Raw genomic sequence first — 72089 nt, forward strand, 5'->3', positions numbered from 1 at the left:
GCCCTTGACCGGAATTGAACCCAGGACCCTTCAGTCCACAGGTTGATGCTCTATCCACTGAGCCAAACCAATTTCGGCTAATTTTTAAGTTGATAATTTTGTATGGATGGCTAATAAGGTTATAAATATCCAAATGGCTTTTGGCAGAAAAAGGTTCCCCACTCCTGCCGTAGTGTGTCAGAATCCTACCTTAGGCCCTCTGAATCTGGAGGCAGCTGATAAGAGAGAGTGGTAGACTCCTTCTGCTCCAATTCCATGGGCCAGAAATCAATGACATGGCTGCATCTGAATGCAAATGGGGCTGGAGAATATGGTTTTGTTATAGACCCAGGAAGAAGAAGAGAAAATGGTTTTAGTGCGTATTTAGCTGGTTTCTGCCACACGGCAGTTAAGTGACTTATGAGACAATAAATAAGTGCAGATCTGGGACTCGAACCCATGTCTGTTGGACTCCAAGGCCAAGCTGTTAACCACATGTCTCTATTTTACTCCCTTCACCCATCAGTTTTTGCTTTTGTTTATGTATATAGCCCTACAACCAAGCCATGAAGGGAAGGTTATAATGTGCTCTTTCTTAAGAAGGCTCAACCTCCTGATGAAGGGTTAGGTAAAAAAAATCAGGCATTCAAAGGGGCAGAAAAATGGATGCTGTGTCATTTCTTCTGTGAAGGCCGAAATCTCCCTCTTTATGTCAGCAGTTGAACCGGTTCCTGCCAGGTATCCCGAGGCCAATTAGACTAGGGCCTGAAACCTTACCCTATGGCCAGCCTGCTAAGGCACTTAGCTGGATGCCTTAACATTCAAGGGTAGTCTTGCATTGCTGCATGGGGAGGGCCCAAGACCTGTGTGATAGGCATAACTTTATTTGACAAGCTCATGTGTGCAACATATGCACTTTAAAATGCTTCTTTAACTCACATGACCATACTGCAGTAATTCTAACACATACCTTCTCGTATGTTAGCACGTCTGAAATCATACAATGATTTCAATGGATTGCATCTTTGAATTGCTATTGGCCAGGGGACAGTGCTGATAGAGTTGGTGTTGCCTGTACATGTTCAAACTTGATCACAGGTATTTATATTAATGTCCCTTTCGTTGAATTGTATACACTGTCAGTTTAGTTGCTGTTTGAAATGCTTTCAGAAAGACCATTCTGAGTTTCAGTGTTGAAATGAAACAAAAAGTTAACCCAAAGGGGATGTACATATGATTATTAGTGAAGAAACTTTATATCTTTGAGATATGAATGCGAAGTAACTACCTCATATAGGGTAACAGAAGTTGATTACTACAAGTATATGAAACTGGTAAAAAAATTTTTTAACTTAATTATGTAAAAAGGCATTGCCTGCTGGCATATGTGAAGGAAGAATGCACCCATTAGAATGGATGGCAATATATTGGATGAAAACCTGGAGCCAATAGTAGGACACTTATAAGAAATGCTTCATCATCAATACAGATTACAATACTGTGCAGAAAAATATGAGCGTTGATTCAGAAGAGTTAGACTCTGAAAAGTGAAGATAATTTCAGGAATTCCTTAACTTTCTCTATATACACAAGAGTGATATATATAATAAATCTACAAGAGCTTTTTCAGCAAATATGAAATAAAAATTGTAAGTGAGGAGAAAGCATTGTTTTATAGATTAATTGGCATCTCTCTTTCTTAGTGGCAATACAAATTAACAATGCATTTTGCAGTCGATGGCTTCTTAGTATCAGTGAAATAACTACTCTCTCATTTGAGCTTCCCATTCCTTTGGGTATCAGAAATTAAGTTTCAGTCGGTTCAGTAACCTGCCCCCACTCCATCCCTGTGATTACATTGCATTTCCTGGGGTTTACCTGTGGCCACCATTTAGACTGGGGCCAATGCTTTTGTTGAACTTTATTTCCTGTCTGTGCTGGTAGCCACTGAGGTGTCCACTCCTTCGGATCAACGTCATCAGGCCACACAGATCATTGCTGTGTCCTTTCCCCCTCCCCTCAGGGCTCTTGCTAGCTAGCTCAGTTGGTCAGAGCATTGTCCCTATATGCCAAAGTTTCAGGTTCAATCCCTGGTCAGGGCACATACAGGAATCAATCATAGAATGCACAAACAAGTGGGACAACAAATCAATGTTTCTCTCTCTCAAATCAATAAATAAAAATTGAGGGGAAAAAGACTGCCTGGGGTGTACCTCCTTAGATACAGATGCTCTTTGAGGCTGGTAAGGCCCTGGCCCACTCAGCGGGCTCTCTGGAGCAAAGGCTGTTCTTGCTCCCACACATCCTGTGAGGTGGCTGGGTAATGGGTAGCATTCACTCCTCCTGAGCTGTGCTCAGGCATGTAGGAACCAAGCCCTAACCTTTGGAATGGGGAAACCCAGCCGCTGCTTTGAGCTGCTTGCATCTGCAGCGCATCTTGCAGCCTCCCTGACTCTCTTCTTGGAAAAAGGGCACATATACCCTTCAAGCCTGTGTAGGGCTTGTGGCTTTCCTGTCCCATTCCTGCACAGCCTGGGAAGATGGCCCAGCTGCAGGACCCACTGGCGGGGACCCACCAGCATCTAACCTCTCCTAGCTTCCTCTCCAACTCTCCCCTTCATCCTAGTCTGGGCAATGCTTTCTCAGCTTGAGAGCCAGCAAGCCTCTCTCTTATTTCATGCCCCACATTCTACCAGCTTCTCAGAGGCTTTGGCTTCTAAAACTGAGGCCAAGAATAGACTCGTGGTTTTTTCCTACCTGCCAAACTATTCAGCTGCTGACTGGATAGTAGAAAGCTTTGGTGAAAAGAAAGACAAGAAGTTGGTTAACATTTCAAAATATTATCCTAATGAAAGTTCTCACTGTGGTAACTCATCTTGCCATATTCTTTTCGGTGTGTTTCTCACATGGCTGGTTTTCTGTCCTCCATCCTAGTAGTCTGGTGCCTGGTCTGAATGATCTCTCAGCTTTTCCCCCAATCACCAAAGTAGAATGATAGCCAACTTTTGCTTTCTCCTTCCTCCTTCCACCTTAAAATAAATTTATAATTTTTATTTTATTATAGAAAGTCAGGGACATGCAGACAAGTTAGAAGGGGGAGAAAAAGGTTGTACAAACTCATTACTCTAAGACATCCGCTGTTGGTGACATATTATTATTTCTCCTTCTAGTTGGTTTTACTGCTTACTTAGCTTGTGTATATTTTTTGGTAGTTAACATTGCATCAGGCCCTGGCTGGGTAGCTCATGGTTAGAGTGTCATCCCAATATGCCAAGGTGGCAGTTTCAATCCCCAGTCAGGGCACATACAAGAATCAACCAATGGATGCATAAATAAATGGAACAGCAAATCTATCTATCTATCTATCTATCTATCTATCTATCTATCTATCTATCATCTATCTGTCTATCTATCTATTTCAAATCAATAAATTAAATAAAAAACATTGCATGAGGCATAAAACCATATATCCCACATTATGACTAGTATTTTTCCTTATTATTATAAAGTCTTCAGGAACATTAGTTAAATGTGGCAGTGTCCTGAACCATTTCCCTAGAGTGGGGCACTTATTCCCGAGAAGGCTAAAAAGGGCTAATTCCAATGAAACCTTGATATTTGGGATATGATCTGAATCCATGCCAGCAAGCTCAGTGTACATTCTTTTTTCTTTTTTTAATATATTTTGTTGATTTTTTTTTTTACAGAGAGGAAGGGAGAGAGATAGAGAGCCAGAAATGTCAATGAGAGAGAAACAATGACCAGCCACCTCGTGCACACCCCCTACCGGGGATGTGCCCGCAACCAATGTACATGCCCTTGACCAGAATCGAACCTGGGACCTTTCAGTCCGCAGACTGACGCTCTACCACTGAACTGAACCGGTTTCAGCTCAGTGTACATTCTTGATAACCTATAATTAAGTCACTACCTTCTATCCAGGTACTGGTCTTGCAGAACCAGTTACAGAGGCCATGGGGCTGTGGGCAGTGCACTGCCCCGGAGGGAGGGTTATTAGTGCTGGCGCCAGGCCAGACCACCAGATATGGCCCGGAGACCCCCAACACCTGGGGGCCTTCTTGCAAGGCCCAAGAAAAGGACTGGAAGCATAATTCATATTTGTGATGATATAATTTGTGATGAAAACAGGGAGATATAAAGGAAAGCCCCATGCATGTTTCGGCACTCAGGTTTAGAAGGCTGTTTCCTGAGTCTGCCGATGTATTCAACAGTGTCCCTCCTCTTCTTTGAAGCATCCTTGGTTTTCTTTGGTCTCCTTTAATATTCCCATTGCTATTATAAAGACATAAATAATAGCATTGTGATGACATCTTCATACATGAAGATTTTTCTACATTTCTGATTATTTTCTTGAGATAAACTCCCAGAAATGGGATCACTAGAAACACTGCCATTTTACAAACAATGATTTTCCTAGACTCCATGTGTAGTATCTTCCCTCCAAATATGGATAATTTTATTTTATTTTTATTTTATTTTTTTCCTCCTAAATAACCTATATTCTATCAGGCTGTACTTGAGGTTTCTGGTAGAGGCAAATCAGATTGCTATGATAAAAGAACTTTGTACACCTTCATGATAATCAAATTGATGATGCCAAAAATGTAAAGCCAAAAGCTTTGCCTGTTTTTTCCTCGTGAATCAGTGGTTGCACGTGCTTATCGGCAGGTAGCATATACTGTTTGGCTGGGCGTTTTCCACAAGGTGCTTTCTTTCATTTCCAGCTTCTATAGATCTTGATGGCTTTTCCTGGCGTCATTGCAGCAACTTGGCATTTATCCTTAGGAGGAGATGTACTGTACCTACAAGTACAAAGTCTGACTCAGTTACTTCTAAAGTTTTTTTTTTTTCCTCTCTAACCAATGCTGTTGATAGACAACCTGTGGCATTAGAACCAGAGGATTACACTGAACACTAGAAATTATATGGTGCATTTTGTTTTAAACAAACACCCAAAGCTGATACATTCAATGCATTGTCCTTCCCAAGGAGCTCCCCTCGCCGGCTGAACACTTATTCCAAGCAGGTATCGTCGCACAAGATGTTAAGGCCTCCTCTTCTGAAACCACTGTCAGAGTCTCTGGCATATTCTATTGAGTACCCTCAATGAAGAAAAAAAAAAAATCTTAACCCTTTGAGGAAGAATTGGACCTTTTGAGCCTTTCAGTGGCATTCAGAATCACATTTGAGCAGACAGAGGGGTGAGTGGGCAAAGGGACCAGATTAATAAAAATAAAACGCCAAGGCACTGTGAGAAAGCAAGGAGGCTTATTTTCTTCTGTGACTGGTAAATATACAGGATGTGAAGACAGTTTTCCAAGAGAAAGGAGTTACAATTTAAGCTGCAGCAGCAGCCTTGGGACCAGGTCGAGGCACTATGTACTTGAATGTGTGCACATTTATATTGTAGTTAACCCAGGCTTATGACTTACTGGTGATATCATTTCAATGAAAATATTTAAATGTTTTTTAAAGAAGAGCCAAGTCTGAGAAAGATAAAATCTGTCCATCGAAAATCACGGGATTAATTAATCCCAACACCCTAGGAAGGACCCTGCCTCTCTTAAAACGATGTCTTTTTTGTTCATTTAAAATGAGCAGTACAGACTCATTATAGAGAATTTGGAAAAGTCCAGGACTTTTTGTCCCTCAGAGATATTTCCTCATCATATTTTGATGTAAAAATATCTTAAGTTGGGTAGCTGGAAACATATTGTGAGGGCAGAACTGCGGGCTAAATGTTTATTGGGCGAGTTCTGTCTGGAGAAACCCTTTCGGAAAGGGAGGGGGAAGAGTGCTAGGGGGAGAGGGGAGGGTCCGACTGTAAATGCAGATGCCACTGAGACTCAGCGGAGGAAGTGGGGTGGCCTTTCAGAGCGGTTCCAAATGGAAGTAAGTGGGTAGGCCTTTGTATCCCCTCATCAGCAAGTCATTGGCTCCCTGGAGGGGCTAATTTTGGATGGGTCGTTTCCTACGGCTGAGAACAATTCCCAGTGAGGGGTGCAGCTGGGAGCTATCAGCAGTGGGAGTCACAGCAGCTGGGGAGGGATATGCGCTCCAAAGAAGGGATTTGGGCAAAGACTGCATTATCCATTTATCCATTACAATGTCGTGCCAAAATGGAGATCCTCCCATACATACAAATTCACAGCCTATCTTTTCACTTAACATTATTTGCTGAATTTTCCTCACGTCATTAACTCCTTTTTAAAAAACACTTCAAATTAGCTGCCTATTTTTATCATAGGGGGGATATCATTTATTTAACCATCCTCTTACTATTGAGCTTTGGTCAAGTTCTCACTATCAGAAATAATATTGGGATGAACCTCTTTGTGTTTTTGTCATGTACACAGTATAATAAAAAAGAGCCTGCAATTTATTGAGTGCTTATTACTGATGAGGTCAGGCCAGTGTTTTTCTTGCCTTCCTTATGGAGTTTTTATGAGGAATGAATGAGAAAATGATTGTAAAGAATGTTACATTTAATAACTCAGTTAATCCTCTTAACGACTCCGTGATGCAGAGACTATTATCATGCCCATCTTGCAGATGAAGAATCCCAAGGCACAGAGAGGGTAAGTGGCTCGTGTTCTATAACCAGTGAGCATTAGAATATAGGCATATGCATCCAGAAATTAATCAATATGTTATAGTCTTCTCAGTCTGTTTTTCTGGCAATTTTTCTATGTTTATGTCCTGGGAAGTAAACTTCAGAGCTCAAAGGGCTGGACTTAACTCTGAAGCTCATGATAAGAATTGCCAGATGATTTTACAGAAGCAGTGAGTGCTTCCACCAGCGAAGAGGGGGGGTTTTATTTCACCATCGTCAACAACGAAGAACTCAAATGCTTAATTAGAAGCATGATGAAGAACAAGTCATCTATTTCCTTGTCTCCCATCAAGCATCATGAACAATAATTGTCCTTAAACCAAAGGCTTTCCCTTTTTTTCTTCTTCTTTTTTTCTTTAGCACGCTCCATTCTTCCAACATTTTCTTTTGTGTTGACTAAAAGGTACCACCTACATTCATAGCAAGGATTTTTTTGTTTGTGGAATGAATGCACGAATGAGGCAGGGAGAGGGTGTGGACCTCGTACTGCATTGGGAGCTGTGTAGAGCAGGGTGAGTAAAAACCTTGCAGAACGGAGTCCTCCAAAAAACAGGGGAGTGATTTTTGACAATTGCAAAGTTGTCCCAAAATTCTTTAGTCGAGCCTTTCTTAGTCTCAGTTGAATTGAGTATTTAATAAACAAGTACTGAACACCCTTTACCTGCCACCCTCTCTACTCTGCTTGGAAACATTGACTTTCAATGCTGGAATGAACCTTCCAGTTATCTGGCCCCCCAATGTATTTCAAGGAGGAGGAGCTTGAAGCCACTGCTGCTGTCAGGGTATTTCTGGTTTCTGGGTGGAGGAGGGGAACAGCAGCAGCTGGAAGTTCTGTTTGTTGCTCTTCATTCAGAGTCAGAGGAGCCCTTCAGAGATCACTTAGAAGGTACTCGAAGTTATTTTGAATTATTTTAGCATTAACTTAAGACTGCCCTTACCTTCAAATCGCTCAGTAGTTAATTTATTTGTGAGTTCTGCAGGAATCCTTTGGAAAACAAAGTTTTTCTCTCAATTTTGACCTTTGACACTGTATTGGACCTCTCCAAGTTCATGTCCTTACCAACTTCTCTTCCACATGAGTTGTTGCGAAGTTTAAAGGAGCCAAAGTATGTAAATTCTTAAATAAACACTTCCATAGAGTAAGCACTCCATAAATATTGGCTTCACTCTCCCATCCCCTCCATACTTCTGCTCTTGGTTCTTCTTGGAATGGGTGTAGTTGTGTGACCTTCCTGAGCCTCATCCGGAAAAAATACAGATTATACAGTATATTCATTCACTACTTAGTGGAGATCAGATAAGGTAATCGGTGTGAAGCAACTAGCGCAGCACCTGGCACAGAGCTGTGATTACCTTAATGCCTGTTAAGAGGTTGTTAATCAATTGTTTGATTGGCTTGGCTGTCCAATGGATCCTCTGCACTCGATTAATATTCAGTCCCTTTGAATTTATATAAAGGATAGAATCTATATAGAAAGAGTATAACATTTAGATTTATGGCTGAGGCATTAATTTCAGCCCATTTGTCTTTGATTTTGATGTTTACCTCAACTCTTTCTGAAATTCCTTCTTTGCCTTTGTCACACTCTTTATTCCCCCACCCCCCTAATGATGACTGAAGTGTGCTCTTTCTAATCACTTAGTTTGAAGTATAATTTGTGCCAGTGTTGAGCAGTTGAAATTAGGCTATGTGGTCTTCTAGTTGTCAGATCTGATGGATTGGTCCTCCTGGCCTTTGGCACCATTCCCCGGGCCTTAGGGGCAGACATGACTCCCTCCTTTTTTCCTGTTTTGCTTCTGCTCAAATTTTTTAGGGTCTCTTTCTCTTCCTGCCACTTAAGTTCTGAAGTCCCCGTGAGTTTTATGTGCAATCATCTTTCCTCACTTTCCACTCTTCTCCTGAGTAGTCTTCTGTCCTCCTGCAATGGCTTCATCTTTATTATATTGGCTCCCAAATCTGTGTCTCTGACCTAGATTGCTTGGCAGTGTCCAGAGGTTAAACATCTCTTCTTGGATATGCCACTGGTGAGTCAAGCTCAATGTGTAGAGATTAGAGCCCATGATCAGTTTTTCCCCTAACCAGCTCCAATTCCAGCCCTTAACCACTATGCGATGTCTAATGCAGAAATCACCAGTTAAAGCAGCAAAGGAAAGTGCATAAATTAAGTATTTTGCCCTTTTTTGAGTAAAATTTGTCTTTCACTTTTCAAATGTCTCCTTCTCCATGAAGACTTTGATTCAACCACTATTCCCTTTTCTGTACTATCTGTGCATTATTATAACAATTACTAGAGGCCCAATGCACGAAATTTGTGCAAGGGTAGGTCCTCACAGCCCCAGCTTTGTCAGAATGTCGCCAGGATGGTTGTTCTACTGTTTGGTATTCAATCGATTTGCATATTATGCTTCTTATTATAGAGTTTATTGCTATGCTTCATTTATGTTTCTTTTCTTTGAGACGAGGGGTCAGTAAGTTTTTTTGGTAAAGGGCCAGAGAGTAAATATTTTAGTCTCTGAGAGCCATATGGTCTCTGTTATAACTACTCAACTCTGTGGTTATAGTGTGAAATTGGTCACAGACAAAACATCGATGAGTGAGCGTGGCTGCATTCCAATAAAACTTTATTATCCAAAACAGACAGTGGGCTGGATTGGTCCCATGAGCCATGGTTTCCTGCCCCTGTTCTAGACTATGGATTTCTAAAGGATTATGTAATAAGAATTTAAAGTCCAGGGACCCATTTACCTGCCACATCCTATAAGAGGCCTGAGATCCAAAGTTAAATATGACTCAGTGCCCAATTGTAAGGAGCACACCTGGAAACTGAACACATGCTGTGATGCAGGTGTGTCCTGGCCTCCACAGGCTGCTATAACAAAGTCTCACGGACTGGGCAACTCACTTACTGCCTCACAGTTTTGAGTCAATGTTTTGCAGGGTTGGCTCCTTCTGAGAGCTTGAGGGAGAATGTGTTCCATGCCCCTTTCCTACTTTCTGGTTATTTGCTGGCAATCTTTGGCATTCTTTGGCTTGTAGATGGATCACTTCAATTTTCCACCCTCACATTGGCTTCCTCCATGTATCTCTCCACATAATTTCCCTTCTGTACAAGTCTGTCTCTGTGTGCAAATGTCCCCATTTTATAAGAACATCAGTAATATTGGTTAGAACCCATCCTACTGACCTCATTTTAACTTGATTACCTCTATAAAGATCCTATTTCTAAATGAGGTACAGAAGGTTTAGGACTTTAACATATCATCTTTGTGAAACATGATTTTACCCATAACAAGGTATATGTATTCACTGTGTATTCAACAAGGGTGCTGAGGTGAGGAGATTTGTTCTGCTGGACAGTCGGGGAGATGAAAATAGGGGGTACAAAAAACCCCACAACATTTGGCCTGGAAGAATGACTAGTATCTTACTAGACGGAAGGAAAAGGAAAGGGAAGTCCAGACTGAGTAGACAGCTTGAGTATGAGTAAATGCAAGGGCGCAGGCTTATAAGAAATTCATATTAAATAATTACCCAGGCACAGTTATAAAGTAGTGAGGCTGGTGGAAAGGGCTCAACTTGATGTTAGAAAGATTAGCTGGAGCAGAGCAAGACTAAATGTGTGCAGGTTTAAAGAGTTGCTTGGACAATGTTTGTTGAGTAATTGAAATAATGAAGTAGAAAAGAATGGTTGTAATTAATTGGTAGTTATGAATTCTTTCTTTTTCTTTTAAAAAAAATATTTTATTGACTTTTTACAGAGAGGAAGAGAGAGAGAGATAGAGAGCTAGAAATGTCAATGAGAGAGAAACATCGACCAGCTGCCTCTTGCAGACCCTCTACTGGGGATGTGCCCGCAATCCAGGTACATGCCCTTGACCGGAATCGAACCTGGGACCTTTCAGTCTGCAGACCAACGCTCTACCACTGAGCCAAACTGGTTTTGGCTGAATTCTTTCTTTTTCAATGTCAGGGGTCTCATTCATGTTCAGAGTACTTGTTAGTAATAGGGCTGTTATCCTGCAGTTTCTCCTTTCACTGACACTTGCTTGGGCTCATACCTCCCTCATAAATGTTTTTGCTCCTAAGTGCACTGGAAGAGTAAAGACAAGAAATCTGGAGGTTTAACTCATAAGCAAATATTCTCTGATGGAAATGTAACAACCTATTTGTCCTTTGGCAATAAAAGTAGCCAATATTTGTTAAATGTTTACTCAGCACCAAGCACTGTGCTAAGCATCACATATATAAGCTCATTTAATCTGCACCTATCTCCACGAGATCGTATGCTCTCTATCTAATACGTGAAGTAACTGAGACACAGAGGGATGAACTGGCCCAATGTAACCAGGCTGCTAGATTACTGACCTTTAACCACTTGGCAATACCGCCTCCCTTTCCCATCCTCTCTCCCTTGCCATGCTTGTCTTCTTATGTTCCAACTTGGACCAGTCAACCTGCTTCTGTTCATCTCTACCCTCCACCAATTAATGTCTGACATTCTGATTCCTCTCTCTCTGCCACTTCCTCTTTCCCTCCTTATTCTCATGCGTTTCTCCATTTCTTGGCCTCTCCTTGACTCTCTCTACATTGGCTTACTGGTCTTTCCTACCTTTGGTGGCAACATTAGATGGTTATTTGAAGGACTCTTCATTTTTCTCTCTCTCAACAATAACCAAATATTTACCAGCTGAACATAAAAATGCAGTCCTGGCAGATCTTATAGCGAACCCACTCCCTGCTTAGGAGGGGCTCGAGGACGTACAATGGGTTGCATGTTCAAATGTAAACATAGGAGATGCTGTTGTAACCATTGAGCTCCGTTAAAAAGGATCATAGAAATACTGAGAATAATAAACTTTTAGCAAAACACTCCCATAGTTTGTGCTAAGGGCATAATTTCCTGGGTGACTGTTATTCTGACAGTTTACTACAGTCTATTTCACCTCAGTCTATTTCACCTGTGCATATTGTTCAGCATTGAAGCTTGAGGAGATTTTCCTAACTTTGCCATTTCTGGTTTCATCCTAGGGATAACTTTGGAGAGAACTTCCGGCTAATCATCCAACAGTGGCTTGCTAGAATGAAGGCCATGAACTTTGTGCTGAGAGAAGCTTTGGGATTTCAGAAGAGTAAGTCTTGAGAGAAATTTTGGGATGCTGGTGGGCGGGAGGAGGGATGGAAATGGGGCCATTCTCAAAGCCATGACACTAGATTAAGTTAGATGTTTCTTATAAAACGTCCTTGTGGTAACCTCGTGCTCTTTTCTGATAAGTTTCTTGGGTAGGAAATAAGCAGCAGACGTTTGGCTCCTGACCACCACTGTACCTACAGAAAGCAGCTTTTGAGAACGTGCAAGTAGCTTATGTGTGTCCGATTGTGCATGCTTGGCAGAGATTTTCTGGAGAGGCATGAAGCACCACTTTAATTCCCATGGATGCTGCGTGTTCCTCAGAATGGAAACTGTTCTATTTTTGGCTACAAGACTATTTCTAAGGAAAAACAGTTAAACAAAGCATTGGTAACAAGTTCATGTGTGTAGTTTTCTGAGATTGAAGAAATCATGCGTTTAATGCATTTGGGGGAAGGAAAGCAGCTTCTTGAATTACACTGGCCTCAGAGTGATATGAGGAACAGTGCAATTTGGATTTTGGGGTTGGGACTTGAGGGCTGCATGAGTGTGTGTGTGTGTGTGTGTGTGTGTGTGTGTGTGTATAGTGGGGATCGTGGCTATGAAGGCTGCAGCTTAGCCTTTGAGGGCAGGCAGATTGGCTGGTGTGGAGAAAATTGGCTTTGGCATCTGAAAAAGGAAAACTGGTATTCTCTGCCATCATAAATCTATCTCGGATTGTGTGGTGATTTGCACCCCTGCCTCAGTGTCATAGTTAGTCATGCGCCTCTTAATTAATTAATTAATTAATTAATCGAATGCTTTATTTATTTATTTATTTTAGAGAGGTCAAGGGAGAAACAGAGAGATAAACATTGATGTGAGTGAAGCATTGATTGGTTGCCTCCTAAATGCACTCTACTGGGGATTGAACCCACAACCTAGATAGATGCCCTGACCGGGAATCGAACCTGCAACCCTTTTGGTGTTTGAGAGGTCACTCCAACTAACCAAGACACTGACCAGGGTGGCCACATACCATTTAGGGGCACTTCCAGGGACTGATTTCCAGCAGAATCTGAGCTCAAGGCAAACCAGACACCTTTCTAGGAAACACATTTTGCTGCTGTTTGATATTCTTTTCTTTTTTTTAAAAAAATATATTTTATTGATTTTTTACAGAGAGGAAGGGAGAGAGAGATAGAGAGCCAGAAACATCGATGAGAGAGAAACATCGACCAGCTGCCTCTTGCACACCCCCTACCAGGGATGTGCCCGCAACCAATGTACTGCCCTTGACCGGGATTGAACCTGGAACCCCTCAGTCCGCAGACCGACGCTCTACCACTGAGCCAAACCGGCTTCGGTTGTTTGATATTCTTGACATGAAAAAAACGAGAAAGCAGACAGCCCTCCATCACCCAGCAGCTCTGAAGGAGCATCTCCTGCTGAAGGAATCTTTCCACAGGAGGCCTGCCGCTGAATCAGTGCAGCCCAGGGGCCTATGGGGGAAATCTTGAAGGTGACCAGGGCATCTTGCACAAGAGGTTGGAGTGCCTGGGAGGAGACTTCGTAACACCCTAAGCCCAGGAAATGGAGCTGTATCCTTGGGCTCATTAAGAAACACGGGCCAGTTTAGAGGGAGCCATGTAATCCGACGCCCTGAAGCCAACAGGGCGGGGTCTGTGAGGCCTCTGGGATTTTTCTCTCCCCTTGCTGTTGAAATATTCCTGAATTCCAATTGGCTGCTTCTTTCATCTGCTTTAAACCTAGCCCTTGGGTACAGATACAGTAGAGTTTCTGGGTAACATCTAATTCTTGGAAGAAAGGGCTATTCTCTTTTCCTGAAGACATTCCATGTCTTCGGAGTTACTAAATGAAGTGCCTGATGAGGAGAAATGTTATTACTACCCTGTTTCCCCGAAAATAAGACAGTGTCTTATATTAATTTTTTCTCCCAAAGTTGTGCTAGGTCTTATTTTCAGAGGATGTCTTATTTTCGGGGAAACACGGTAGTTCCTGAGGCAAAGCATTTCTGTTCTTGAAAGTGACTCTGAGTCGATGCTTGGGAGCTTGGAAAATTTTCTTCTTGGCTTCTGTCTTTTGAAATTTTTGCTCAAGATTAAGGGATGGGACCTGTATTGGTCTTGTTCAGAAATGTATACAGACTTGGCACCAGCTACCATTTATCATGTCTTTACTTTCATTGATTCAACAAATGTATACTAAGCACCTACTATGTGCCAGACATGAAGGCAAACACAAGAGACACAGACCATGTAGTACTTATGGTCTGGTTGGGGAGACAGACAATACATTAGCATATTCACATTATGGGGAGTGCTGTAAAGGAAAAGAACAGGGTACACACACACAGAGAGAGAGAAGAATGGTAGATATAAGGAGGGAGGAAGTCTCTTTGGGAGGGTGAAATTTAAGTTAACATCACAAGAAAAGGCCAGTAATATGGAGAAAGTGGGATGGAGTTGGAAGTTTTAGGCAGAAGAAATAGCAAGTGCAAAGGCCCCGAGGTGAGAAAGCTAAGCATGTATGAGAAAGCTAACAACACCTGGGTGAGCTGGAGCAAAGTGAGTGTGGGTGAGATGAGCTTGGAAAGTTAGCCATGGAGCTGGATCACATAGCATCTTGTAGTCCCAAATATAGAGCTTACATTTTATCCTGAGAGTGTTGGAAAGCCAGTGGGGAGCTTGAAGCAGGGGTGTGATAGTATCTCTTTTACAGCTTTGAAAGCACACCAGCTGCTGTGTTCAGAATGGATGGGGGCAGAAGCTCTAGAAGGCCTATCTAATGTTCAGGCAAGAGGCGAGAGTGGCTTAATCTGGAGATGGCAGTAGCTCCTTTCTATCTGTGTTCATTCCAGTCTCTTGTGTTCATTCCAGTCTCCTGTTATCAGTGCGGAGAGGTCCTTGTCTCACTGGTTGCTAGTGGGAGTGGGCTTCTTGTGATATCCTGAGAAAAGGAATTTTCTGAGACTCCCATGGGAGGATGAGATATTATAGAAAGCTTTATTTCTATGGAATCCAATCTGAGTTTTCAAGGACCCATTTCCCTTCATCCCTCCACGCCTCCCTTCCTTACGCCTTCACCCGAGAACCCCCTAAGGAAGAAGTCTAGCTGTGGCTTCAGAAGAGCTAGAACAGAGCCATGTTGAGAATTTCCTTTCCATGTAGGAGCAGAGTTCAGATCAGCATCAGGCTAGCTTAGCTTGTGTTCCCTGCTGCAGTCCATGAGTCCATTGCGTGTGGCATCACATAGCTTGGAGGGAACACGGGCCAATGCATGGAAGCCAAGGGAGAGAGCGAACTGCTTTGTTTGAGGGGTATCCCCAAATTTCCCCAGGCTTGCCTTGGCCCTGCTTATTCTGGCCAACAATCTTTGTTCCCGGATTTGACTGGCAGGCGCCTTCCAACTTTACTATGTGTGTGTCTCTCTCTCCTTTTTCCAGTCCCTTTCCCCAGTGATCTGCAGGGAACGGGCCAGTGGTGCCTTGGGGAATGTAAAGTAGCTTCCTGGTGAAGTTGCCCAGATGACATGACTATCATGTCTGGCCTTCCTTTTCTCCTTTCCTATTATTAGTAACTAACTAATGATAATGCTATCACTTCCATATCTTGCCCCCCCCAATCACTGTTTTCTGGGACAAAAGCTGGCCTTCCTTTACAACAAGACCCCTTCCTGGGGCACTGGTGCTTAAGACTTTTCCAAAATTCTTTAAATCTTCCTGTTTGATTATCTCAATAGTCCTGTGAGGGAGACAGGGAGCTTAGCATGTTGTCCCCATTTTTGTGTGAGAGGTTTTAGGAAATTCCTAGCAGAGCTGCTTCTGTTCAGGGCTCTCTTTGGCTCCATGGAACCTACCCTGTTTGACCTTTTGGTTTTACATGTTAATCTGTTTTACAACTGGTGTTAAAAAATTATTTTGAAAAAAAAATAAAAAGTACATTTTTAACCCTTAGAGAAATATAAAAGAAACATAAGTCAAAGATTTTATTTAACTCATTAATTAATGAGGGAACCAGGAAGATGTTACCTATGGCCTGCTCAGAAACGACCTATGAAACGAAAATATTTATAGGCAATTACATAAAGAAATGTTAGGCTTAGATATAAACTGGCTAATGTGTGACAGGCCATAAATCTTAGGGATTATCTGCCCCACTGGACAGAAATTATTTGCATCTCTACTGGGCAAAAATGTGTAAGAGAATGGGCAACATCACTAAGTTAGGGACCGTTAGTCCATGGCAAACAATGAAATGAACTAAATGTATATTCCCAGAAAAGGGGCCTTGGGTAATGTTGAAAAGATATGCTACTTTTTTTTTCTTTTCTTTTTGCCTTATTTCAAAGTTTTGGCTATTTTTGTGACACTACTTCTCAGAGCAGTGATCACTAGGTACAATGCCTTTGTCAGGATGTTTGTAGAAAGGGTACGGAGAAAAATAGAAAGAAAGAAAGGATCGATTAAAATACAATCCTACTTCTCCCAGAATGAGTTGCAATTCAGTCGATGATCAGACCTCTATTGACCATGGATGAGTGGAACCCTTTGTGAGGCTGTGGGAGCACAGTGCTTCATACAAAACAGATCCTGCCCTGTGGACCTCACGGTCTAGACAGGGAGACAGACATGTAAACGGTACATTCCAATTGGTTGTGATTAAGGCCAAGCAGACATGTGGGAACTGTGCAGGCGCCAGAGAAGGGAGCGGCACCCCAGCTTGGGAGAGTCAAGGCCACTTCCCAGAGAAGGTGCGGTGGAGCTGTCCTGAAGGCTGGGAATGGGTTGCCGGTTGGGAAGGACTTGGGCTTGGATAGCCATTCAGGCAGGACGTCAACTACCAACCTGAGAAACAGCATGGGCGAGCATAAAGAGGTCTACCTTTGTGGTTATGACAGATTTAAAAATTTCTCCTCAATTCTCATTGCTAGTAGCAGAACTCTAATATTTTGTGCAGTAGGGAGTGAAGTGGGTATGGAAAAGGGAAGAAGTTGGAGTTTCTTGGGCAAGCTTGCAGAATTTTCTTTAAATATTAGGTCAAATTCTCTATAAAAACCCTATTTAAAACTTTTTGAAAGACTTTGAAGTCCCAGAGAAGCAGGAAGTTAATTAGAGTGGCTTTGATATCTTCGGGTATGTTTTAACAGCTGCTTAAGACAGTTTAAACAATAAGAACTTATGTGGTTTGGGATGTTTCTGTGATAGTCAGCTCCGGCCAGAGTGAAATATCACTGCATCAGAGAGCAACAGCAGTTGGCTTTAATTTTAGGAAGAGTTCAAGCCAAAAAATTTCTCTAAAAACCAAGAGAGGAACTCCTAAAGAGGAAGATTGCTCTCAGAGAATGCATTTGGGGGTAAAAGATGAACTGAGTGGGGAACAAATAATCTTAACTTGGTTCTCAGAGGAACACAGGACACACCCATTTCTGAATAATTCTTTGAAGGTGGATTTAACCAAGGGTATTTGTTGGCAGCTGCCATTTGTAAAGGAGTCCCAGTGAGATGGATTAGCATCTATAAGAAATACTTAAATAACACAAAGGGTGCCCAACCAATTTAAATATTCTGGAGATTGGTCATTGTACTTGAGTTAACACGTAATTTGTTTTCCTGGTCGATGCTTTCAGTCTCCTTAATTATTTCCCCAGAGCCTGCTCCTGATTGGATCTTATCCATGCTGGGGAAGAGCAATTTGGGATATCTAAGATGACCAATAAGAAGAGGCCTGTGGAGTGAAATTCAAAAAATTCTGGGCAGGCAGGCCTGCATAGAGGCCTGATGTGGGAAGCATGATATGCTGCTGCTGCTGTGGCTGCTGGTGATGGATAGTAGTTGTCCTGGTGGCAGTGATGCTGGTGATGATGATGGTGATTCTGGTGGCATTGGCAGTGGTGGTGGTGGTGATGCTGCTGGTAGTCCTGATGGTGGTGGTGGTGATGATGGCTGGTGGTCCTGGTGGGAAAGGGTGGTATTGATACTGGTGGTCCTGGTGGTGGTGATGATGATGGTGGTGGGCCTGGTGGCTGGTGGTGGTGGTGATGATGATGCTAGTGGTCTGGTGGTAGTGGTGGTGGTGATGATGGTGGTGGTGATTTTGGTGGCAGTGTTGGTGATGGTGATGATGATTATACTGCCTAACTTTTGGAGAACTAAGGATTGTATGATTAACACCGTTCTGAGCATTTACACTCATTTTCATGCGTCAGGTATTTCATTTTCAATTTACTGATGAGAAAAGTGGAGCTTAGAGAGCCTCAGTGACTTGCTCATTCATCCATTCATTCACTAAGTCTTTTGCTTTCATTAAGTTCTGTAGCTCCTTTAAATCTATACACTAATGCATTGCAGCCTCTTTCTCTCTATGCAAAAACTGACTAAACCATAGAAAAGGTTCGAAGATAAGTGATTTTAATAATGGGCCAACTATTGGATGACAAGTGACTATATCATCCAATTCAGGAGACAAATTTATCTTCCAAAAATATTACATGTGATACCAACCTTGCAAGGATTTCTCATTTTCCACAGAATAAAGACCAATTTTTTCTGCCTACATGGTTCATGCCAGGCCATTCTGCATGCCATTTTCAGTTGGAAGAGTTTGAGACCTAATTAGGCCTTTCTTGCTACTGCAATTGGGAGACTGTTTTATAAAGGATGTTGTTGTTCCTTTCTAAAAAAGTGTCACCATCACATCTTTCCTAGAGAATGCTTGAGTTTATTTATAAAATGAAATAAAATAAAATGAAAATTGCACAAAACATTCACACTGAATCTATTGAGAAACATCCACAAAGATAACTAGTTTTCTTTTCTTCTTAAAGAAAAGTATTTTTATTGACTTTTTTAGAGAGGGGGAGACAGAGAAATATCAATTGGCTGCCTCCTATCAGGATTGAGCTTGCAACCCAGGCATGTGTCCTATCCAGGAATTGAACTAGCAACCTTTTGGTGCATGGGATGATGCTCAACCAACTGCGTCGCATCAGCCAGGGCAAGATAACCTGTTTTTCAAAAGTTCCATTTTGGTGTAGTAGCTGAACAAAGAACTTTAGCAGTTAACTCTCTGAATGGGATACACTTGTAAATGAGGATCTTTGGTAAATGCACAGACAAAAACCTTTTAAAACAATGACCTTTCCTTGATGAATTACTGTCCTTATACTAAGCTGTTTTTGCAAGATGGATCTATCTATCATCTATCTATCTATCTATCTATCTATCATCTATCTATCTATCTATCTATCTATCTATCTATCTATCTATCTATCCATCCATCTTATTATCTATCTATCTATAAGAACACAAGTGCATGGGTGGCCTGCCCAAGCCCAGTGGATTACAAAAGATGCATAAGAAAAATTCATATAGAAAACATGATGTGAGTAATCTCCTTTCTTAAAGAGCAGGCACTTCCCATACAGAGGAGTGGGCTATGACAAGGTTTTCTAGAGCTCAGTGTTTGCCATAAACCGAGGGAGGTACAAAAATAAGGGAGAAGAGGAGCATATCAGGGGAGGCAGGTTCTCAGGGAGCCTTTAATGCTTACTAACTGTGGAATGTTCCTCAAGGGGTCTTCATTTTCTCTAATTTTATAGCTCATGGTAGGTTCTGTCTCCTTTCTCTGATCTATTGAGGCACAAATTTGAGTGGGATTATTATTATTATTATTATTTTTTAAAGATTCTCATGTTGTCTTTGGAAAATAGAGCTTGTTCTTCTTTCCTTTGGACTTAGGTTTGGCTTTATCTTGTTTTCATTGCCACCTACAACCTAGAGTTGACTGCTCCAACTCACTCATGGCAAGCAGAGTGAATTCTGTGCACTGCAGTATGCACACACTCTTACATTTTTAGCTGGTCCCAAGTCTCTTGCCTGAGAGCCCACACTAGCAGTGACATGTTAACAATTAGCTAGTGGCTAACGTGGGTGCTTTTGCTTCCAAAAGCTATAGAGAATAGATGCTTCTGTATGCAAAAGGATACTCTACCTTTTCCACTCCAGTCATCTAACTTAAGAATTCTAATGTTTCCAAATTTCCAAACAGATATTGATTTTTGGGATTCAATGATGAGAAATCAGAACTCCCAAGAATCCTTAAAAATACCCCCCATCCTAAGTTATTATGAAAATACCTCAACATTTTTCAGATTCTTTACTTACTATTATGGATACCTAAGAAAATGTATTTAATAAATAAAAGCCATTAAGTTTAGTAGTATTTGCAAAGAACTGTAGCCTATTGCAAATATTCAAAATGCTTGAGAATGCCAGCAAACATCATTGGGTAGAATTTGAATAATGTAACATTGGATCTCCAAGCTAGACTGACAGCATAACACAGAATCTCATGCTGAAACTGCCAAGTTAAGGACTTGTTTTTACTTCCAAAATTTTTTATTCTTTAGTATACCTCTAATAGGATTTTATTTATAAAGTACAGTATATATGCATACTAGTACATATTTATTAATATTACTTTCTTTTTCCCCCCCAAAATGATTTACCATTGACAGCCAGTAGGACCATGAACACACACTTATAACATGACAACAGTTACAGGCAAGCTCAACTGATTGGATTGGGGCAGCCTCCTTTCCGGGGTGCCTGTCCCACTTCTCTGAAATATTGGCATCAACTCTGGGTTGCACATGCCAGCTGTTCTACTTGATGTCAGTAGATTTCTTCAAACCAGTAATGTCTCTCTGTGATTGCTAGGCTTTAGTTCTCATGGTGTAATTATAATAATTTCCCCCATTTTCTCAATTTCTTGACCAGCTTTTCTTGGGATTTGAAATTCAGAAAAACCATCTTAATTTTAGAGATATGCTGGGGAGGATTTCCCTCCTGGAAAGGATCACTCTTTCTGGGAGTAATCCAGGACATCACCACCATTCAAAATGGGGACTGAGGCGCTGTCCACTCAAAAATCCCCAGTAGCTCATGGTGGATTGCCACCACTGCCACTATCCAGTGGTGTTTGTGGGTCTTCCTCCAGCAAAGGACTCCTTTAAAAAATGTAAAAGCTGAACCACAGCAGGCAGGGGGGAAATTATAACTGAAATGGGTTAGCATAGAGCCGTGGTAGGCAAACAGCCACTCACAAGCCACATGTGGCTTTTTGGCCCCTTGAGTGTGGCTCTCCCACAAAATACCACAGCCTGGGTGAGTCTGTTTTGAAGAATTGGCGTTAGAAGAAGTTTAAGTTTAAAAAATTTGACTCTCAAAAGAAGTTTCAATTGTTGTACTGTTGATATTTGGCTCTGTTGACTAACGAGTTTGCTGACCACTGGCATAGAGCATCCCCACCTGGGAGACCTGCAAGTCTTTGATGAAAATGGCTGCCTGGGGCCATTTGAAGACCTAGATGTTGGCTATCTCATTTTCTCCTGGAGTGTAGCATAAAGATATATTGTAAAAGGTAAGCATGTCAGACCTCCTGAGGTGGGATTCTGTCACTAACTAACACTGAGAAAGTTGCATACCTTCTCTAGACCTCAGTTTTCGTGTCTGTATTGACTTCACAGAGTTGGTTAAATGAAATAATGCAAATTACAGTGCCCTGGTACATGCTGACTATGAACTAAGCAGAACCTAGGGTTGCATTATTTTTCTTCATAGGATTATTGAGAGTGCACGTTACCAGGACTTTCATTCATTGTTCAGAGGTCTGGGTGCCTGCAGCCAGGTGATGGACAGTGCTGGTTATGGTTCAGAGCCCTGCCAGGTGTCTTGGCACTGTACATTTCTAAAATGCTGTTGTTATTTAGTTGACCCTCTCAAAAGTAAACCCCAAACATGGTGTCAGGAAAGAACCTCATGTCTGATAACTCTTCATCGTGACACAACATAGTACTTCGCGGGGGCGGAGGAGCTTTGGACCTGAGTATTGCACACACTGGCAGGGGGCGGCCTAAAGAAATGCAGGTCGAGGCAGCCTTGAGACTTCCCACACAGGGCAGGGCAGGCCACTGGGGTGTTTGGTCCATGCTTCTCTCACACATTTTAAGCTGTGGGTGCAGGTTTTATAGGAGAAAGTGCTGCCTGGGAAGAGTTTGTCTTTCTGAATCTGTCTCAAAAGATGGAAGAATTCTCACGTACAGTCACATAATCTGATGTCAAGGGCCCCTTGAGCAGATTTGTTATAGGAAAGTCAGTAAGCAGTTGGCATTAGAGTGTAGTATAATAGAAGGTTCTATGTTAAGAACATTAGTGCAGACTTTATCACATTTAGTATTAAAAATATTAAAAAATATATTTATGTTGATTTAAGAGAAGAAGAGGGAGGGAGGGAGAGAGAGAGAAAGAAAGAGAGAGAGATCAATGATGAGAGGGCTGCCTCCTGCATGGCCCCCTATTGGGGATTGAGTCCAAAACCTGGCCATGTGCCCTAACTTGGAACTAACCCTGACCTGGTTTATAGGTGGATGCTCAACCACTGAGTTACACCAGCTGGGTGAAAAAAACACACCTCAATTTTCTTATTTTACTAGCTGTGTGACTTTGGGTGAGTTACTTATTATCTCTCATGTTGTGTTTCCTCGGTTATAAATGGGATAAGGTTATCTTGACATTAAGTAAAAATAATATATGTAGAAAGCTGTCAAAACAGATCCTGGAACACAATAAACACTCAAGAAATATTAGCTATTTTTTCATTAGTACAGTTGAGTCAAGGTGTACAAATATTCCTCACCATACTCAACTGCTGCATTCTTGAATAGATACAAGTTTTCTCATAAAAAATATGGTAAAGAAGAGTGAGAAGACTTTAGTCATTCATGACATAATTTTCCTTTATCCTGGCCTAGATTCACACAGCATGTTTCTGGACATGGACAGACAGCAGCAGAGGTTCATGGGTGGACTGTGGAGCAGGGTGGAGTCACTACGTTGGAGAAGAAGGACCCGCTGGGTTAGATGCGGAAGAGCAAGGTGTAAGTGGTGGGGACGCCTTCCCAGCGCCAGGAGAGGTTGATGGCTGGACACTCTTCTTTGGGCTTTTCTTGTTGGTTTACTTATTCCATCTGCTTAACTTACTCCAGTCATGGTCTAGTTAAATCACGAGACTTTTTATTTATTTATTTATTTATTTATTTATTTATTAATATTTTTATTGATTTTTTACAGAGAGGAAGGGAGAGAGATAGAGAGCTAGAAACGTTGATGAGAGAGAAACATCGACCAGCTGCCTCTTGTACATCCCGCAACCAATGTACATGCCCTTGACTGGGGAATCGAACCTGGGACCTTTCAGTCCGCAGACTGATGCTCTACCACTAAGCCAAACCGGCTTCGGCTAAATCACGAGATTTTTAAAAGAGACTCTTTAATAGTCTCTCACAAATCAGGCTTTTTAAAAGTCCCTCAGTCTACTGCCTGCACCATCTTGCTGGCAGGAAAAGTCTTTGCCAAGGTCAAGTGTACCAGCAGTTGATCCAATAAAAACCAGTGATGAGATTTCAGGGGATACGAATGTCACTTTTCACAGGGGACTAGATAGAAAATTATTCTTCAAGGATGTTCTGAACAGAGACTGGCAGAGCTGGAAACTTCAGAAAGACCTCCTTTTCTGATCCATTAGCTTTTAAAATGAAATAGAAAGAAATGTGAAACTGCAAGTTCTCAGAATATGTCACGAACACTGCTAAACTATGCTTACCACTCCTAAAGAATGTGCAATCAGCAGTCTCTGGTTCTCGACAGCTTTTAGGGCGCCTTCCCTGATCATGATGGACCCGGCCCCCAGAAGGACATTTGACTTTCCAGCACCCGTGTATTTTGTGTGACCTTCCCCTTCCTAGAACAATGTTTGACTTCATGCATGCATGATAATAGTCAAATCACAGTGACAGCAGCGCCTATTTTGAGGGCCTTCTATGTGTCAGGCATATCACTGGATATTTAGCTTATGTTATTTTCTTTAATTCTCAAAGCCAATTAAATATCATTATTTCGAGTTTAGAAATAAGGATATCAAGGCTAGGAGAAGGTCATTTATTTGCCTCTGACGTGAATGGAATTGAGAATCGAACCTGGGTCTGTTTGAATCTAAGGCCTTTACCTGCTAAACAGCAGCTCAAGCAGACGTGGCATAGCATCAACGCCTCGTTTTGTAGATGTGCGTGCCAGGTGGCTCTCTCGTCTTGATGCCAGCCATGCCCTGACAATTTATGCTGTCACACATATCTCTTGGTTTGTTTTCTCACACAGGTGTGCCCTTATTCCTGCCCACCCCCTGTAGGCAGCATTGGCAACTCCTGCCTTGAGTTCAGGATACATGTTTTTTGGTTGGCATTATAGTCTTGTAGTTATTGGCTAAGCACTTGACCCTGGAATCAGATTCAAATCACAGCCCTACTACTTACTAAGTCTGTGACCCTGGGAAAGTTGCCTAATTGCTCTCAATTTTTGTATCTGTAAAGTGGGGACAGTAACAGTACCTAACTCACAGGTGAAGATTAAATGAGGCAAATGGCTTAGAAGAGCAAATGGTTCAAGTTAGCTGCTTAATAGAATTATTCAAACTTGGAAGAGTTCACTGAATGTTAATTATGGCTAACAACGTAACACAATTAGACACAGCCCATTACAATCTCTAGTATCCTGACTTTGGTTCAATTCTTTGACTATCGTGAGTGCTTACTATATGTCACACACTGTACAAAGGGTCATGGAAACAGTGAAGAATAAAATCCTCAGGAAATGGATGGCGTGGTGGGCAGTCAAACATATAAACAGATCCCTTCAACTTACTGTACCAAGAATACGGGATTTATTCGGAGTCTGGAGATAGGTACGGTGATTAACCTGCCTGTGCAAGGAAGGAAGAGCAGGAGCCAGGTACATGCAGAAAGATGCATGAGGATTTCTAGGCAGAGAGAGTCCATGCGAAGACATAAAAGTGGGAAATAATAATATGGGTGAGAGAACCTATGAGCAATTTGCTGATGTTAGAATATATAATTTAAGCTAGGAAATGAGCAGGAAAAAAATGTGATGCTATGGATTTTATTCTGCAGGTCACGGTGGAGTCACTTTGATGCGTGTGTTCAAGAAGAGTGGTCGGATTGGAGCAGGGGGACTAGGTAGAAGGCTATGGAGAGACAAATAGTCCAAACTAGAGCAGTCAAGGTAGGATGGAGAGGAAGGGGTGCATTAGAAAAATATTCAAGGGGTGAGCTGCAGGGCCTGTAGCTGAATGGAGATGCTTCAGTAAGTGCTGAGTTAACATGCCCCTCCTGTGGGAGTTCTCCTTTTAGAGGATAATTCTTTTCCCATGTTTTCAGAAGGATCCATTAGACCATTAATTGTATAGGTTCCTAATGTCCATTAGAGAAACCACCTGAGAAGTTGAAGCCAGCTCTAAGAAGTCAGCTTTAAAAAAAGATAGCAGAGATAGGATGGCACTTAGGGTCTCCACATCTCAGTGTCCCAATCGGTAAAGTGGTACATGTCCCATTGGATAGACATAAGGATTAAATTAGCCAAAGCCTTAATAACAGTGCCCATCATCAAACAAGCCCTCAAAATAGGAAAGCTGCTGTCAGTATTGTTGTGACTGTTACTCATTTTATAGCACAGCCTCATGAATCTGACTACCTCGTTCCAACCAAGCTCTATGAAATTGAAAACACACGCACACACACACACACACACACACAACAACTTAATTTCATTAAGCTTCAGTTTCTTATCCGCAAAATGGGAACAATGATAGACAATTTAAAAAGTCTATTTTGCCTAGCTAGCATGGCTCAGTGGTTGAAAGTTGTCCTATGAATCAGTATGCCCAGGTTGTTGGCTTGATCCCCAGTGTGGGGCATGCAGGAAGCAGCTGATCAATGATTCTCTCTCATCATTGATGTTTCTCTCTCTCTCTTTACATCTCCCTTCTCTGAAATCAATAAAAAATATGAATAAATAAATAAATAAATAAATATTACCTATCTCAAAGGCTTGTGGGCAGACTGAATGGAATGTGTACCAGACACGTAGCCTAGATCCTGGCCCAGAGTAAAAGCCAGGAAATGTAAGCTACTGCTGTATTTCTTATTGTATGCTATAGGTATTTTTTGTGTATGTAATATTTCACTTTCCTTGCATCTAGTACAGTAGGTGATCTGTTTTCTATATTAAAGATGAAGAGATTGAAACATGGGGAGGTTAAATGCTTTGTCCAAAGTTATCTAACTGACCTGATAGAAGCTATTCCATTTAGGACACCTTGATTGGATGTAAGGGAAACACTGAAGGAGAATCAAAGTTGATTTTAGTTTTGTTGTTTCCCCAAACAACTATTTAAATGGAAACCTGGATGAGGAACAGAATTTAAATGGGGGTTGTGTGCATCATCAGTACATTCATATGTTTGTATAGGTATGCGTGTGTGCCTGTGTGTTTGTGAGAGAGTGAGACCGCAGAGATAGAATCCAAGACTTCAGTCTTGGATATGTTAAGCTTGTGATGTCTTACAGACATCTTTGTGGTATATTAACAAAATAGTTGATTATACAATCCTGTCTTTAAGGAAGTCTGGAATGGAGATAGGAATCTGGCAGTTGTCAGCACAGAGATGGTATTTAAAGTCATGTGAATGGGTGAGATTTACCAGAGCAGGAAAGTATAGAAATGGAAGAGCAAAAGGCCCAGGCTAAACCAAACCCAGAGCATGTCAAAGAAGATAAATAATTGCTATAAAATGCACCAGAAGGAAGGGCCAGTGGGGAGAACCAGAGGGCAAAACACTGCCAGGAAAGTGGGCGTCCTGGGTCTACCTCACTTTTGCATGGCACATTGGTGCTATATGTCACCCATTTGGCACTATGGTATATCCTGCATTGGGGGTTATTTCTCTTTTTGTGTATTGGACACTTTCTGTGTTGAGACCTCTGATCCCCAGGGACTGGGGCTCTGTCTGTCCTTTGGAATTCCCCATAGCAGGCACGGCACTTGACCTTGAAGTGATACTCCATAATGTTTGGAAATGATGATCTGTGCTCACTATTGTCATAGAAAAAAGATGGTGTTCAGCAAAAGATAGCTGGTTTGGAAAAAAGAAAAAAGAAAAAAGGAAAGTGTGCTCAATCCCAGGTTGAAAGGCTCATGAACACCAGAATGAAATACATTATCTGACCAAAGGGAAGACTTTTTAGGAGTCATTTTAAGAGCATGAACTGGCTGTAGCTCATAAGACCTAATATAAGCCAGACAGATTAAAGAAAAGATATTCAGAATCTAAGAATTTCATTGAGTTGGGGTTCAGGTGGAGAGGGTAGCTTTGACCAGAAACACCAAGGGCTTATATCAGAGGCTGAACAGGAAAGAACAGAGTGTTCTCAGAGGGGGGATGAGCTCATGGTGGCTGCTGGTGTGAAATAAAGAGGAAGTAGCTACGTAACCCTGGCTACATGCTGACCCAAAGTCATGGCATTAACTGATTCTCAAGATATCCTACATTGATGTTTGGCATGAAGTGCTGATGTCCTGCTATAAGGTTCTTTGGGAGAGAAGTGTAGCCCTGGGCTAGGAGGCCAAACCCTGATCATCCATCCATTCATATATTCATTTATATTTAATTTGCAGTTGCTATATGCCACATCCTTTGGATATAGTAGTGTAAAAGAAAAAAAAAACTTACCTAATTTCATGAAATTCTTATTCTAGTGTGGGTAGTTCGTCTATATATGAGAACAATAACTACAGAAAGTTAGTGACTGTTGGAGCTCAGAGAGGGTCTTAGCACTAAATTCTGGAGGCATTTAGGAAGTTCCATGTGAACTGGCTCTTAAGGGAGGAAGACTTTTTGCAAATGTAAAGGGATAGTGGTGAAGTGGTGGTTACTGGACGGTAATGGTGGTGGAGGGGCAATGATGGTAGTGGTGGTGGTGACGTTGATTTTGAAAGGAAGTGGTGGTGGGGGAGGATGGCAGTGATGAAAATGATGATGGCAGTAGTGTTGAGGTGGCTGTGGTGGTGTTAATGGTTTTGGTAATCATAGAGATAGTGAAATACAAGTATAAACCAGGCAGAGGCCACAGCGTGTCCATGATCACAAAGTCATGAAATAGTTCACTGAGTCCCAAAAGTTCACTTGGTAGAGACATTGCAGGTAAGAAGGACAGGTGGGTTTGAGCCAGATATAAGGGCCTCAGGGGCCAAGATGGACCCATTTTTATCGCAGGTTTAAGTGAGACTTGGTTTGCTTTGATTTGTAGGGAGAGAACTGGCAGTATTGTAGCAGGGTTGAAGGAGGGTGACATCTCCTGTCATAATTGACATTCTTATTTTACAGTTATACCACAACAAAAGGGAAGGGTCAGAGGAGTGTCTGGAATATGCACAAATCTAGTTAGATCCAACATCCTAGAGAAGGAAAGAATGTTCCCCTTCAGGCAAGATAATATTGAAATCATTTATGTAATTGTTTGCATCTACTCAGCATTCATTAGTTCCCTTACTCATTCCAAATATTTTTATTGCATGCTGAAAAGTTCAATGCCTTAGAGAGAATGGTCAAAAAGAACAGTAAGTAACTCCCTCAGCTCTCAAGGAGTTTATAATTTCTTGGAGAGATAGGGTTGCGGGCTCAATTGAACCATGAACAGGAGGTGCCTATGTGCCATTCCTGACTTTGCAGATGAGATCTGTAATGTGTTCACTCAACACTTTCTTCCTGAGTCCTTACTGTGTGGATGGTACTATATTGGAGGGTCATTAAAATAGCTTTTGCCCGCCAGGACTGGTTTGGCTCAGTGGATAGAGCGTCGGCTTGGGGACTGAAAGGTCCCGGGTTCGATTCCGGTCAAGGGCATGTACCTTGGTTGCGGGCATATCCCTGGAAGGGGGTGTGCAAGAGGCAGCTGATCGATGACTCTCTCTCATCGATGTTTCTAACTCTGTATCTCTCTCCCTTCCTCTCTGTACAAAATCAATAAAATATATTAAAAAAAAAATAGCTCTTGCCCTAAAGAGCAAGAAGTTTATAATCTGTGGAGGAAATGTCTCTATAGTCTTTATTTACATTATTTTTTTCAATATATTTTATTGATTTTTTTACAGAGAGAAAGAGAGAGGGATAGAGAGTTAGAATCACCGATCAGCTACCTCCTGCACACCCCACACTGGGGATGTGCCCACAACCAAGATACATGGCCTTGACTGGAATCAAACCTGGGACCTTTTAGTCCAAAGGCTGATGCTCTATTCACTGAGCCAAACCGGTTTCGGCTATTTATATTCTTTATGTTTATGTGTGTAGGTGGTGGAGAAGGGTTGACCAGATGGCTTTTCAAGGTCCTTTACAAATTTAATATTTTATAACAAAAAGATCCAAGATTTATAGAGAGCACTTGGGTTACAAATAAGCCCAAAATTTATACTAACTTTGCTAGATGCTTAAAAACTGCTTCACACACTCCCTCCCTCTAGTAAGTTATCTAGGATCTTTGTAAAAGGCTTATTTGTGGTAGACTTGTGCACGGTTGTCAGTTTTCAAACCTGAGTGCAGGGCACAGGACCATCCCCAGGAACTCAGGCTCCTGAGGCCATGGCTAAGCACGTAGTCATAGAATGAAAGACCCAGTTGTTCTGTCTTCATTCTGGGGAATGTGGTTTGAGTGACTGTGGGAACTTAAACTTTCTGACTTTCTGTGTAACCGAAATCTCAACCCCCAAGTGTGTCGGAGTGACTTCTCTGACACAGCACATGGAACTTGGCTCCCTCCTGATGTCTGTTTTTCTGGCTCTCGGGAGAAGAAATGGCCTAAACAATCCTCATGGGCCAACAGTTGAAAAAATATTTGTTTTGGTTTTGTGGAGCGCTTTCCTCATTAAAACGTGGACATTTTTTGAGGGGAAGGGAGATCCCCATTGTGTACATTTGATTCGTTTAGGCTTAACAAACCAATTGTTTTGAGGAGAGACTTTATGTCCAAGAGGGCTATAGAAAGCTTTACTGCCCTTTCCTTTCAAACAGGAAGTTGTATTTTGCCAAAAGTAAACACATGTGAACCGGGAAGGTTTGTTTAGTTTCTAACACTGACTTCAGGACCTGAGAATGGAGTCTGTGCTTGGCAAAAATGCCTTCCCCGGATCGCTCCGGGCCAAAATGTTCTCAGCTCAGGACCTGGCCTTTGCGCTCTGGTAAACATCCTCCTCTCACCAGCCCCCAGAAGTCCCCTGCCAAAGTCCCTCGGCGGCCCTGCTTACTTATCAGGAACATTCTCCAAGTGATGGCAACGTGGAAACAAACTTCCAGCGGGACGTAGCTTTCCGAAGAGGGGCCTGAGGTTTGGAAATCTCAGGGGACTTGAATGCAATGTAAGGTCCTTAGGCAGGCACGTGGCCCCTCTGGGTGCAGAAGTTTCCAGAAGGACTGTGACACTCAGCTACCGTGGTAGTGCTAAGTACTTCATAGGACTGACCTTACATAATCCTCCCACAGCCCTGGGAGGAAGATTGCTGTTATCTGTGATTTACAGATGAGGGAACTAAAGCTTAGGAAGGGTGGAAAAAAAAAAAAAATAGCTCAAGTTCACACAACTAGTTAAGCAACGAAATCCCTTGTTTCTGCCTTCTGGTATGCAGACTTGAACTAGTTCAAGATCAAAATCGGAACTCCAGGAAGTTACAAAATGTTTAGAAGAGGGAGACCCGCATGATTCAGGTGAAGAACAGTGAAAGACAGTTTACTGTTAGTCCAGGCTAGTTGAGCGCGCAGCGTTTGCTGTTTTGAATGAATAAGTTGAACACTGAACCGCTCTTGTTCCAGGAAGGACTTAAGACAGCTCATAAAAATTCCCATGCGGGAACCTCTGAATTGGTGGAGACTGTGAGGTCTAGAGGCATCTGTGATGATTCTCAGAGGAGGGCCTCTGGTTTGCCCTCCTCTAAGCAGGAATTAGGCGAGCAAGACACGTTTCAGATCTGGGGAGTCAGAATCAACTATGTATTTAGGGGCCTTGCACTGGAAGCTACTTCATGAAAATGTTCTTAGTACCCAGGGTGTCTTGCCTTGGGCCTTGGTATTGTACTCTCTGAACTCTTATATGCTTGAGAGATATTTTATCCACCTAAACATACCCAAAAAAATAAATAAATAAAAATAAATAAATTGGCCTGTGATGTAATCCACCACTCACAGGTGGTGGCAAAGCTGGTTATATTGGACCAGAAATCCACCCTCTCCCCATCTTCTCTCCCATCCCGAGCCAGTTTTCCACATCCTAATGACGCTGATCTTGCCATGGCTCCAAAAACAGCTTACTGCCTACGTGCATTTTCCATTGTACTTTACAGACATTTTCATTAATCCTTACAACTGCTCTCTTATGCTAAGGAAGATGAGGCCCACTTCCCAGCTGAGAAAACTCAGTCTGAGAGATATTCAGATTCTTGCCCAAGGCTGTAAAACTTACTGATGATCAAACCAACTGATTAGAAGACACAGGTCTGATGACCAAAGCCCATGTTCTCTCCACTACACCACACCGTCTCCTTGGAACAGAATGAAGACTTCCCAGATGGTTTTTAGCTGGCATTCTGGATCTGCCGAAAACCCTTCCGAGATGCTAACAGCGGTAAGTCCTGCGGTGGTATGGGAGACCTGAACAGTTCGGTGTGTTTTCATTGATTCCACCAAACGGGGACACAGACCTCTGGCTTCCCTCGTAGAACCCCGTGTTTGAAGTGTCTCTGTTTTCTTCATTCAGAAGAACAGATCAGCATCTCTCATGCAAGGCCTGGCTCCGTGCCCATCTCACTTTTGCAATGAGTTTAGCAACATCTGCTTTGCCCATTAAAGTGATTTTTCTCTTCCTGGCCCCGAGCCTGTGTGCTTGCTGCAATTGATTACCAGCAATTTCCTTCCCAAACCAAAGGGTTCAGTGAACTCTAAATTGAATTGTTGCTCACTAGTCTCCCTCGGACCAGTGCATATGGCTTACGTGCAACACAGTCAAGCCACTTAGTTCCCCAATCTCCTGGTTAGACGCAGGGGAGGGCCAGGGGAGGGACATTTTCCATTTTTGTACACAGTGGCCTAGGGCTGCGGTCATCTCTGGGTTTCTCAATTTCAAACCTGAGTGGGAGGGGGTGAAGTCACCTTGCTTCCAGCAAGGCTGTCGCCGTGTTCAGGCCAACTGTGGCACTGGTGGCCTCAGAGGTAGCTGACTGGAAGGCTCACCTGAGAAAAACAATCTCTAGCTCTATAAGCTAAAATAAAGATGTCAAGATGAGGTGCATCACTGTACCCCTTGGAAGGAAATTGTGGGTCTTCCTATGTGGCTCAGGCAACTTTTCTTTATAAAAAAAAAAAAAAATATATATATATATATATATATATATATATATATCAATATATATCTATATATATATATCAATATATATCAATATATATCAATATATATCAATATATATCAATATCTATCTATCTATCTATCTATATATATATATATACACACACACACACACACACACACACATATATATAATTGATTTTTGACAGAGAGGAAGAGAGAGGGATAGAGAGTTAAAAACATCGATGAGAGAGAATCATCAATCAGCTGCCTCCTGCACACTCCCCCACTGGGGATGTGCCCACAACCAAGGTACATGCCCTTGACCGGAATCGAACCTGGGACCTTTCAGTCCGCCGGCTGACGCTCTATCCACTGCGCCAAACCGGTTTCGGCTCAGGCAGCTTTTCTTAATAAAGCAAAGCCCCCATGAAGCAGAGCCTGAGCATTTGGCCTGCTGCTCCTGGATTGGTAGTCTCGTAGTCATCCTTTAAGATGCATCCAAATGTCACCCTCCAAAGAGCCGGCCCTGAATGCCACAGCCTCATCGCTTTCACGTGCTTTGGTCACCACACTTTCCACATTTCATTGCATTTGTCTGCTTTGTACATGGGTTCTTCACCAATCTGTGAGCTCCTCAGAGCGGGGACCCCAGTCCCCACTCACCCCTGTCTTTCCAGTACCCAGTACAGGGAAGTAACACAGAGTAGGCCCTCAATACAAGGAGAAGATTTAAAATGAGTACTTCGCTCTGAGCTGTTCCTGAAATGTCTCCCCCTCTCCCCCCCACAGCTGTGGCAGATTTACAGAAGGACAGTGAGGACTAGTGGGTGATTTAGAGAAGTGGAAATCAGGAGTCTCCTCCATCACAGCGTCCTAAAAAAAATGTGAAGAGAACCCAACACCCATTACTAACCAGACTGCTGCTGCTGATCGATGCCCTTCTTTTAAAGCTAGGTGTCTAAAAGAGAGAGAGGGGACACATGACTCAAGCCAGGAACAGTGACAATTACCTGAAGTCGTTTGAGTCGTTGCATTTTCTGTTTCTTTGAGAAGATGTTCCCCCACTTCCACCAAGACTGCTGACAGCAGACCCACCTGTCTTCTGAAATGATTACCAAGAACAGGGCTGCTCAGACCCTCTTGTTGCACACGTCTTTCACACACACCCCTGGCCTCGAGCTCAGGGCTCTTTGCCTTTATTTCTGGGAGAGATCTCATTTATGCTGTTACTAAGTGAGAAGTATTGGAAAGACCACAGTATCCTAAAAAGTACAGTGTGGCTTGAGGCTGGGAGACCCATACCCCCCCCCCCTCCCTTTTTTTCTTTTTAATATATTTTATTGATTTTTTACAGAGAGGAGGAGAGAGGGATAGAGAGCTAGAAATGTCGATGAGAGAGAAACATCGACCAGCTGCCTCTTGTACACCCCCTACCGGGGATGTGCCCGCAACCAATGTACATGCCCTTGACTGGAATCGAACCTGGGACCTTTCAGTCCACAGACCGATGCTCTACCACTGAGCCAAACCAGTTTCAGCAACCCATACCTCTTCACCAAGTAGTTTGGGAGCTGAACCCCCAGAGCTTTAAGGGATCCCTAGGGTTCTTAGCTTCCAGAGAGGCCTTCGGTCTTTCTTTACAGGGCCAAATTTACAGGTGGCCCTGTAAATCTACAGAGGAAACCGGTTCGTAAACTTCCAGGGAAACTTCGCTGGTCCTCACATGAAGATACGTAGCTAGGGAAAGGGCATTGAACATTTTTTTTTTTTTTTTTTTTTTTTTAAAGCGTTGAGAACCTAACAGAGGAAAGGCTGGGGAAATGTGCCAATGCCTGCCCTTCCTCTTCACAATCATGTATCAGACACAATTAAGCCTGCTACCCTTTCCTTTTCCAGTCCCTTGCAGCAGAGAGATGGGACCTCAGCTAGCCACCACCCACCCCCCAACCCCCAACCCCATGCAATAAAAACACCACGGGCTGTGCTTAGTCATGCTGTTTCGGTTCTGCTGCCAGTCACCCCAGCTGCTGGGATGTAGTGCATGTTCTTCCCCTTTCCAGAGAGTCTGACTCCAGTTGAACTGGATTCTCTAAGAGAAAATGGATCACTCCGACATCCAATTTACCGAGCCCACGCTTAATCTGAAATTCCAGACTGAACAAATTGTTAGGGCTAGGGATGTGCTATAGTTTATCCAGAGCTAACCAAACCTCCTCCACAATCAAATCACCACCATTGCCACCTAATTGGCAGTTCATTGAAATGAATGCTTATCACTAGCAGGCACTGTGTAAGCACTTAGCATACTCGGTTTCATGTTGCCCTCACAGGTCTTCATGGAATGGGTTTTATAAACCCATTTTACAGAGCAGGACACAGAGACTCTGAGAGTTTAGAATTCTTAGGCAACAAGTATTTGTTGAGACTATTGGGCGCTGTGCTAAGTGCTGGGGATAGAGTGATAAATGAAATAAACACAGTCCTGTCTTTAGGAAATTTACAGTTAGCTAATAAGTGTGGCATAGCCAACACTAGAAATTCTGTTGGCCTGATTCTAAAGCATACTTAAACTCTACATATAGTTTCTCATAGTCTAAGACACCCCTTGGGGGTATCTGCCTGAAAACTCAGTCAGTTCATCATGGATATTGGGCATGTTGAACCTGAACCGAGTGTATCTTTCTAATGTTACACCATCATGAGGTGTAAACTCACTTGGGTAAGGACCGTATCTGTCTTCTTAAAGGCATACAGCTGTCCCCAAATAAATCTGTATTGGATGAGTGAGTACCAGCCTTAGCATTTTGGGTTTGGGATTTCTGCCTCAGAATGTTCCCCCTAGGCTTACAGTGAAAGCAAATTAAAACCCATGTACTGTGACAGGCCATAGAGGAAGTCTTTGAGTGCTTTTACATGCAGCGGGTGTAATTCTTTCTCTCTCTCAGTTTTCACACACCCTCACACTTCCTGCTCTTTCCTGGGCCTGGAAGCGGAAGTACTGAAACACTGAGACAAACTGTTCTTACGGTTTTCTGAGGCTGGCTGAAACCAGGAAAGGCAGGAAATCAGAAAGCCAGCGCTCTCTGGGGTCTCTCTGTCCAGGAGACAAGGGCTGGCTCTTAGGAGCCTTGCCCATGTTTCCACTCCCCCTGCAATCTGGTTGGGTTCAGCAAGATCAGTAAAGGAGCTGATCTTGGCTGCAGCATCATTGTTCAATGGCACGCCTATTACTGTTCTTTGGACTCCATTTTCCATCTCTAACTGAAAGGATATGTCTTTAATGGGAGACATGCTCATATTTATTTTCTGATTATAGATTTGTGTACACACTAATTTATGTCTTCATCCAACATATATTTACCAAGTGCCTATTACAGGAAACAAAGTAAATGAAATAAACAAAATATGTATTACGTTAGGTGAAATTGCTATGCCAGAAACGAACGTAAAGAGAGGGCGGGGGAGTTTGGGAGTACTGCAACTTTAAGTGGGGTTGTTAGGAAAGAAGGTAACATTTGAGTGAAGGCCTGAAGGAGTAGAGGCAGCAAGCCATGTGGAAATGGGGAAGGAGGATTCTAGTCAGAGAAAAGAGCCAGTGCAGGTGTCCTGATGCCGGAAGCTGCCTGAGGTGACCCCGGAAGAGCAAAGCTCTCAGCATTGATGGAGCACAATCAGCAAGAGGAAAAGTAGAAGGAGATATAGTCAGAGAGGAAATGGGGTTAGTCTGCATAATGAGGGCCTTGAGAACAGGGGTTAGTGACTTTCTTAGGCCATTGGCCATACCACCAGTTAAGTGGAGAAGGTAGCCAGCCTAGTCTTTGTGTGCCTTCCGGCCGCATGTCTTCTGGAGTGTCTAGGGGAAAGTTTGTTTCCTTGCTTTTTCCAGTGTCCAGAGGCTGCCCACAGTTCTTGGCTTGTGGCCCTCTTCTTCCATCTCCAAAGCCAGCAACATCACCTTTTTATGATCCTTCTTCCATCATCAGTCTCTCTCTCTGACAGTAGCTAGGGGAAAAAAATCCACTTTTAAGGAATCATGTGATGAGCTTGGACCTACCAGATGGTCTGTAACTTTAATTATATTTGCTAAGTTTGTCTAGAAATGTGTATGTGTGTGTGTGTGTGTGTGTGTGTGTGTGTGTGTGTGTGTGTATACTAGTATGCTGAAGTTACAGGCCAAGGTAAACACTTGTAAGTAACGTAATACAAATATACATGCCTTCGGGCTTCGAGAGAAGAATGTGGTGAGGAGAAAAGAACAGAGTAAATGGAAAGAACAGAAGATCAAGAGGATGATCCTTATTTTAGAAGAGAAAATAAGTGGCTTCCTATATGTATATTTTTACATGCAGATCTAAGCCTAGCAAAAAAATCAAGATGAAATATATCACAAGGCAACGGCTCATTATATGTAATATGTAAATATTTGTATTACATTTATAATACATATTTTCTTTCTATATTACATGTAATTATCATATATGATTAATAAGAATAATTTATTATTGATATATATCAATCAGAGGAACAGGGGAAATCTAGTTGTCTAGTTATTCTTGAAGCCTCTATCCATGTTTCCACCTTTCATTGGTTCCCAGGTCCTAGATATTCTGTCTGTCAAGTCATCATTTTGGTCCCCCCCAATTCCTTCTTTCATTCTTGTCACCTCTATCTACTTCCAGCCCATTTGCAGGCTTAGTTTTCTCCAGTGCAACTCCAATCATGTTTCAAATTCTCCCACTTCCATGACATTAAATAAAATATCCGTAGTCTGTCCCTCAAGGCTGGTTATATTATAACCCCACCTAGTCATCTGCATGCATTCTACATCTTAGCTAGATAGACAGAGGCACTTTCTGACCTCACTTCTCCATCTCTGCACCATTGCTCAAGTGTTCCCCTTTCTCTGGAATGTCTCCCATCCCCCACTGTGACCATTTTTTGGGTCCTTGAAATTCTACCCTGTCTTTCCCGGGCTTATCTTAAATGACATCTCAAATCTCCATGAAGTCTTTCTTGACCTCGCCCAGCAGGCGTGACTTATCCCTCCTTTGAGCACCTTCTATGGGGACTTTGTACCTCCTCTTTGGAGCTTATCCCATTTTCCAGTTATTTGCGTGCTGGTCTTTTCTTTCCTACTAAATTATACTCTTTTTAGATCAGGGTCTAGGTCTCACTCTTCAGTTAAGTTCCCGTGGCATCAACACTCACTTAGTGCCTTCTGAATGGTGGCCGAGCTGTCAGCGAGGGCAAATGCAGTCAGAGCAGTGCTATTTACACGAGAGTTGCTTAATTCATTATTGTTGGGGTGAATGAGGGAGCAAATGCCCACTGAGGGGGAATGAGAATCCCTTCTGTTTCTATGGACCACGTGCATTTTTATTTTCACACTCGTTATCTCAGTGATTCCAAAAGGTCAGTTCTTTGAGGCACCTTTTCACAATCTTGGCTGTTTCTACATACCACCTCCAGTATTATTTGACTTCATTTCTTTAATTGACTATTTTTACCTAGCCTTGTCTTAAGCCATAAAATATATGAACATCCCGGGTCTGATATGATACTTACACATTAAATAATTACAAAACAATTAAAGTACAACATCTTCACTACATACCACTGCAAGGACTGCATTTGGGGAAATCCTACCTGAGACCCTGTTAGGTGAAAGGACTTGAGTAAGGACACCGAGCTGTCCTGTCTCTTTCCACGAGGCCAGTGGGTCAGCAAACTCATTAGACAACAAAGCCAAATATCAACAGTACAACAATTGAAATTTCTTTTGAGAGCCAATTTTTAAAACTTAAACTTCTTCTAACGCCACTTCTTCAAAATAGACACACCCAGGCCGTGGTATTTTGTGGATGAGCCACACATAAGGGGCCAAAGAGCCGCATGTGGCTCGGGAGCCGCAGTTTGCTGACCACGGCATTAGGCCACATGGCTTCCAAACACCAGATCTAGAAACAGAGCATATAGAGGCCATGATACTGTATGCTCCATCCGGACAGACACTATGCCTGTCCAGCTCAGCCCCGTATGGCAGGCACTCTGCAATTGTTTGTGGTGGAATCAACGTAGGACACAGACGTGCAAGCACACGTGCACACACCTACACACTCGCACCCCCACACTGGAATGTCAAATTAGTGGTTGCCAGTGTGTCGGTTCATGCTTGACATTCCTCCTCAGACTTGATTTAAGGGATGATGTTAATTTATCAATACCCCGACTTTTGCTGCAACAGTAGCTGTTCTGCTGGGGTGGCCCCGGGCTTGCTGCTTCCTCTGCCTCCTCCTTGGGGGCAGCTCCCTGGCTGCCGGGTCCACTCATATCTGCCACCGGCTCTGAAGCACTTCCCAATATGCAGGCACGAGAGCTGCTTCGTAATTCTACCCAGGCCCTCTGCAACACGCCGTGTCACCAGAGCATCTGTCTCTGAAGAGTCTTCACAGAAGAAGGCAATGGCTCTGAAGGGGTAGTGCAGGCAGGGAATGGGGCCGCGGCTGTGTCATTCAGAGCCGCAGAGCAGCTCCAAGCCTCTTCCTCTCAGCTCCTAGCCTTCCCCTCAAAAGGAAAGAGAACCCTGAGCCAAAGCCGGTTTGGCTCAGTGGTAGAGTGTCGGTCTGCGGACTGAAAGGTCCCAGGTTCGATTTCGGTCAAGGGCATGTACATTGGTTGCAGGCACATCCCCAGGAGGGCGCGTGCAAGAGGCAGCTGGTCGATGTTTCTCTCTCATCGACGTTTCTAGCTCTCTATCCCTCTCTCCTCCTCTCTGTAAAAAATCAATAAAATATATTAAAAAAAAAAAAAGAGAACCCTGAAATGATTTAATAACTTGGCTCACTGTTCGCTGTCACTTCACGCTAGGTCTGCATGGGACAAAGCTGATACTTGTAAGCTGGAGGGAGGTTGCACAGAGTGTCTCAGTGCAGCACTGTCTCTGCAGTGGGGTCTGCAGCAGTTGGACAGATTGCAGGAGGGGTTGCCTGGATGAAAGGGTGAGCTGTACCTACTGCACCTTCTCTTTCCCACCTGAGACACCAGTGCAGAAAGGAAATGGGGAGGGGAGACAGGATGGGAGGCCACAGGCTCTAAAAGGGGCAATACTTGTGGGCTTGGAGATCAGAAAGAGTGAAGTCCCAATCCCAGTTGCTCTCGGGGCCTGGAGCAAGTTACTTAACCTCTCTGTGCTTCGGTTTGCTCGCTCACATAGGAGGGGAAATGCCTGTTTCTTGACATTGCTCTCAACATGGCTATGTTGGAGGTAAAACATCTTATCGCAGTGTATGGCACACAGTACTCGAAATATTAGCACCCTTCTCTTTTTCCACCAAATACCACTGCATCATGTGTGACCAAGCTATTCCGGCATCATTCTCTCCTTCATGAACGTTTGTGATGTCTTCCAATACTATGAGCTACTGACACAAAATATGAAGGGACTTAAAAGTCTTTATGAAGCTGTGACTCCAAATGTGCTGCTTAATTGATTCTGTTGTGATGTTGGAGCCATGGACAGGACACTGAAGGTCTTTGGGGTGCTTTCTGGCTTAGAGAGTCTGGAATGTGGTTGTTTTTAATCTTACCTCATGAATTTGTATAATGTTCAAATTAGGAAACTTTTAAAAACAGAGTAAATTTATTTTATTTTTATTTATTTATTTATTTATTTATTTATTTATTTATTTATAATATATGTTATTGATTTTTTTACAGAGAGGAAGAGAGTTAGAAACATCAATGAGAGAGAATCATTGATCAGCTGCCTCCTGCACACCCCCCACTGGGGATGTGCCCACAACCAAGGTACATGCCCTTGACTGGAATTGAACCTGGTACCTTTCAGTCCGCAGGCTGATGCTCTATCCACTGAGCCAAACCAGTTTCAGCAGGGTTAATTTATTTTTAAAAATAATTTGTAAAATTATTTTCAAAGAGAGAGAGAGGGAAAGGGAGAGAGAGAAACATCAATGATGAGAGAAAATCACCTATGAACCTCTTTTTGCATCTCTCCCCCCTCCCCCCCCCCTCCCCGCCCCAAATGGGGATTGAGCTCACAACCCAGGCATGTAACCCAACCAGGAATTGAACTGTGATCTCCTGGTTCATGGGTTGACAGTCAACCACTGAGCCACATTGGCCGGGCTTAATTTTATTTTTTTAATTAAAAATTTTAAATTTCAAAATCATTAAATTTTTTTCAGTTACAGTTGATAAACAATATTATATTACAGGGGTATAATACAGTGATTAGATATTTATATACCTTACAAAGTGATTCTGTCTCTTGACAACTCTATTCCCAAACTAGGAAGCTTTTCAGAAAAAGGGTGCTGTTCGCCGGGACCGGTTTGGCTCAATGGATAGAGCGTCTGCTTAGGGACTGAAGGGTCCCAGGTTCGATTCCGGTCAAGGGCATGTACCTTGGTTGCGGGCATATCCCCAGTAGGAGGTGTGCAGGAGGCAGCTGATCGATGACTCTCTCTCTCATCGATGTTTCTAACTCTCTATCTCTCTCCCTTCCTCTCTGTATAAAAATCAATAAAATATATATTAAAAAAAAAAAGAAAAAAAAAGAAAAAGGGTGCTGTTAAAAATTACAACTGGACACTAGATATCAATTAGCACTGTTTGGGGCAAGTGGGGTTTATTTTTATCCTAATTAGGGTACACACTTTGGTCCCCAAGCTCTGTGCAAGGTGTAAGCCTCATGGTTACCTGGTTTCCTTGCATTTTGAATCATGTCAATTCTTTCTTTGGCCAGTGGCTCTCATTATGTAGGTAAGGATCTTCCGGATGAAAGGTTTAAAACGCATGGCACAGCGCACATGTAAGTAGCATGTCTGATATATATATATATATATATATATATATATATATATATATATATATATATATATTTATCTCAAGACAAATGAAAGCCAGAGGGTGAGCCAACCCAGGGTCCAGATCATCTTGCAGCACCCCCACCCCCACTCACACACCCTCTGGTTCTCATAGGCCTGAGCCTCCATGGCAACCAGCTGTGGAGGGAAGTAAGAGGCCGGGGAAAGGCCAACCAGCTGCGACTCCCAGATAACCCAGGCCAACTTTGACATCTGTTCGTGGTCTCAGTGGCGGACTCTGACGTTCCAGACTCATAAGGATAGAAACTGAAGGGAGAACTTTCATCACTGTGGTCCTCAGGTACCAAGGGGGCCTCTCAGATGTCTCTAGGAGTCAGGATACTGCAGCATCTGACCCAATGGGGGACGGGATCTTGAAAGCAGACACAGAAGCCTGACTATGATCTTGAAAGAGGCCCCCAGAGATGTGGGAGGGAATGAGGAAGGAGCTCTGGGTTTCTAGTCAGCAGATCTGGGTTTTCTTTGATGCTATAGAGGACATTTAGTGTCCTCACATGGAAATTGAGGATAAACTACCTTTAGTGTCTGCTACCCAGATTCATGGGGAAGATGCAATGAGATAATGGACATGGAAATAGCCTATAAACTATACGTATAAATGTCAAGTGGCATCCCAAATGAAGATCCTGAATTCCACCCTCTGAATTTACAGAAGAAAATCTGGGACCCAGGGAGATGGAGTCTGGCTCAGTGCGAACCAGTCCTTTTATGGAGAGGGATGGCGATGGCATGTGGGTGATGGGGTCGAGGTTGACTAAGAAGGTAAAATTTAAGAAAAATAGAACACCGTGGACAAATCAAGGAGGCAAAAACATTTTCAAGGAAGTTCACTTAAATCTGGGCTAGATGAGATGAGAAAAGTGATTCTGTGATTATTTTTTCAGGTCGGAGGATCTTGCTCTTGGTCATGGACATTAACTGGAATTGATTTCAGCTGAATCTTTTCATCTTGAGGCTTGAGGCTAGAGCTGATTCTGTGAGTAATCTACCCATGCCATTCTTTTATTAAAAATGCTCCTTTAGCTTGACGACCCCCTTCTAACACTAACATGGGTGAGAGAGGTCTGGCGAGTTTGGAAAAGAATATGAGGGTCAGAGAGGATCTGCTTTGAAAAGGAGAAGGTTGAGGCAGCTTAGTAGAGCAATTAAGAGCACAGACTTTCGAGCCAGACCGCTGGGGAAGAACCTCAGTTTTGCTGCTCACTAGCTGTGCCACCTTGGGCAAGTTACTTAACCTTCCTCGGTTTTCCCATCTGTAGAATGAAAATATGAACAGTACTCACATGCCAGGATTGATGTAAGGCTTAAGCAAATTAACATATTTAAAATGCTTAGAAAGGTCTCTGGCACACATTCAACTCTACTCACTTGTTCATTAAATAAAAATAAAATGTCTTGTGTATAAAGGATGGACATGCATTAATTAGGCCATGGAAATGTCTCAGAAAGAACATGAGCTTTGTCATCAGACAGACTTATATTTGAATACTAATTCCACATCCTTTTCCTATCAACATTTATATTTTTCTAATTATAAAATGCATATGTGTTTATATGTAGTAGAAGTTATAGAAAATACAAAAAGCCAGCAGGAAGGAAATAAAGACCAACCCTAATGCTACCACAGGGAGATGGTCACCACCTAATATTGTTGGCAATGATGTCTGCATTGGGGTCCTCTGTTTGCATATTCCTCAGGGAGATCCAGGAATCATTTGAGGGCAAGGAACTATGACTACCTAGTTATAAAAAAATTTTTTTTAAAACAATGATGAGACCCTTGATATGTAATTCAGAGCCTTTAATCGATGCACTTTTTACAGCTCTCTGTTCCCGACTTCCAGGGGCTCAGTTTTCCAGTGATACAGCATGCCAAGCATTTAGATCGCAACTCATAAATTTCTTCTTCCAACTTCCCTGCTGTAATTACTTGGCCGCCCACATCATTATTGCCAATTGCCAAGTGCGGCCAGTGAGTGACAGGTAGATTATTTGCGCCTGATGTGGGTCACACTTTTGCTAGGTCTGAGAGTTTTTCTTTAATGCTGTGCTAGAAGGCCATAGATGGGTAGCAGAGTAGGAGTAACAGGAGAAATCTACTGGGTGATGATTTGGCAGCCTGAGGAAAGTTGTAAATTAGGCTGTCAGAGGGGAACTTTCTGGCAAACTCAATGAACAAACACAAGGTGTGAGGTGGCCAGAACTCATAATAAGCTAACTTTCTCTCTCACTGGTGGTTTCCTCTTGTTGGTCTTTTTGGTGAAGTGGTTAGACGTGTTAACTATCACCCAAACAGAATCTGAACTGCTGTGGGGTTGGGGATAGTGTGGTGGCCAACAGCAGTAAAGAGAGGACTGCAATGTACAGGTTCACAGTCCGAGCAGTGTTCCGTGGGCTTGGACACTGGTTGATGGCATAACCCAGTGGTTTTCAATTGGTGTGCCACAATACACGGGTGTGCTGCAAGGATTTTTAACACATGCAGTACCTGACTGTTTACTCAGGGCACTGACCTTCTTTCCTTTAGGTTGTCAAATAAAAATTAAATGACAACAGCCAATACAACAATAGCCACCTGGTGTGAATGAATCAAAATTATACTTTTTTTTTTTTTTTTTGGTCAGAATGGCAAAAAAAAAAAAAAAAAAAAAAAAAAAAAAAAGAAAAAAAGAAAAAAAGAAACTCAATATATTTTTTTGATGTGTCACAGAATTGTAGTCATTAATTTATGTGTGCCATGAATGAAAAAGGTTAAAAATTGCCGGCACAACCAAATCTATTTGTGGGCACTATCCATGAGCAATGACACACAAACTAGGTTTCCCTGTCATTTTAGTGACTTTAGGGATAGTTCTGAACACCCCACTTTGTTTCCAACTTCACAGAAGGGGAGGGCCTATGATATAAAATTATGACATTGATATTATAGAAACTTTAAGAAGGTTTTCTCTCTCTTCTCCCATTTAGTGGACAAAGAAGGCCTCGCTATGTATGGTCAATCCACTTGTGTAAGTTAACCTCCCTATGGGAGCCTCCTTCTTTAGCCTGTATAACAGCAATTCACACCGATGTCTGACTTAGGGATGCATCTACCTCTCCCACAAAAGCCTTTGTCAACATGGCCACACCTACTTTCACTAGTGTGACCAAGCATTTTGGTTCGCCTAAGGCACTAATAGTTCGTGATACCACTTGTCCCAAGCAGTAAGTTTTCATAGAGCCCCACCTCATTCTCAGAAGTATTCCAGTGAGGATAATAAATTATATGCCACTTCGTCCCCAACGTGAATGAAATCAGGGAGGAGCATGCCCATAGACAGGCCTACCTCCCTTTTCATATGGTTGCTTCGCTCAGAAACATTTCCAATGCTTCTGTCTGTAAGACTCTTGGCCTAAGGTCATGATCTGACTTCATTTCTCCAGCAATATTCCTCCCAGCCTCTTAGCATATTATTTTTCAAACTTTTTTTTTTTCTGCAGCAGAATCTGTTTTTTTCAGATGAGAAGGTAGAGGCTCCGATATTTAAAATAGATGAAGTGGAGCTTTTCCTGGTTGAAACACAGTGGGAGCTCTATTGATCCTCATGTCGTTGTCGAATGCAGATTTAAATCCCCTGTAGGAGCTTATGCTACCACCAATTTAAAGTGTTGCCATTTTATAGGATGAATATTTTTGTACTCTAGAAAAGTTAGGTTAGTCATACAGTATTTATTTAAGCTTGGCAAAGGTTAATAATTCGGTTCTTAAAAAAATATCATCCTGTGTTCAGCTTCTATTTTCAGTTAGGCTAATCGTGTGGTCTTGATTTTTCAAACCAATTGGGCTTACTTCGTTGTTCTCCCATAGAATATGGTGGAGGAACAATCATGCCAACCACAGATCCCCTGGGTCCTGGTCATGGTAATTCCCTGATCTCACCTTTCCCTTGGGGGCCCTTTAGCTTAATTCTGGATTTATGGCTTCTCCTCTGTAACCTGACCCTTTGTCTGTGAATTGAAATGCTATTCCAGCAGACTTATTTTTCTGTTTTTCTCCTCAACTCTTCAGCAGACCATCCTGCATCTTTCCTTTTGTTTTAATCCCCAGGCTGTTTTAAAGTTCCTTATGTCTTTCAAAATGCCTCCATAGACCCTACCATACACATCACTGCATTAAAATCCTTCATTCACTGAATCTCAGGAGTCTCTTCCAGTTTTATCAGCTCTATTACTTTAGACATCCTGGCCAAATACAACCTTTCATCAGAAATAGCCACATATTTCAACTACAGTTACTCACCAGCCTGACGACCTCCATCAATTCTCAATGATTCTGGGGATATGGTTATTTTTCTTGGCACAGACCCAAAAACATTGAGGCTAGAATTTAATATTAACCTGGTCTCCCTTGGATGTCATTAAGAGGATTTAATTACTGAAACACTAAAGGATATTGTCATAACATAGCAATTTCACTCAACATGGCTTCATGCCCAAGACCATTGTGACAGTCGCATTTTAAAGTTCTAGTGTCCTGGGGAGGGTCATATGGGGGGGGGGGGGCGTGCAGAGGGCCCAATCCGCAATTTATTTGTTTTTTGTTTGTTTATTCAAAAATAGTTGGAATGAAGTGGGATTTCTGACAGATAATTTGAAGTACTAGTCATTATTTCTAGATGTACAGAAATATTTAAACCAAGGTGTTCTTCAATTTCTTCAATCAACTATTATATATTCAGGACATTTATAGAAAAAGAGCCATTCATACTTTAAAGAAAGTATGCATTCATATTTATTGCATATGTATACAGAAAGTTGCCTTGAATTTAAAGAGAAGGTAATTTTCATATTTTTAATAAATTTGTATTGCATAATTCCTCAGACTGAAATTTACACACTCTTATAGAAAAAAAAATCAAATAATTTCAAATTATAAAAAAGAGTCTTTCAACGTTGGCATTATTGACATTTTGGATCAGATTATTATTTGTTATTAGGGGCTGTTCTGTGCATTGTAGGGTTCTGTACCCACTAGATGCCAGTAACATCTTCCCCCTCTACCCAGTTGTGACAACCAAAAGTGTTTCCAGATATTCTCAAATGTTTGTTGCAGAGAAAAATCACTCCTGTTGAGAACCACTACCTTTAAAAGATGAGAAAAGATGCAAGAGAAAGATGCAAGAGAAAGAGTTGGAGATGGAATGGTCCATGGTGCAACAGTGACTGCAGCTCCTGTCCCCATCCATCAGCAATGATGAGGATCAAGTGTTGGCTCACTTGCTGAATGGGGCAACATGGAGCTACGAAGAGTTTCTTCCAACTGACCCTGGGACCTTGACTAAGTCTCAAATTTACTCCATATGGAAAGCAGGTAGTCTAAAATACTAAGTAGATAGTAATATTTTTTTGGGGGTAAAACTAATCATTTAGGAATGTGCTTATATCAGTTGGCTTTTGCTACTTAACAATTTGGTCCAGAGGTTGGTGACTAAAAAAAAAACACCCCACATTTATTATGGCTCACTCATTGGATTGGCTGGGGTTCAACTGGATCTGATGGGGCAGCTCTGCTTCTCATTGTAGGTCTGTGGGTTACCCGGGGCTGCAGCAATTGGCCAAGCTCTGCTCTCTGTCTGCCTCCTCCTCCTCCCAGGAATAGCGGGCTACTCAGGGCATGCTCACCTCATGGTGACACCAGAGGTTCAAGAAGATGAGCAAAACACACAGGAACTCCTGTGGCCTAGGCTCTGAACGGGTACTTCAGAGGTACTTCCTTCTCCTTCATTGTATAGGCCACTGTAAACCATGTGGCTGAACCCAAAGTCAAAGGGAGGGAAGAACAGATTCTGAGAAGAACATGGCAAAAGGGATATAGGGAGGAGTGAAGAACTGGGGTCAATGACACAATCCATTACAGATCATATATACTAGTATTTATTGATATTAGAGAAAGAGAGAGAAGAAGGGAAAAGGAGAGTCAGAAACATCGATTCAAGAGAAAAAGATCTATCAGTGCCATCCGCAGAGCCTTGACCAGGATTGAACCGGCAACCGGGGCATGGGCCCTGACCGGGAATGGAACCAGCAACCTTTCAATGCATGGGACGACACTCAATCAGCTGATCCACAACGGCTAGGGCTACAGCTCATACTTTTAGAGTAGTAGTTTTGCTTTTATATAATTTCAGAACTCAGCTCCTTTATTTTGCTGGACACTTTTGTAATGAGAGAATATAATCATAGGGCCATTTCAAGAATGGCCTCATCTAGTAGGGAAGAGTGAACCAAACTATTTAAAAATTTATTTTAACTCCAGTTAACCCAGTCTTGCATGAATTAAACACATTACTAGTATAGCTCTGTGGTTTTAAGAAAATGGAAAAAGCTGAATTTGCTTGACTTGGAGGCAGAGAGGAAAGGTATTTTCAAAGATGTTTGTGAGATTAAGATGCAAAAATACCAATTTTTAAGGTTTGGCAGATTGCAGATGTCTTAGCCAGAGGAATGTTGAGTCAAAATCTCTGGAATGTTTTAGCAACCTTTTAAATTTATTGCCAGGAAATGTGTGTTGCTTGCCTTCTCTGCATCCTTTCAAAAGCTCTCTTGTGAATCCAGTCCAGTCTAATCCAGGTAGGGAGGTTTGGAAACGGTGATAAGTGAAAGGTGTTTTCTACAGCTGTGCCTCAGCACCAGCCTGACCCAACACCGTTAATATATAACCCGAGTTTGACCACTTCTTTTATGTTTACATTTGGTTTCAGTATTATTTTTAACTGGTGAGAGAGCAGTTCAAAGTCATCTTTTTTTCTTGGCACTTACCCATGATTTCTCAAGGTTCAGTAGCAGAATGGTAGTAAGCCATGTCAAGGGGATTTGAATCTGGTGGAATTAAAAATCACTTACTTTATTATACCTGTGAGTGCACAGGGGATGGATGGGTCAGTCTGTACAAGGATAAGACATTATATAAAAAATAATGTTGAGTTGTTTTTGATGATGTCCTAGATTTAGATGATCTTCATGCTTGGTATCATTCATTTAAAAAAAATGAGTGTGTAGTCCTGGCTGAGTAGTTCAATTGGTTAGATTGTTGTCCTAAAATGCCAAGGTTTCAGGGTCAATTCCCAGTCAGGGCACATCAACCAATGAATGCATAAATAAGTGGAACAACAAATTGATGTTTCTCTCTCTCTCTCTCTCTCTCTCTCTTTCTCTCTCTCTCTCTTATTCTTTCTACAAAATCAATTGAAAAATTAAAAAGAAAAGAGAAGAAAACTTGTCTTAAAAAATAGGTGTATAGTAGAAGGGCCAAAACAAAACAAAATAAAACAAAAACAAAATGCTAACAATGACAAGTGCTGGAGAGGAGACAGAGCAACGAGAGCTCTCAAACGTTGCTGTTGAGGATACCAAATGGTTCTGTCCAAAAGTAGTTTGGCAATTTCTTATTAAGCACATGCATCCCACCCCCAAATAGTTACCCATGTGAAATTAAAACTATTTTCGTACTAAAACCTCTACATAAATGTTTATAGTTGCTTTATTCATAATCACAAAATATTATTTAATTGGTGAATGGGTAAACAAATTGTGATTCATCCTACAATGGAGACTTACTCAGCAATAAAAAGAAACAAACTGCTGATCTATACTAATAAAAGGGTAATATGCTAATTAGACTGGGTTGACCAGATATCTTCCAGATGCCCGACTTCCTTCTGGATAGTTAGGGGGTGACCAGGCTGGCAGGGAGGCAGATAGGGGGCTACCAAGCCAACAAGTAGAGGAGTTAGGGGCGATCATGCAGGCAGGTGAGTGGTTAGGAGCCAGTGGTCCCAGTTTGCGAGAGGGATGTCCAACTGCTGGTTTAGGCCCCATCCCAGTTGTACATCCCCTAAGGGGTCTCGGATTGGAGAGGTTGCAGGCTGGGCTGAGGGACCACCCCTGCTCCCATGCACAAATTTTGTGCACTGGGCCTCTAGTATATGTAATAACATGGTTAAATCTCAAATGCATTATGTTAAGTGAAAGACGCCAGACTCAAAAGACTTTAAGCTGTATGATTCCATTTATATATCATTCTGAAAAAGGTACCCTGACAGGGACAGAGAACAGATTAGTGGTTATCAGGGGTAGGGGCTGGGGCTATCTACAAAGGGACATGTGGGAAACTTTGAGGGTGATGGAATTGTTCCAATCTTGATGTGACAGTCATTACACGACTGTGTACTAGTACATATGTCAAAACTCATAGAACCCTGCACTAAAAAGAGTGAACTTATACCCCAACTTTTAATAAAGTATGTGGCTTATTGTCCCTCAGAATCTCCTAGTTTTATATTTGTCAGTGTAACATACCCCTGTTTCCTTGAAAATAAGACAGTGTCTTATATTAATTTTTTCTCCCAAAGTTGAGCTAGGTCTTATTTTCAGGGTATGTCTATCTTTCCATGTGCTAGGTCTTATTTTTGGAGGATGTCTTACTTTTGGGGAAACACGGTACATATAGGGGTGGTGACCTAACTCATAGTTGTTTCTTTGGAAATGGCTCGCTGCTCCCCAGTCCCTGCTGAAAAGGGGGGTAGGTCATGCTTCTTCCGGGTGATTCCACACCCTGACCCCACTTCATAGGACCAAGGGTGGATATCGACCCTGGATTAAAACAGAAACATGCTGTCTTTGAGACTTTGCTCTAAAAGACATGGAAACCACAGTTCAGAAGGTGTATATTTTGGCTTCCAGATATGTTTTGCTTGGCCCACACAATGTTTAAAGAATTGAATTAATGGCCATCGTTAAAAAAAAAAAAAAAAAAAGGGAGATTTCACATAAAAACCCAGATTTCCGGCTTCTCTTTAAGAAGTGGGAGGATTTGGTAAAATGGACCCAAATTCCTGCCTGGAGACAATGGCGGGAGCATCGACCCCTTCACACCAGCATGCCCTCTCCATCTGCTAGCTCCTACCACTCCCTGCGGTGGCCAAGTGGTGGCTGGGCTGCTATTCATGTGCTGATATAATAGCATTAAGGAAAATAGGAAATATTTCTTGTACCTTCTCTTTCTATCAAAAGACCATGTTTAATGAAAAACAAGAATGAGCATATTACATTGTGAAAGTGACGATTATTTTAGTGGCTTATAATAAGCAAACCTAATATGTCTGTACTGAAGAAACACAAATTAAAATTCCTTTCTGAAACAAACATGGATCTTTACACTCATCCATGTTACCCGCCTGGTCTCCGTAGGCATTTGAATTTGCACCACTTTCCCAAATGGTTGCATAAAATTAAATGGGGACCTCGGTGTCACTGAGAGGAGAAATGAAGAGCCTTTACAAAGAAACAAGTCTGCAGATTATTTTATTTTATTTTATTTTTTTAAAGAGAGCGAAAGAGAGAAATTGGGAAGGGGATAGAGGTTCAGCCAAGAGGGCAGGTGGGTTTCCTTCAATCACAGTAAGGAAGTTGGGGGAAACCCATGTCTCCCAATTGGTGTTTTTCAAACTTTAATGTGCACAGAAATCCTAGGACAGCTCATGTGAATGCCCTTCTGACTCAGTTAGCCTGGAGTGAGGCCTGAGTATCTGCATGTCTAGCAGGATGTCTGATGATGTCCCTGCTGCTGGTCAGCTGGCCATGCTTTGAGGTACAAGGCACCAAGCCATACTGTCTACAAAGAAACAGTAAAACTTTACCAACCTAAACTTTGTTTTCTAACCATTTGCTCTCCACGGAAGTATCAGTAACATTTTTTTTTTTTTTTTTTTTTTTTTTTTGCCACCTAACCAAAGAATATCACTCCTCTTGAACAAGAGGCTATTTAAAAGGTAGTGCAGGCTAGCACTCTGGGAAGCAAGAATAATTCTGTGATGAACTGGCTGGTATCTTCACAGAAGCCACCGGGGTGAGCAGCCCAGCTCTGTGACTGTGCATCTGGCCTTCTTAGTCTTGATGGCTTTGCTCTGTGGCTTTAGGCAAATTACCAGGTCTCTGCCCTCTCACCAGTCAAAAGGAGGTGAGGTTTTGACCTTGCAGGCTAAGGAGGTGAGGCTTTGACCTTGCAGGCTATTGTGAAAGATGTAATTAGCATTTGTGAAAGCTTGCAAGATCTCTGGAGGAAAGGTACTTCAGAAGAACAAAGTAATTTATAGTCACTATCATCATTTCATTACCAGTTTAGCTGACATACCAGGGAACTCAGTCCACTGCTCCACAATCTACAACTCCCTCCTGGTTGAGAATACTGCAGGGCGGCTCATTCCAGCTGTGCAAGAAGATAAATTGTGCTTCTTTTTCACAACCCTTCCTATTACTTGTGTGTCTACCACTTCAGGTTTTCATATAACAACTTTTCATGTAAAGAAGAAAGATTCTGCTTTCAATGGTTTCCTTCTACCATGGGCCATGGCGATGTCTGTCTAAAAACTGTAGGCTCTGGTTTGAAAGGAATATGTTTTTTTTTTTAATTTTTTCTCTCTAAATCAATGGTCTAGAGAAAATGTCCAAAAAATATACTGTGGGTCACATATGTAATGAAAAAGTGTCTAGCAGCTACATTGAAGAGAAAAAGAATCAGATAGAACTAATTTTAATAATGCATTTTATTTAGTTTAATATTTCTAAAATAGTTTTTAAATATGTAATTAATAGAAAAATCATTAAAGAGAAATTTTGCCTTTTGGGGGTACTGTCTTTGAAATTTGGTATATGCCACACTTGAAATGGGATGCTAAAGTTTCATGAAGAAATAATCCATGTTTAAACATCCTAAAATTTACAGCTGAAAAAGTAATTCCACATACCCACGTTGTTCCAAACATACTTAAATGTTCTTCTAATAACTGTATGGAGTGTCCATTTTTAAATTTGAATGTCAATTATAGAATGAAATAACACAAATCAGTTCCTTGGTCACATTGGCCACCTTTCAAGGGCCACATGTGGCTAATGGCTATACTGCATTGAATAGGGCAGTGCTGGCCTCTTGGGTGAGGACAGAAGGCCCATGCTCACCCCACCACTGGCCCTGTATGCGTGTCCTTGGTTGATGGAGTTGCCTAAGAGCTGACTAGCCCTGTGAATGTGGTGAGAAAGCCTTCCATCAGTCCACATTATTTGCCCTCTACTCTTCAGAGTACTGCTGTTTATGGCCCATCTGTCTCTCAGAATGACCCACATTCCCCAGAGGGAACTTGCAGAGAGCCAAACTGGGCGCCACTAGACTAAAACAGCGTCTGTCCACCCATTACTCCACTTATCCATTCAACAAATATTTATGAAGTGAGTTTCTATGCCCAGCCCAGCTAAACTCCAGGGACTGCTTCAGCCATGAGAAAGGACAACAAGGTCACTGCCCTTATGAGACTTAATGTCTAGAAGTGGTAGGCATTTAATGGAATCACACAAATAATGAGTTAAAAACAATATGATTTCTACAGGGGAAAATAAAGCAAGCAGAGATCTCCATGAGATTAGGGAACCTAATCCAATTTGGAGGTTCAGTAAATCTTCCTTAAGAAAATGACATTTCCATTGGGACCTGAAGGGGCTAGGCAGTGAAGATCTGGGAGAAGGACCCGTTCTTGGCAGAGGAGATAGCATGTCAAGAAATTGGCAGAAGGTCAGGGTGGCTGGAGTCTGGGGAGCCCGGGAGGATGGATAGAGGATCTGAAGGATTTGGAAAGCTTTGAGAAGGAGCTCAGTCTTTGGTCTAAGAAAAACTGGAAGGTCACCAAAGACTTTTAAGAATGACCTATCAGATTTGGGGCCCCCTTTTGGATTTTACAAGATGCCATGTGGCTACAGATCTTTCTTGGCATTGCCACCTTCAGTTCAGCCACAGGTGAAAATGACTGTGGAGGTAAAATGACAGCTTCATTAAATTGTCCTGTTGACTGGCAATGGGCCTCAGAGCTTTCTGAGGAAGAACTAACCCATAGACACAGTGAGGGGAAAAGCAGTCTGTTAGCTCTGAGGAATGAATTAAACCAAAATGAAAAAAAAAACTACAAACAAACAGGAAATCTCACACCAGGCAAAACCCTGGGTATTCCAAATCAAATTTAAATTGAATCTTCAGGGGCTAAGACTCATTATTATTATATTATTAGCAGTGGTACTAATTGTGATGAGCACGGTTACCATTTACTAAGGACTCATTGTTTGCCAGTAGTATATCCATACACCCAGCCATACATAAATGTATGTAAAATATTACAAACATATATACAAAACTAATACATATATATTAGTTCTAATCTCCAAGAAAACCTACCTGCAAGATAGATAGTATCCCTATGTCATTTGTTATACACAGAAAGAAAGTTTCACAAAGTTTAAGCTACCTGTCTAGAGTAAAAGTGTTAGTAAGATAGAGATAGGATTTGAACACATATCTGTCTGAGCTCAAAGCCATGTGTCCACATCATCAGGCTGCCTTGGGCATTTGAGAAACACTATGCAGGGGCTTAGGTAGAAACAACACTGCTCACTTTTGTGACTAGCCAAGGAGTAGCAGCTCATTTTTGGATATTTGCTACTTACTGGGAGTTTGGATGGAGTCTCCCTCAAAATGTTCTTAGCAGTGTGTGTCTTTTCCAAATGCTGGGTGTGTAGTTCTGCTTTTTCTCCTCCCTCCTCTGCCGCGCCCCCCCTTGCAAGTGTTTAACCTTTTCTTTCTCCCTCTTGCTGCTCCACAGGTCAATCTGATTTTGTTGAGTTGAGTTGGGCTTCCTTTCTGTAGCACATGCATTAGCTCAGCCATCTCTGAACCTGGGCACAGCCTCCTTCGTCTGCTAAGGTGGTTGGCATGGGCATCTTCAGACACAGGGTAGATACATGCTCTAGGCTCTAAGGCAGAACTGACAGAACTGACAGAGGGCACGAAGGAATAGCCTCTGAGCACTAGGACCTGCTGAGTACCTTTGTGCAACACCTCCTATCAATGGTGCAGAAAGCTGGGGCTCATTGATCCATTCTCATAGCATTGTTCTTGAGTGGGGGAGGGAGGAAGGTGGACTCACAATATTCCCAGAAAAAGAAAGTAGCTTGGTCCAACAGTTAAAGATGTAAGTCAAAAGGCTTGTTCAAATCTCATTTATTGCACAAAACATTATTGAGCACCTAATGTGAACCAGAAATGGATCTTGGTGCTATACAATTGCAATAAATTAAACCAATTAAAAACAAGCAAGCAAATAAGAGAGTAGATTGTAAATGTTCTCACCCCAAAAAAGGAATGGTAATTGTGATGGAGGTGTTAGGTAATGCTCTAGTGGTAATCATTTACAACACATAAGTGTATCAAATCAACAGGTTGTACACCTTAAACGTACACAATGTTCTACACAAGGTCAATTGCATCTCAATCAAGCTGGGGGGAAAACAAGCAAGTAAATAAACCAGAAGAGAGCCTTTCAGGCAGAGAAAATATTCCCTGTATATTTTCAAGTATGTGCAAAGATCTGGAGTCAGGAGGGTGTCTGGAGCGTCCAGCAAAGAGGCCCGTGTGGCTGGAGATGGGTGAGAGAACTGGAGGGTCACTGGGTCTCACAGTTACTCTAAGACCTTTGGCTTTTCCCCCAAATGACACGAAAAGCCACTAGAAGTTTCTTAGCAGAGAGGGAGCATGTTTTAGAACCAATAGTATAGAAAACAGCCTGTGTAAGCCTGAAGGTGGAAGCGGGATAGTGGTCAGGAGGCCAGTGGTGAGTGATGGTGAAGCTTACACAAGGTGAGCTGGGGAGGTGCCAGAATCGGTTGAATTCTACCACATTTTGGGAAAGAGTTAATGGATTTGCTGATGGGTTTGTCCAATGGTAAATAAATTTTGAAGTCATTTTTCCCGCCCTACCTAGGAGTGATGTTAGCCATTTTCAGGCCTTGATGGGAAGCTACCTAGGTCATTAATTACCCTTGTTTAGATACTTCTTATATGTTTTAAAAATATATAATATTTTCATGTTAACAAATTATACAAATGAACCAATATTTTATTCTTATAAAACCATGTAGTACAAATTGACCATTCCAATTACTTATCAATAGTTCTCCTTTCCAAGAGATATTCTCTACTATGTTTGACTTTTTTTATGCATTTATACTGAGTGGCCAGATTATTATGACCTCTGAACACATAATAATCTGTGTGTGTGTGTGTGTGTGTGTGTGTGTATTAGAGGCCTGGTGCATGAATTTGTGCATGGGTGGGGTCTGGCCAGCCTGGCCAAAGGGAGAGGACGTGGGCGGATGGCCAGCCTGCCTGCTGGTCGAACTCTTGGTCAAGGGGACAATTTGCAGATTATTATATAGGATATATACTGAATGGCCAGATTATTATAAATTCAGAGATCATAATATTCTGGCCACTAAGTGTACATGTATAATGATTTATAGTTTTATTCTTTTATAAAACTGAGATCCTGTTGTTGATGTTGTTTTCTGTTTAAAAATGCCTTGGGTATCTTTCCATAGTGGTACAGAGGGTTGATTTTATTCCTTTAGCAGCTTAGAGAGTCCTCTAGAAACGTAGCAGACTCCTTTCGCTCCTCTCTTGGTGACTGTCTAAATGAAAGGATCAGAGACAGACATCCACATTTGTGCCTCGGGAGAGCTTCTGCTTCCACAAAACATCCACGGATGACATTTTAAGGTTGAGAGAGAGCCTAGCATGCATAGCCAATCATTTGAAATGTCTTCCTGGCTCTTGGAGGCGATCAGAGTTGCCTTGAGTCATTTCAGTTGGAAAGTGCTTTTGCTGTGGAAAACTCTTGGGGCATTTTGTGCCCCTGGTTTCCCGGCATCTCATTCCCTAGCATGCGTGGCTTGAGCAAGTAAAAGCGCCCAGGGCAGCAGGTCAGCCTGGCATTGTACGGTAAGCAAATTTCCCAAACCAAAATGAAAGCACCTGATTTAACAAGAATAAATGATGTTATTGGCTGAAAAGAAGTCTCTATGTATGCATGCTTTCCTCCCTAATTAGTGCAATGTTGCATTTTGTTATATATTGAATTGCATAGGTCATGCATAAACAGTGTAGGAAATTTAGGAAAAACACAGGAAAAGATTGAACAATAATCAAAAAGCTCTCTCCTAAAAACACCATTTTTCTGTTCACAAGGGGATTAGAAATTGGATTTTCCGTGACATATCTAGGTTACACAGTCATCAAAGTACCGCTTTGCTAGGTTCCTCTGCCTGTGTGCAGCAATGTGTCATGAGGAGGTCGGAGGGAGCACACACATCCCTATTGGAAAACCAACCCCAGCAGCCTGCTTTCCTGTCTGGGGCCTCTTCATATAGGAAGTAATGACTTAGTGCTAGCGGTTCAATAAAACGATATGACTGAATGAGCCCTGGCTGGTGTGGCTCAGTTGGTTGGGCATCAATCGTTCCATGCACCGAAAGGTTGCCGGTTTGATTCCTGATGAAGCCCAGGTTGCAGGCTTGATCCCCAGTGGAGGGCATGCAGGAGGCAGCTGATCAATATTTCGTTCTCGTATTAATGTTTCTTTCTCTGTTTCCCTCTCCCTTCCTCTTTATCTAAAAATCAGTGAAAAATATACTCTTCTGAGATATCTATATCCACATCCATATTAAAAACAAAACCAAAAAAACCCTGATATGACTGAATGAGATCTCCAGCAATGAGCTGGAGAGAAACCTTGTCTCAGTCTTGCTGAGGAAGGAGGGCGTGGACATAGCAAAAGGCATGTGGTAGTGGCCCGGGTGACAATAGAAATGGGAGAAGGCATCTCAAGAAAGAGGATCACCGTTCCCTTCTTGACTGCCACAGAAGCCAGGGATGAGCCCTGGGAATGAGCCACTGAATGTGGCTGTTGAAGTCATGGGCGACTCGAGAGGCCCCTCAGCTTTGTAGGTAATTGGAGTGAGTGGTGATGAAATAACTACCGCAGGGTAGACCAATGGTTTTTAAACTTGGCTGAACATCCTACTCACCTGGAGGGAACCTGGAAAATACAAATTCCTAGGCCTCATGTTGGACCTTCTGAGTCAACTCTTCAGTGGTCAGTTGGCCTAGAAAACTGAGTTTTCATTGGGGGCTCAGAGGAAGCCAGCCCACAGATCAGCATTTATGAACCCCATGTAGGCGATGAAAGGTGAGACTTAGGACATACTGGGAGGGAGAGTATGGCTAAGGGAGAGTATGGAGAGTTTCCTTGGTACTTTTCCTTTTCCCCCTTTAATTTTGTTTTCAGAATAGAGGAGACCTGTGCTCTTTTTCCAGGCCCTGGGGGAAATAATCTGATTGAGGATACAAGAGAGACGGGAGGGGGGAGGTCAAGTGTGCCCTTGGAGAGATCAGCTGTAGAAAAAAGGAGAGGGAGTCCTAGGCAGGTGGGTGAGGAGCAGCTGGAGAAGATGCAAGGTAATAGGAGGCGGAGACTCAAGGGAAAATTTGAGGAAGTGAAAGGCAACGCCAGCCTTCTTAAACTGACTCCAGGTCCAGCTTAGTGTATTTTTGACAATGAACTCAATTCACCTAAGAAACTTGTTGATTCCTTCTGAAGACTGTGAGTTGAGCAAATTGCATGGCACTTTCATCATGCCAGCTGTGCCCAGGAAATGCAGGTTATGAAAGTTTTAAAATTATGAAATGACACAGGTTGTGCGGTTAAACATGAGCTTATCTTTTGAAAGTTTCTATTTCACAGCTTCCAGGGAGATGCACTCTGCATGACACTTAATACCTGAGATTTCAGGAGCCTGGAGCTGAGAGGAAGAATTCACCAAGTACCTGTTTTAGCCCCAGGCGGCAAAATCCAAGAGTTCAGCTTGAGGGTGGGAGGGGGGTGGGGTGCAGAAGAGGCGCCCCAGGTGCTGTTCCCTTGGAGCTTGTTGAAAATGGGTTCTCAGCATTGTGGCAGGAAGTATGGGGCCACAAATCACACCTCACACCTTTCTCTGGCTGTCTGTCTGGGCTCTTTGTGAAATCTGGGTCTTTTACCTTCTCTTTCTATCTTTTTTCTCCATTCCACCCATTGTCTGCCCAGTACAACTGTCATTAGTGGATTATCTTTGCATCCTGTAAGCACATAGCTGGTGTGTTCTTATAACAGTAATGAGCTTAGTGGTCCAGGTAGTGAGTAACAGCCACTTTGCTCTTTTGAACTCTTATGTGCATTTTACCTAGCACTGTCCTTTGAAATGTGCTTTGGATCCATTTCTATTTTAACATCATATTACAATTAAATAATTGCTTTTTATTTTTAAAAAGACAGTACTAATTTTATTACTAACTAGAGGCCTGGTGCATGAAATTTGTGCCTTGCGGGGGAGGGGAAGGCAGGTGTGTGTGTCCCACAGCCCAGCCTGCACCCTCTCCAATCTGGGACCCCTCAAGAGATGGCTGACTGCCACCAGGAACAGGCCTAAACTGGCAGTTGGACATCCCTCTCACAATCCAGCACTGCTGGCTCCCAATCGCTTGCCTGCTTACCTGCCTGCCTGATTACCCCTAACCACTTCTGTCTGCCAGCCTGATCACCCCCTAACCACTCCCCTGTCAGCCTGATCAATGCCTAACTGCTCCCTTGTGGCCTGATTGCCCTTAACTGCACTCCCCTGCTGGCCTGGTCACTCCCTAACTGCCCTCCCCTGCAGGCTTGGTCCCTCCCAACTGCCCTCTCTTTCAGGCCTGGGTCCTCCCTAACTACCTTTCCTTGTAGGCCCAGTCCCTCCCAACTGTCTTCCCCAATTGGCCATCTTGTGGTGGCCATCTTGTGTCACTTGGGGGCAGCCATCTTGTGTGTTGGAATGATGGTCAATTTGCATATTACCTCTTTATTATATAGGATAAAGACACTCCCTGTATACCATACTAATTATTTTAGGTACCTTGTCGTCTTTAAATCTCACAACAACACTATGATGTAGTTATTCTGATCCCCATTTTACAGATGAGGTCATTGAGGCTCACAGAGGTAAGCCTCATTTAAGAAACAATCCACATATTGCATCCCGGTGCATGCCATGCCCTGTGTTTGTGTTGTGGAAACAGTCGCGGGAGCACACACTCACTAAGAGACAAAGAGGACCGCTGGGATGACAGAGGGCTGCACAGAGGAGGGCCCTAACCCAGACACTGTGAGGTGAGTGGGAGGTGTTAGTTCCTGTGAACTGATGTTTACCCTGTGAGTGACGTAGGGCGAAAACCACAGATGGCAGACTTTCAGGATTCAAGGCAGGAGTGTCGTACATTCCCATGGTGCTAGGCCACAGAGATGCTGGTGACTGCAATTTCTGCCTCACTTCGGAGAAAGGTGTGATGGTGAGGTCAGTTTCCCCAGCAGCCACTTCGTGAGAGCCTGATTGTCTGGCAGCTTAGAAAGAGCTGAGGACAGAGAGTCAGGCTGACCTTGATTAGAAATCCTCCCCATAATTTGCTGGCTGAGGGACTTTATGCAAAGTATTTAGCCCTCTGAACCTCAGTTTCTTTACTTACAAAGCTGGAGCTAATCCCTAGCTTCTAGTTGTTGGGAGATTAAGGTGCTAGTAAATGTCTTGTTCAACATTACTTTTTACAAATGCTCAGGAAACAGAGCTGTTCTATGTTGGTGGTTCTCAGAAAAGGATAGATTTACCTTCCAGTGGACATTTGGCAATACCTGGAGACATTTAAAAAAAAAAATATATATATATTCAATATATATATATATATTTTTTATTTATTTATTTTTATTTTTTATTTTATTTATTTTTTATTTTTTATTTTTATTTTTTAAATGTGCTTTGGATCCACTTCTATTTTAACATCATATTACAATTAAACAATTGCTTTTTATTTTTAAAAAGATAGTACTAATTTTATTACTAACTAGAGGCCCAGTGCATGAAATTCATGCCCAGGGTGTGTGTGTGTGTGTGTGTGTGTGTGTGTGTGTGTGTGTGGTGTGTGTGTATGTTTACAGATAATTCATTCCTAGAGTCTTATCTCCAAATGAGGACACGGCAATTGCAATGGGCTGTCCTCCCATCACAGTCAATGCTCAAAACTGGTCTTGTACTGTCCCCCCACCACCTTTGCTCCTTATGATGTTGTCCTTATTGCTGTCCCAACCAATTACACAAGCATTTTGGGATTTGCCTTCCTTTCACTGGTGCAGCTGATTTCCAAGTTCTTCAAGTTCCTCTGGCATCACCTTTCTCCTGGTGGTCACTAGGTCTTCATGGCCACCACTGTGCTCCCACTTCAAGTCTCCAGCCCCTCGGTACAGACTTGCAGTGCTTCCTACCCGATCTGGCAGCCTCAACTTTTTCTCCTCCAAAGCATCCAGCCAGATAAATCTAAAAGTGCCATTTTGTTTTCTTTACGGATTCACTTATTCACTCACAGGAATTAGGGAGCATGACCCTGGGCCAGGCTCTGTCTTATAGATACAAAGCTGACTATGACCCTGTCTGGCTCCTTTCTTATTCAGTGCTACCCACTCTTTATAGCATCATAGCCTGACCTCATACCCCCCACCCCACCCCACATTTAAAAAATATATATTTTATTGATTTTTTACAGAGAGGAAGAGAGAGGGATAGAGAGTTAGAAACATCCATGAGAGAGAATAATCGATCAGCTGCCTCTTGCACACCCCCTACTGGGGATATACCTGCAACTAAGGTACATGCCCTTGACTGTAATTGAACCTAGGACCTTTCAGTCTGCAGGCCAATGCTCTATCCACTGAGCCAAACCAGTTTGGGCCCACCCCACATTTTCCCACACAGCCTCTCAGCTGCCCACTGTTCCCAGTTTGCTCATTACTACCTCTGTAGCTTGGTCATGCTCTAACTACCCAAGACACTCTCTCTCTCTTAATCCACATCTCTCACTCCTATTCATCCTTCAAAACTCAGATCAAATCTCATTTCCTTAGTGAATGCTTCCCTAACCATCCTACTTCAGGGCCATGTCTTCTGTCCTGTGGTCTTGCAGTATCCAATGTCGCTGTTATTTTTGGAACTGCTATTTAACATACACATATGGATTCATTTTTATGCCTGTCTGGTAGGGGAGAAAAGGTTGCAATCTGGAACAGTTTATTGTAAAGGATTTAGTCACTCTGGGCGGCATGGTAGATGCAGACACAAAATAGGCATCAGCTTGCCAAATGTAGTTTTAAATTCCTGTGGATGGATCTTAGAGCCCAGCTCTGCAGGCTGTGTGCCTGGCTTACCCACTTGGACCAAGTGTTGCTGCTCAGAATGGCCAAACCCACAGAGGCCCTAGTTAGTATCTGTGTCTGGCAATAATTCCAAGAATTTCTGGATTTGTCCTTCAGTGATTCTTCCCAGAGTTCTGTCAGCTAAAGAGAAAGAGGAATGCTTCAGCAATGGCTGATGTCCATTGAGTGCTTACTATGTGCCAGGCATTGTGTTAAGTGCTTTACATGCATTATCTTATTCAACCATCACAGTAACTAGCTAAGATGGTCAGCTCTCCTTTGCATGTGAAGGAACAGAAGCTGAGAGATAAATCAGTAACTGGTAGCAGCTGTGGCCAGGGGAATGCAGGCCTGTCTGCTTTTAGTCTTCACTTTTTTAACCCTTCTATGCAATCCACAGTTGGGTATAAAAAAATACTAAGGACACCAAGGCTTTCCAATTAAAAAGAATACATATACATACATATATATATATATATATATATATATATATATATATATGTACTTTTTTACAGAGAGGAAAAGAGAGGGATAGAGAGTTAGAAACATCGGTGAGAGAGAAACATCGATCAGCTGCCTCCTGCACACTTCCTTCTGGGGATGTGCCCACAACCAAGGTACATGCCCTTGACCAGAATCGAACCTGGGACCCTTCAGTCTGTAGGCCGATGCTCTACCCATTGAGCCAAACCGGTTAAGGTGGCTTTCCAATTTTTAAATGAAGCCCGGAACTTATAACCTTTGCCATCTGAAAAGCTTTGTATTGAATGAGGATTATATTAGAAATGATGTAGTTCCAGCTAAAAAGATGTTTTCTCAAATTCTATAAAAGATTTTCAATAACTGCTGTTTGGTCATAGCTCATCACATCCTGAAAGCCCGGCTCTGGACAAAGGAGAAGCTAGTGTGCGAAAGGACACATGCGTCACAATGTTTTCTAGGAAAGCTGGTGGGTGAAAGGCTTCCTGAGAAAGTTCCCACTGGAAAGGAATACCCCTGTGGGCTATATTTCAAGGCAGATAATGAAATCTTTTCTTTTGGGTACACGCTCCTTGCCCTGTGTTTATAGTTTCACCAGTTGGGGTGGCCTGAAATGGCTGATGTTGGAAATACTCCTGCAGTGGTCATGCAGGGTGAGGAACGCCTCCTGCTCTTAGAAAGAACAAAGCTCCATAACTTAGAGAGCTCGGCTTTGTACCCATCACCAGAGGTATAGATGTTCATGCTCTTTTAAGTGTCTATTTGGAGAGGCAGTCTTGATGGGGATAGTGGTTGCATAAGTTAATTTTTAAAAAAACATATGTTCTTGTTGATTTTTGAAAGAGAAAAGGAGAGAGAGAGAGAGAGAGAGAGAGAGAGAGAGAGAGAGAGAGAGAGAGAGAGAGAGAGAGAGACATTGAGCAGCTGCCTTCCATACCCTGACTGGGGATTGAACCCACAACCCAGGCCGGGAAGCCTAACTGGCAACCTTTTGGTGCACAGGACAATGCTCAACCAACTGAGTCACACCAGCTAGGGCTTATGGAATGATTTAAAAATGTTGCTTTTGATTTGTTTTAGAAAAATCCAGATTTTGAGAGAACGTAGCTGAGATGACATGTGCTAACATGTTGGTCCGGAAAGTAATACAGAAATGAAGGAAGCTCTTGGTGATTCTGAATATTCTCTTTTCTTGGGAGTCCTAATTTTTGTGTCAGTTCTTATTAAAGAAATAGCAGACACATTAATAATGATACTTTATTAAAGGTAGACAAATCCCTGAGAGAATCACTAGCAGTAAGAAAAAATTAAAAATGCATCACTAAACCTGCTTTTAAAATCGCTAATGTTTAAATTCTCCTCGTCTTTCAACATGCAGCTTCTCCCAGAAGAATGTCTCACATTTGACATGTTTAATAATGTGAGGTAAGTCCAGTGGCCCTGCAGTGTAGCTCCCCTCTTTGCGAACACTGCTTCCTTGTATGGCCCCTCCTTCTCAACAGGTGGCTTCTGGGATGCTGAGGTCAGATGAGATGTAACTGGAGGGTCTCACTTGTCCCTTTCATTGCTCCAGCACAGAAGTGATACACATCACCTCTGCTTACAGTCTTTCAGCCCAAAGGGGCCATAGAGTCCCTTCCCATTTTAACGGGGCTAGGAAGTGCCATCTTCCTTATGCACCACTCAGTTCTATTCTCTAACTAAGCCCATTGGATTCAATGGGTCCTAATGCAATAAAATAGCCTGTTTTCCAACAACCATTTATCAAGTGGTTATGACATACCAACACATCTTGTCAGAAGCTCAGGGTATAACTATAAAAAAGACTCAAATCCCCTTTCAAGGAACTCATTGACTAATAAAGAAGATGCAAGCTTGCCTGGAGAATAATACTGGCAATAATAAAAGTAAAAACCAGGTGCTTTTGGAATTCAAAGTTGGGAGGATTTCTTCTAGATAAGAAAGATTTTTGGAGAAAGTAATATTTAAAAGAGTCATTGAAAGATTAGTAGAATTAGCCTCGGTAATGTGGTCCAATCAATACTCTTCCTCGAAGAGTTTTTCTGGGTTAGTAGGAATGTTAGGCTATAATTTCAATACTGCCAGGGTCTAGCTATTTGATCTTGGACAAGTCTTTCCCTTCTGTATGATGAGCGAGTTGTATAAAATGTCTCTGTTGCCTCTTTCACCTCTAATCGTCTGGGATTCTCCAGTTCCTAAGCCAACATTCTAAAGCTTAATGATGTGGTTGTGGGACATACAGACAATAAAACTTTCCAAACAGAAGTACAGTCAATGCTCATGGAAGTCACTTGGAAAATAGAGCATGGACTATATGATAGCATTATTTATTCTCTTAGTATACTACGAGGGGCACTTGTCCCATGCTTTTTCTAACTCTTTAGAAACGAGACAACATGGATATTTGGATCTATTTCCATGCCTCCTTTTGATGAGCTATTTAAAAGCCAAGTTTCTCTCCTGTGCTAGTGAAACTTAGTAAAAATGAAATAATATTGTAGTAACTTTAATTTTGTGTTAGCAGGCACTGGGTTGCTTTTATTATAGTTTGTTTACTTAAAAAAAATCACAGCCAGTACACAGCAGCAACTTGAACAAATGCATTGGATAGATATGGACTCATTGGTCTCAGCCGCATATATTATTGCTCCCATGTTGCAGGTGAGAAAAATGCAACTTGGAGAGATGAAGGTCTCCTTCCCAGGAAGTGGCTGAACCAGAATCCACTCTTCATTGCTGTGTTCTGAGAGTCGGCATGACTCCTGCAGGGACAGAAACTGAACGTAAGCTGATGTGAGCAAAAAGGCTGGACGTAACTGAAGTCCAGAGACAGACCTTGCTTCAGGGAGGGCAGCATTCATTTTCCCCCGGGGTCTGCCTGCTGCCGGTACTGTTCTTGCTGACCATCACCTGGCTTAGCTCTGTGTTGCCTTTATTTACAGGTAGGCTCTCCAGGTGGCAGCCTCTGGCGGCTCCTCTCAGCGGGCAACAGAAGTGGTAAGAGAGCTTCTTTCCCTAAATGCACCAAGTTTGAGAGTAGAGTCTCATTGGACTGGCTTTTCCACGTGGCCACCCTTGATGCAATCATGGCTGTGGGGGATAAAATATGCTGACTGCTCAAGTCTCAGCCATATGACCACCCTTGAGGTTGGTGAGGGGATGGTAAATTTGAGTTCTGTCCAAATTTCATGGACTGAGAAGGGGTGGGGTATTCCCCAAAGTACAACTAGATCATTTTTTATCAAAAGAAGGCAACATGAGTGCTGTGCGGGCAAAGCCAACCGCTGCCCCCCATGCTGGCCTCTGCCTTTTCTCTTCATGAAGTTGTTTTTTCATCCCCCCCTGCCTCCAAAAGAGCTTACACTTTGCCATGTGGTATTACCTCCCAAGAACACTTCACTCATGTCTTAGAAAAATAAATACACAGCCAATTTGCAGATTATACTTTCCTTAGTTCTGCTATAAATTATATGACTTGTTCTTGGCAAAGCCTGAAGTAAAAACTGGCTCCCCCACTCCAAACACCTCCCCCAACCCCTAACTCGAAGAATGAGTGGCATTCACGAGAGTTGTGTGTCCAAGGATGAATTAGCTCACCTGAAAGGGAGAGCTAAATTTATGGGAAGAATTGCAGCTTTTCAAAGAGTTCCAAGCATCCATTCCAGGGTGAGGAGCCTATGGGCAAGTAGGAAATATGTTTTTTTTCTTTTTTTTCTTTCTATTGAATTTGGGCCAAACCTTCACTTACAGGTATTTATAAAATTCATGAATCTGGAGGAAACCCATTATGGTCACCTTAGCCACCACATTAAAATTCCAAAATTTTCTCAGCGTGTACTGGATAGTTGGAGAACACGTATAGAATCTCTGTAGTGGAAAAACACAAACCCAGAAATCAGGCAGTCTGGGTTCTAGACTCCATTCGGACCCTCACCAGCAAGGTGGTCCCAGAATCATCTCTTCGAGCCCCTGGTTCATGGCTTCCTCTCATATAAATGAAGGATTCCGTTTCTATAAGTTACTAAGTGTAGGCAGATCCAAGCAGTCCTAGCTTGGGTGTCAATGAGAAATACTGTTCACTGTGCTATTGAAGCTATTCATGAGAGTTTACTAAGTCTCAGCTGAGTCCTTGCAATATTGTTATTCCAAATGGTTTTGGAGTTTTTCCTCCTGGCTGTGATCAGCCTGCTTAGGACTATGCCCTACTCTACCTAAATGGGCATAGAGAATAGATTGACTTTAACCATTTAAGGAAGTTCAGTTAATTTTGAGAACTTTTAGATTTCAAAATTTCACGTGTTGTAACTGAAGGCATCTCAAGGCTTGAAAATTCCTGGTTCAAATAATTCATCGAGTAAAACTCTTGTGGTTTCACACTCTTCCTAGGACTTAAGAACCCCTAAGTCCAGGACGCTGGTGCTTATCCAGTCTTTACCTGGGCCGCTGTACTGGGATTTGTTGATTCTTTATGATTTTTGAAGCAAAGTCTGTCAAGCTTTCCCGCTGCCCTAAAATATATATTTTTAAAAAATTGTCTACTAAGAAAATAGAATTTGGGGTCCTCATTTATATGCAGTCACTTGCCATTTATTGAGTGCATATTACCTACCAGGTGCTGCGAAAGGAATATGTTTATGTTTCCTGACACAAATTTAAATAAATGGTTCTGGCAAGTGAAAGCTCATTTTAAAGTAGAGGAGGCATCACTGGAAACTAATTTCTTTAAGGCTGATTCAATAAAACATAATTCTACTTGTCACTCCTAACCTCCCTGTTTCTTATAGCCTTTCATATTTAAATTTTTTTACATTGAGATATAACTCACATAACATTAAAACCACCACTTAAACTGTGCAGTTCAGTTTTTAGTACATTCGCTATATTGTACAATTATCCTACTGTCTAATTCCAGAACATTTTACCACCCAGACCCATACCAGTGAGTTTAGGGTCCTCAACCCCTGTCTTTGTTTCTATAGAATTGCCTACTCTGAACATTTTTTAAAAAATTTATTTTTAATTGTAGTTGATATAAATATTATATTTATTTTGAACAATTAATATGAAATCATCATATAATATGTGGCCTGTTTTGTCTGACCCCTTATTTAGCATAAGGTTTTCAGGGTACATCCATGATAGATATAGCATGTAATAGTACTTCATGCCTTTTCCATTGCCAAATAATATTCCATTATAAAGATATAGCACACTCACCAGCTGATGGACTTTTGGGTTGTTTTCACTTTTTGGTTATTTGAAATAATGCTGCTATGAGCATCTTTGTACAACCTTTGGGTGGAAATATGTTTTCAGTTCTCTTGTGCACCTATCTAGGAGAGGACTGCTGGGTTATATGGAAATTCTGTTTCCCCTTTTAAGGAACTGTCAAACAGTCTTTCCAATGTGACTGTTTCATTTCACCTTCCCACCAGCAATACACCTCTTTGGTTGTTTTAATAGAAAATATGGTAGGGGGGAAAATGGGGGAATAAGGACACATATGTAACACTTTAATAAAGAAAATAAATAAATTTAAAAAAAGAAAAAAATATTTGTAACCACCCCAGAAGTTGGGCTGATAATTTTCTTCCCAATTTATTGATGAATACTAGGACAACAAACTGAAAATGCTTTTCCAGGGCCAAGACTGTAGGATTATTTATTTACTCAACATTCTTTGAGCCCTTATTCTGTTCCTGGCATTGTTAACACTTCTGTGGATATAGAGATGAATAAAATGTGTTGCTGGTGAGGTGTTGAATCTTGAGTCCCTGAAACTTCTTTTGGAACCTTTAAAAATGGGAAAGACTCCATCCTATAACCTGGTTTAGGCAGAATCTGCCCAGAATCAAAGGATCAACTAAAACCAATGTCCTTCGTACTAGATAAGTTTTGGATGGCGTTCCTTAAATGTAGCTCTAGCCTCCTAGTCTCCATGGTAAACTATCCATTCATGCTTCATTTTCCTAATGGAGAAAATGTGCGAGCACCTGGCTTTTGCTGTTTCTCTGAAATGAACCATTTTATAGTACAATCACTTAATCCCCAGGAGATTGGAAATAAGTACATAACTGCAGTTGAGAAAGAATAACAATCCTGAACATTTGTCTAATGCTTCACCTTTTCCAGACCCATTTTGTGTATGTTGCCATGTATCGTTTGACCAAGGTCCTGTGAGGTAGGGCAGGCGAGCACATATTATTTCCATTTCACAGGTAATAAGGGAACCTCTGGGAAGTGGAGTAATTTGCCTGAGGTCACGTGAGTGATCCAGAAGGCGTCTCTTTATTAAAGCGGTCCTTCTGGGGACTAGAGCCAGTACAGGACAGAGTTTTCACTGATGCAGGAGGAAATGAGAAAAGGTAGTGTGAGTTTCACATCACTAAATTCATTCAGTTTTAAGAACTGTCTTTTATTCTGAAATGAGGCATCTCTTATTTTTATGTTGGTAAAATATCTCTTTCTTTATTGAAATGTGGAGATAGTAGATAGCAACTATTATTTTTTTTTTTAAATATATTTTTATTGATTTCAGAGAGGAAGGGAGAGGGAAAGGGAGATAGAAACATCAAAGATGAGAGACTCATTGACCAGCTGCCTCCTGCATACCCCATACTGGGGATCAAGCCTGACTGGGCATGTGGCCTGACTGGGAATTGAACAGTGACCTCCTGGTTCATAGGTCAACACTCAAACACTGAGCCATGCTGGCTGAGCTTTAGCAACTTTTCTTTTAAATTTTATTTGGGGGGGGGGGGGCGGGGGAAGATAGCAACTTAAGTTAAAAATTTTTTTTACTTTTATTTATTTATTTATTTATTTATTTATTTATTTTTTTACCTGTTTCGTGAAATCTGCTTCAACATTGGTCAGCCCTGGGCCAACCTTTCCTGATTATTTTCTATTTTCTCCTGAGCAGCTGTAAAGTAGGAAATATGTCCTCTTACAGATATGGCCCTTTTTTCTATGTGTGTTTGTCACATGCAGCTTTAGTATCCAATCTCCCAGTTTTCAGCTGCATCCTTGTTAGGCTACCACGTTCACAAATCCACAGACGGGTGGGAAAACACAAGATCATGCAACAGAATGACTTAATCAGTCTTTTGGTTTCTAATTCCGAGTAAATATGTCTTACTGTTCAGTTTGTTAATTATTCTTGTGATTTTTTTTTTTTTGGGGGGGGGGTGTTGGGTATGACATTTCTAGTGAAGTGTAACTGGCTATATTTGAAAGGATGTAGCAATTATTCATTTTATGCATGGGTCTCCATCTGGTAGAAAGCAAGACTCAACCCAGACAGGTTAATTAACTTGCCCACAGTACATACCAATGAGAGGAACTAGAAGTGGAACTCATTCCACTTCTAAATATTACTCATCAACTTTAAAATATAATCGTGGGAACGACATGCAGATTACCCAAGGAAAAATCCACTTGACTTTAGGAACATGGAGCAAAAAGATGCAGTGGGATCAAAGCATTCTCAAGTAGCTCTTGGTGGTTCCACAGGGATTATGTGAGAGGAGGAGGCCCTGAGTGCCCGATACCCCCTCCTGTGAAGCAGACTTCCTCAAAGTAGGAACACTTGCTCCAGTCTTAAATGGGACAGGGGCACTGCACTCAAGTAAGTCTGGAGAAAGAGTAGTACATTTTGGTTCTGTGGAGTAGGATTTGGGATTTAATTTATTACAAGATATGGTAAAGGAGCTGCAGTACTCCTCAACCTCTGATTAAAATCTACCTCCTTTCTCTTGTATCTCTCAGAACTACCTCCTCCTCTGATATCTCTCAGAACTAGTCTTTTGTAGAAGGTAGTGTCTTATGTGTGCTGTACTTATTGTCTATTTTGATCCTCAAAGCAACTCTATGGGCAGCAATATTCTCATCTCCGTTTTGCAGATGGAGAGCCCAAGGCAGAGAGAGGGGAACTTGCCCAAGATCGCGCAGTGGCAGGGTGCCCTGTGAACCCGAGTTGCCCTGCCTCTTATTGCTAAGTGGTTTTCTTTCTTGTCACCTTCCTTTCACTTAAGTACAGTGCGTTTCCTCATGTAAATGAAGTTAGTGATCTAAACTGGAAGCTATACTGAAAGTCTCCAATGTCCTTGGCTTGCTGGTGAGTCCATTCCATGTGTAATAAAAAGACTTTGGAGTGAAACATCTGCGCTCACCTGTTCTTGGTGCCATTTCAATTTTAAGAGCCTTAACTTACTCGTTTGTACACGATGCTTTCTATGAAGGAGTCAACCTGGGAATGTAAGAAAGGGCTCAGAAAGAGGATGGTGTATGGCGTACCCCTTGTGCTCAACAGGTGTTGCCCATTTTCCTCTTCCCTTTTTCCCCACCTCTCTCTCTCCTACTCAGATGCTCATGTATGCTTGGTGTTTCCTCCAGTGCAGTAGATTTTGCTCTAGTGGTCACTTATTTACAGTTTTGTATGGACAGGGAGAAGGATAAATCCCATGAGAAGCTGTATGGCATACAGCAATGAGTTCAACAAGGAGGCAAGTGTCAAAGATAATGATTTCTTAGGAGATCAGAAACACCATTGAAACAGGAGAGTGGGTTTAAACAACCCGGAAATTGTTCTCAATGAGCATTTATACTAAAGAAAAGTGAAATTTTGAGATTAAAGGACAGACACTGAAAATTGGGTCCATTTCCCACATGCTATTGACTGAAGACATAGGATAACTATGAGGCCACTCCAGTACAATATCACCACCCAGAACCCATCCTCTTCAGATGGTCTTAGGAATTAACCAAATACAAGGGGATACCCTTGTTTCTTCATTTTTTAAAAAGTATGTGAATAAGAAATATAATTCTTCCTGTTACTAAAACATTTATCATTATAGGGAGAAACAGCTTAATATACTTAACAGTTATATGTTCTTATGTCTCCTGGTCAAAAATGAATATGTTGATTTTTCATATAGCGATGATTCAGAGAACCCAGCATCTAAAAAATTCTTTAATGCTTTAATTCAAAGGACGAATTAAAGGCAATTTTGAAAAAGGATTAACAAATCAACCATGCTTCTAACAGCTTAAATTCCTATTATTATTTTTGTGTTTTAGATTTTTGTCTTTTCTTCTACTTGCAGATATTTTGCATTATGCCAGTCATAGTATATATGCCATTAGATATATCATGGTCCTAGGAATTTGTAATTGTTACTTTTTCCTTTATTTTTAAAAATATGTTTTTATTGATTTTTAGAGAGAGTGGGAGAGGGATAGAGAGATAGAAACATTGATGAGAGAGAAATAGCACTGATTGGCTGCCTCCTGCATGTTCCCTACCAGGGATTGAGCCCACAACCCAGGCATGTAACCCAAATGGGAATCAAACCAGCCACCTCTTGCTTCTTGGGCCAGAGTTCAATCAGCCAGTTGGTAACACAGGCTAGGGTTTAATTGTTATTTAAATGCCTTACATGGGAGAAGATAGTCCAGGTCCCTTTTAAGAATGAAGAGAGACTCCCAGACATCATTTGCTGAACCATGTCCCTATTGGTGATTGTTACTAGTTTTGTATTAATTATAGATAAAGCTGTTTAGCAGCTAAGAATAGCTTATAGCTACTCAAAATTGAGACCCAGCTCTAGTATCCTAAACACATCAAAAAGAAAAAAAGCCAAAGGTAAGCTGTTCAGAGCTGATCTGGTGTTGCAAGAAGGCATCAGTGGCCTAGCCTGCTTCTGTTTCTCTGGTTTGGCATCCTTCTTGCATGGCTTCCAAGTTCAAAATTACAAAATTATTCCTTGAACTATAGCCCTAATGTCTGAATTTCAGGCAAGAAGTGCAAAGAAGAAAGAAAGGCAAAAGATGACCCTTCCCTACCTCTACTGTATTCCCTTTTAAAGAGCCTTCCTAGAGTTTCCATGTTGAAGCTGCTCATTAGCTGTGTGATCTTGGGTAAATAACACAAACTCTCTGAAGCTCCATTTCTTGATCTATGAACTGGCAGCAATAATTCTTCCATCACAGGCTGTATTTGAAAGAACACTGTAAATCCAAAAATGCTATGTGAATGCAAGTGTTAAATTAAAATAGCACTTGCAATCGAGTGCAGGTTGCAATAGCTGAGGTATATCATGTCTGCATTCTTCCCACAAAGGAACACATTATAATGATTTACAATCATGCTCTTGCCCCATCCTGAAGTACATTTGGGAAGGAGAGAAAGCAGAACTAGACCATGTTTGGTTCATGCCAAAGGGAAGTTTGAGAAAATGAGATTCCAGACAGTGGTTGAAGTGATCAAATCCCAAAGCTGCCTCCATATTCCTCCATGCCTTTGCTGTCTCGGGGGGAGGAGGAGGAATATTGGGTTGTAGAAATGGGCCACCCAGAAACTCAGAGGCTGAAAAACCCTGACATAGTCAGCTCCTCAAGAACTCACAGGCCTCCAGGCCAATGAACAAACTCTGTCATGAGTGGAGTGGCCCTGACCACAGTAATTAAAATTGTAAGC

At 42.0% G+C, this 72089-nt stretch overlaps 1 long non-coding RNA gene across 1 annotated transcript; it reads left to right on the forward strand.

The window, feature by feature from the left end:
- Positions 1–7234: 7234 nt before the first annotated feature.
- LOC123652378 lies at positions 7235–46311 on the forward strand. The gene is made up of 3 exons (XR_006741689.1): positions 7235–7499; positions 11643–11743; positions 46019–46311. It is a non-coding gene; the product is annotated as an uncharacterized LOC123652378 (long non-coding RNA).
- The last annotated feature ends 25778 nt before the right edge of the window (positions 46312–72089 follow it).

This window comes from Pipistrellus kuhlii, unplaced genomic scaffold, assembly GCF_014108245.1.
Source record: "Pipistrellus kuhlii isolate mPipKuh1 unplaced genomic scaffold, mPipKuh1.p scaffold_m20_p_15, whole genome shotgun sequence".
NCBI classification, from domain to species: domain Eukaryota; kingdom Metazoa; phylum Chordata; class Mammalia; order Chiroptera; family Vespertilionidae; genus Pipistrellus; species Pipistrellus kuhlii.